Here is a 72,089-nt window from a genome sequence, read left to right as displayed (position 1 = left end):
GCTCCCACTGATTGAGGTGGACCGTCCTCAGGTGCCTTGTGATATGATGCTTGACGTTCATCCTCTTGAAGCAGAGAGGACACTGGAAGGGCCTCTCACCCGTGTGAATGATACGGTGCCTCTCAACGAGCTGCCTCCGGTTGCGGCCATAAAAGAGCTTTCCGCAGTCGGGGCACTGTAGAGTGGGCACTGAATCCACAGAGCCCGGTCCTTGGAATGAATCTATTGGAGCAGTCGAAGCGTCTCCCGGAATCAACCCTGCCCCCATGACACTGTCCGGCACCCCTACTGCCTCAAGCGAGGAGGGATTCAGGGGCCCGTCCTCGATCACCTCCTCCTCCTCTGCGATCCCAACACTATAACCCACCACCTGCGGAAGACAGAAGGTGGTTTTCAGATGGAATTGTTCCTTGCAAAGTTGGATTATGTGTGTAGGGGGAGGGTGAGAGAGAAGGGACACTGACACAAATATGAACACACAAACACACGAATGTGTTCCCACAAAATAACCAGACCCTCATATTTTATAAAACTGCACACAACAAAGGTGTGAACACGAATAGGCTTTCCCTAAAAAAAAAAAACACGATTAGCAATCTAATCTTAACTAAATTTGATACAGGAGAGTACAAGCAACAGTTATGCAGTTCAAGTTGAATAAATGCCTGTACTACTAACATATTTATCTGAGAACCTAATACCCAGTCAAGAAATAAAGCAAGCAAAGAAAATTCACAGTAGGAATGTTTGGCCTTCATCCCACGTGTCTGCAGAAACAGAATTCAGACAACAAACCAGTCAGCAATAAACGGGTGAGTACGTACGACCAACACATCAAACTAACCCTTTGAGGACCAACACAACACCAAATTATTTGGCCCTCAAGCCCCATGTCCTATTTAGGAAATTTTACTCTGCGCATCTAAGATATAAGATATATATAAGATATGAATTTACAATAATTATTATCTTATAGCTGACTAAATGTCCTTTGCCTTGATATATGCTAAATATGTTGAAAAATTTTCATATACTTAAATAATAAAAAAGATAAAAAACTGGTAATTACTGGATGTAAATTGTCATACAGCTCTAAAGGTAGGAGATATTGTTGACGTAAATTACGTCTAATGGAGCTCAAAGGATTAAGTACAGCACAGTTCTAACATAAAGATACCAGATAGTTAAGGCTCTACAAAAGGAAGTTATTTCAGCAATGCTGCAACTCGTGCAACTGAGTGAAATCTAAGGCAAATAAGTGAAACATAAGATGATCGTTATATATTCCTTTATTCAAAAAAAAAAAAAAAAAAACTATTACTTCCTTTCCCTTGACAGTGATAATATCCTCAATATAATCATTATACTAGTGCTAGGTATGATTAATTACAAACTTACACAAATGTGAAACATAAATAATGGAATTTTCACAAATCCCAATAGAAAAAAATCATTGGTACCACTTTCTTTTTCATAAGCGTATAATACAAGGACTTTGGTGTGAATATTTTACGATGCTGAAAACAGATCAAAGCTTATTTCAATTTCGCTTTTTATTCTGTTCCATTACTCGATAAAATTCTTATATGCATAAGTTAAACCTCTAAACTAATTTCAATAAATTCTAAAGGCTTTTGTTATAGATAACTGAGAAGTGATGAACTGTTAGTTTAAAATGATAAATGCTACCTAATATACTTGTAAATAAGCTTGTAAACATTCTACAATTGTGCTGAATTAGTAAAAATAATCTGACAGATCCTACTCGCAACAAGCACAGCATATTATCTAACTAGTCACCTTTCCGCACATTATCACACTAGAAAAAAAAGAAAGGAAGTATATCAGGTGAAGAATTTAATTTGCAATCTTCAGAAGACTCTATAGCCCTTGTTTTCTGATATAATGATAATACTATTATCAATTTGCAATAAAGAACAGGATATTGTAGGGGGTTAAAATCCCAGTCAAAATTTTTGGTAAAGCTTCCTACCGTCACAATGCTCATACGAATATAAATGTTAAACCAACGGCCAATACTTTCACACATATTCCAATGCGTGAATTAAAGCATTATAATTTATAAAATTTTAATAAATTATAATTGATAACTATAAATGAATCAAATTATAATTGATAACTATAATGAATCAAATTATAATTGATAACTATAAATGAATCAAAGTATAATTGATAACGATAAATGAATCAAATTATAATTGATAACTATAAATGAATCAAAATATAATTGATAACTATAAATGAATCTAATTATAATTGATAACTATAAATTAATCAAAATATAATTGATAACTATAGATGAATCAAATTATAATTGATAAATATAAATCAATCAAAATATAATTGATAACTATAAATGAATCAGATTATAATTGATAACTATAAATAAATCAAATCATAATTGATAACTATAAATGAATCAAATTGTAATTGATAACTATAAATGAATCTAATTATAATTGATAACTATAAATTAATCAAAATATAATTGATAACTATAGATGAATCAAATTATAATTGATAACTATAAATGAATCAAAATATAATTGATAACTATAAATGAATCAGATTATAATTGATAACTATAAATAAATCAAATCATAATTGATAACTATAAATGAATCAAATTGTAATTGATAACTATAAATGAATCAAAATATAATTGATAACTATAAATGAATCAAATTATAATTGATAACTATAAATGAATCAAATTATAATTGATAACTATAAATGAATCATAAATTATAATAGATAATTATAAATGGATCAGAAATTATAAGTGATAACTATAAATGAATCATAAATTATAATAGACAACTATAAATGGATCAGAAATTATAAGTGATAACTATAAATGAATCATAAATTATAAGTGATAACAATAAATGAATCACAAAGACTTTTAAAAGGTTAAGTATGAAGTATCCAGGCTATTTTATATTATCACGGTGTTATCATCAACTGCTTTTTGTACAGTAAAGTGCTTGACACGGTGAGATCTTTCTTTCAATCTTTTATTCCAATTTGAATTTACAAGTTCTAATCAATTTGCAACTCTTCCATCAGACTTAATGCCACTGTAATACGTATGGATGGAAATTAGAATAAGTAATGTGCTTTCCCTTCAAAGATTACTTTCACTTCGTTACGACAACAAGAAAGGAATATTAGCAAATTTTCACTAAAAATCTGTTTTTCTCAATGGTTTTTAAATACCTGATCCCATCTTTTTTATTTGATTCAAATATCTTCATCAAAAATATGGAATGCATTGATCCTTACTCATTTTCTTAATAAAACAAGCGTAAGTAATATAACAACGTTCAATCAGAACTTACTCCAATATATACAAATATTACTTTACGAAATAAATATACAGTACAGTACCTTCAAATTGCACACTTCTCATTGTAAGCATCCATTTAATAGTCATACTTGGCCCAATTAAACATCTAATTATTGTAATTGAACTTGTTCTATCCATCCATTCAAACAAAACATTCTTTCCTAATTTGTTACAATAGATCACAAACAAACTTGAAATCCATTTTGATGTTAGCCTAAAAATTTGGACATAAACAATCACATCTCACTTCAAAGTAATATTTTCCTTTCAACAAAACGATGTAATGTATGCTTATATTTTTTTTTCCTGTAGCGTATATTTTATATAAAAAAAATCTGAATCAATAACTTCCTTTCCATTTGTATGATTTGTCAAAAAACACAAATTCGTCAATTCCCCTTGGTGCCATTCAAAGCACAAGCAAAAAACCCTCCCCTTAATTTCTACGGGAAGAGCCGATCTGAGTGCTTGAGATGCAAGTGGGATTTCAAGTTCCACTTGTAGGTGGCCCTGTAGGGGCAGTAGTCGCACTGGAATGGCCGTTCTCCAGTGTGGATACGCATGTGACGCTCCAACTTGGACTTCTTGGCCTGATCCTTGCCCTCGAACCTGCGTCCGCAAACTGGACACACCAGGACCCTCCTCCGCTGGTGGGGGCCCTGTGGACAACAAAAGACAAACGCACTTCACTGCCACACTCACACACACTTCATTGTGAAAAATATTTTTTTTCAAATAAAATCAATATCATTAAAAGATAATCCTTCTCCAATATTTTTCCAAAAAAAGAATATTCATTAATTTTTTAGTCGATTGATTGATTGATTTGAGGAAAAGTTAAATTTCAAAATACAGCAGACTCTTCCAGTTGGAGAAGCCTGGAAAGCCAGGAAAGGAGGCTTAAACACTAGTGCTTCAAATCTTAGGAACAAACATCTTAAAATTCTACGCAGTCTTACTCAATGAGAAAGAGCCTCTGTTATGGCATTCAATAACAGTGAAACTGTTATTGAAGTACTGTAATTGTGTCTGTTACCAAGGGAGAGGGAAGAGGAGTGATATCGTATCATGATTGAAGGGAAAGAAATGAAAAGCAGCAATTAAGTAGAGTTACTTCTTACTCTTTTCATGATCATTATGGGACCTTCTTCTGGTCTCAAAAACACAGTACCTATATAACTTAATAGTCTTCAGTTTTCCTTCAATGTGTAGTCGTAATGCAGGATACTGTCACAGGTGGGTGGGTACCCTTCTGTCCTATATCTGGTTGAAGGTGAATCTAAATTCCATAAATTTTCTCATATCTTTATTAGCTTTCCATTCATTCGCAGATTCTAACAAGGTGGTTCATTTGCCTTCTTTAATTCCTAAATTTTCATGGGCAAAAAAAAAACAAAAAAAACTGGTGCAGTTGTAATCACAATTGAGCAGTGTAAAACTGGTCCAAAGTTATTCTCAATTTCAAAAGCCTCTATTGTTTGCGTTATCAGATTAACCAGACTTCATACCAGCAAATACTTGTTAAAGTAATCATTCCATTAGTAACAGTTATTCAGTTTCACAGTTCATGGTGCAAACCCATCATCTTGTTATACCCAAATGTAACAACATAATTTCATAATAATTCAATACGCATCACTACAATTAGGACACTGATCCTGAAAGGTGGATTACTAAAGGTGTAAACAAAAAGGAAAATATGTATAAAAAACATGAAAGTAATTTACTTGGAACTCCTTGCATTATCAACCTCACTTTCACCTTCTCTATTTTATCTTTAACTGTGTTCTTGACATAGCCTTGACCAAAAGACTATAAACACAAGCAATTACAAATTTCAGGTTAAACAACAGCCTACATTAAACTGAATAAATCTGGCTAAACAGACCATTAACCATCAAGAAAAATAAGGTACATCTTCCATGGAAATGTTTATATAACCACAATTACAACATTTGCTTAGTACCAAGATAACACAATATTTCTTTTGCTTTTATCCACAAGAGGATGCTCAACACAAAACTTGGATTTCTTCTGGAGATTTAGGAGATATAATTCTAATGTTATTTATCTATGAGGACAAGAACTACCCAATTGAACACTTGAACTTTAGAAAAGACGACATGAAAACAGTAATATCTCTCATGAGAAATAGAGAAATTGTTCCCCTTTTCCTCTACACATCACTCAGACGGAGATACACATCCTTCCCGTGCCTTGACTCTATGTGCGTCTTGAGGTTGCCCTTGCGGTTTGCCCGATGCGGGCACAGGGGACACAGGAAGGGTTTTACCCCCGTGTGAATCTGCATGTGGCGCTCCATGTTCGACTTGCTGTTCCTCCCGTGGAATGTCTTGTTGCAAACTACGCAAGTCAACTCCTTCCAGGGCTGGCCACCTTCACCATCTCCACTGCAGCTGCTGCTGCCACCCCCTCCTCCTCGTCCTCTGGTTCCTTCTACCATAGCAGCAGTATCCTTGATGGATGGGTGCGGGGAAAGTGGCAAGAGATGTTGAGAAGGAGGAGGCTGCGCAGGAGCGCAAAGATGGCGATGCTGTTGTCGCGAAGGGGACAGTGGACAAGGGAGGATCTCTCTCTGAAACACAAGAGCAAAAGGTCGCCTTTTAAGCCCTCGTTTCCTTCTGTCGGTTTTGGTAGAGCCTCTTCCACTAATATTGTCTCTATACACATAAATATCACTCACTATCTTTCTCCCATTTGTCTCTCTCTTAACATGCTTTACATAATGAGTGGTTGATGTAATTATGTTATCAGTGACGCTAAATATCTTAAAATCCTATAACACCTAACAATCATAACAAGAATATCTTTCAATAAAAAGAATTTTCACATGCACATCAGATTAAACATCATTGATTTATGACCAAGTATGTTATTGTGAACAACAGTATAGTGAGAGAGATGCATAAACAATTTCACAAATTAAATATAACAATGTCGTAACATATCATTAGTGGATATACAGTATATGTGAAAGTAAATATATTTAACTAATGCTAAAGGAAAGCCATACAGAACTTTCCTGCGGTTTTAGATGTCCCGTAAGTGAGAGAGATGCATAAACAATTTCACAAATTAAATATAACAATGTCGTAACATATCATTAGTGGATATACAGTATATGTGAAAGTAAATATATTTAACTAATGCTAAAGGAAAGCCATACAGAACTTTCCTGCGGTTTTAGATGTCCGTGGGTGTGGACGTGTGTGTGTGTTAAAGCTCTCTATCAAAACTGGCTTAAAGCGGGAATCATTGTGCATCTCGCTGTTTATACCAAGAAAATAACTTTTGTGGGTGTTTACTAGTGTTGATATTAGTAAAATCGAGTGTTAAAAGTCAGTGGTTTCTTTTGTATGTGAGGTCTGTGGCGAAAGGCCTGACCCAGCATTTTTGTGTTGAGGTGGGGCTACTGAAAAGTCATTGAAAAATGACTCAAAATGCCCACCTTTAGAAAACAAAAAGAAGAATTTTGTCCCGTGAAAGATCTTTATCTATTTATGATCGAAATTGACACGGTACTCCAAGGAAGGAGAGAAAGAAAATAGCAGCAACTAACATACAAATGAACGTCGCTGATGAAGAATGTGATGACGGAGGCAATCAGGGCAGGTGTGGGTATTGTGAGGATTTTGTCGAATTTGGGACACAATGTGATGAATGCCGAAGATGGTACCACAATGAAGTAGCTTGCTCAAATTTAAGAAATGCCACAAATGAGATTTTTCAAAGCAGGAACATCATTTATAAATGTTCAAGATGTGTGAAGACTGCAAATCCCAATGGTTCATGGGTCAGGCAATCATGGGAAAACATGACGAAACTAAGCATCAACATGGAAGAGATGAAGGTAAATGTACAACAACAGATGTCAGATATTATGGATATGATAACTGCTCAATACACCAATATGTGACATGAAATATTTGAGCTGAAAGAGAAACTTACGGATACGAACAAGAGAATGTGACCGAAGACCACATATCCAAATAAGCTAAAGTAAAAAAAAAAATAATTTGGTCATAAAATCTACGGAGGAAAATATGAAGGCTTCAGAGATCAAGAAAACAATCATGAAGAAGATAACCACTGATGTTGAACAAGTCTAAACCTCTAAACAAGGCCACTTGGTAGTTAATTTTGCGAATAAAGTTGGGTTAGAAAAGGCTAAAAATGACTTAGAAGAGGTCAAGAATGACATTAAGGTAGAAGTGGATAAAAAGGATCTACTTAAACCAAAGATCAAGGTCTGCAATATTGATGAAAATGAAGATAATATAATTGCTAGTATAAAGGAGAAGAATGAATGGTTGAAAGATGTGTGAAAATGAAGAGGACTTTAAATTGATCAGGAAGTTTAAATCAAGACATAGCGGTAAATCACATGTCATTATTAAGTGTAGTCCAACCATCAGGAAAGTTTTCCGTAAAAAGGACGATAGAGTATACACCACGTATGGAGGATGCTGTAAATTTCATGATTCCTACAATGTATTTCAGTGTTATATATGCCAGGAATTTGGTCATACTACCGATAGTTGTACCAAGACTCAGGTATGTGACAAGTGTAGCCAGGAACACCGAACCACGGATTGTAGTGTTAATACGTTAAAGTGACATAACTGCACAATGAGGAATTACAATGATACGAATCATAAGACATATGATGAAAACTGTAAAGTATAAAAGGAGGAGCTTACCAGGATAAAAAAATACAACCGATCATGGAGTCTAGCCCATTGGTTAAGTGTGGTCTGATAAATATTCAATCGGTGGGGAATAAAACCATAAAGATTAGAAATCTTATTAATGAAATGGAATTAGATTTATGCTTATTAACTGAGGCTTGGTTGCAGGGAAATATTAGTGATAACTCAAAGATTCAGGAGATGACGCCGTGTACTCATGAGTTCTACCACGTACCAAGAAAGGATAAAACTGGAGTGGGTGTCCTCGTGTCGAAAACCTTCTCTAGGGTTTCTATCATAAATGAAATATTATTTGAAACGTTTAAATATAGCTATTTAAAACTGACAAGAAACAGTAAGGTATTGAATATAATACCATTGTATAGACCACCAGGGAGTAATATGAAGAAATTCATTGAATAATTTAGTGTTCTTGTGGGTGTGGTGGACGATATTAAAAATACATTAATTGGTGGAGACTTTAATTGTTGGGTAGATGATGAAAATGATAATAAGGCTAAAGAACTCAAGGAAGTATCTGAGATGTTTAATTTAATAAACAGTGTTTTGGTATCAACGTCAGTAGGCGGTCATACACTCGACTTGGTCATATGTGGGAAAGATTCTGACCTAATAAGAAACCTTGAAGTTGAACCAGACTTTGAGATCTCAAAAACACATAAACTCGTCACTTTTGATGTTAATATAAATTGCATCAGAGTATTGAAGAAATGGATCACATATAGGGAACAGGAAAATTTCGATGCTGAGAATTTTTATTGAAGTTAGTATAGCGCAAATGTCTTGTGAGAACATACAATGTGAACATATGGTAGATAGAGAATGTGTTGGGTGTTATACCAAAAAATATAATGACAATTTTAGAAAAATGTATGATAACAAGTGTCCCATAAAGAGCAAACAAATATTTGTACACGAAAATGTTAGATGGTATAATAGTGAGCTATTATAGGGAAAAAGACATAGACATAAGATGGAAGGTAGATGGAAAAGAGCCAAATCCTCACAAGCCAGAAATCTATATAAGGCCAGAAATGACTATAACACCCTGTTAGAAAAAACAAAAAGAAAATTCTACAACAGCGAAAGTAAAAAAACTAATAAAATGAGGGAGTTTCACAAAAACCTAGATGATTTGATGGGATTAAAGAAAAAATATGTCTTGCCTGATAATGTCTGTGCAGAGAGGTTTCTCCCAAAATCAGTTAGAAGGACAGTCAGTTGTGCCAGTGAAGGAGGGTAAGAAGTTAAAAAAAATTTAAGGAAATAAATATGTGCGACTTGTTAAAGGTTATGAGAGAGATGAAGAATACATATTGTGGAAACGACCCTTTCCCAAATAGTTCAATAAGTGATGCTCCAAACAAGCAAGTTGTATATAATATTTACCTAAATATAATTAACCTAAGTACAGTATATCACAATCCAGTTTTGCTAGCTGTGAAAAAAATGCGTTGATCAAACCAATATACAAAGGAAAAGGTGATGTAAACGAACTAAATTTATATAAGCCCATTTCAAATTCATCCTACAAGTCGAAGCTTATTGAAAAAATCATAAGTGAGAAATTAGGGCCGCATATTGATGAGTTAGAGGTATTCCAGGAAAATCAATCGGCCTACAGAGCTAATCACTCTACATAAACTACCTTATGCTCAATAATGAACGATATGCTCAATAATGAACGATATGATAGGTCTTCTTGATGAGGGAAAGTGTGGAATTTTGATTATGTTAGATCTTAGTGCTGCTTTCGATACTGTTGTGCACGAATACTTACTTGACGACTTAAAAGTCCATTGGAGTGACCGAGGAAGCACAGGAATTTTTGCAAAGCTACTTAATAAACATGAAGACTATTGTAGAAGTTTCTGGAAACCGATCTAGTGAGAGAATTCTTATGAAAGGTGTACCACAGGGTAGTGTTCTGAGCCATATCTTGTTCAACATATTATACTATCGAGCTATCACATATCTTGAAAAAACAAAATGTGGGCTTTAAACTATATGCAGATGATACTCTGTTCTACCTTTCAATTTCAACAACACAGGATACAAAAAAGAAAATTGATGAGATAATTGATGGATGCAGAGGAAAAAGCTTAAATTAAATGATGATAAAACAGAATGTATGTTTTTTGGCACAAAGGTAGCTTTGAAGAATTGCCAGTTATTTCAAAGTATAAAAATTGGTGACGCTGATGATAGGATTGTGCCTGTTGTGAAAAATTTGGGTGTACTGATAAATTGTAATTTGTCAATGAGGGTTCAAATAGTGAACATAGTGAAAGTGTGTAACTATCACCTGAGAAACATTGCATTTATTAGAAAATATTTAACAGAGGGCAGTACAAAAATTTTAGTGATGAGTCACATAATATCAAGGCTTGATTATTGCAATTCTCTGTATTATAAATTGCCCAATACACTACTAAGAAAGTTTCAAAATGTGCAAAACCGGGCGGCTAGACTGATAAAAGGCATTAAATTTCGGGAGAGAATAACTCCTGCACTGATCGATCTACATTGATTACCTATTAAGGCTAGAATTGAATTTAAGATTTGTTTGTTGACTCACAAAGGACTTACAAGTGATAAGCCTAAATATCTTCGTGATTGCTTGGTCCCCTACCCTCAAGCTACTAGCGCTGCTGTAAGAGTTAGACATGCTGATGACCCATATAGAATATTCAAAATTAGTGTGAATCATGCAATAGGGGGAAGAACGTTTTGTTATGCTGCACCGAGACTCTTCAACGATCTTCCACTTGATGTCAAGAATAGCAAAAATGTGGCAGCTTTCAAGAAAAACCTGAAGACTTATCTCTTTGGAAAGTGTTATAATTGTGATCTGAAAACTATTAAGCCTGAATACAAATGCTAGCGAATAACTGAAAAGATACAGAGCAAAATATAAACTGGAAAGAAATTATTTTCACACATCAAGGCCCGCCTGAACAGACTCTTAGTGTCTGATGGAGGGTGAGAAATAAACCCCAAACGTTTTTTTTTTTAGTGTACAAACTCTCAAAAGCAAAATACAGATAAGAATTTTTCCTAAGTACAGTACAACCAAATTGTATGTTTCTTACTCTTTTTTAAGTATTAAGTTTCTAGTCTCTAAATCAGAGCCTCTTCCAGTCAGGTCTTGGTATTACAAAGCGTACAAAGTTGTCCGGAGCCATCCAATCTGATCCAGAGTTTCCAGCTAACTTTTCTCAATTCAATTACTGTATCTGTTTAAGGGTTTTTATGTGAAATTTTCGAGATCCGCTCAGCTATTACTGTGTGCCTTGAAATGCAGAAAAGTGGGTACATTGGATGATTCCAAATAGCATACCATACTATTCAAAATGACTCTACAATTCAGGTTTGTAGAGAATACAAACATCCCTAGTTTCCAAGAGAGCAAATATTTCACTAAACCATCTAACAATCATTGTCACCACTTCTATAATTTCCTGTTTCTATAAAACATAAAACTTCATGGCAATTCAAATATTAAAAAAAAAGATTTGTGAAAATGTAAATAAAACCCAATGCATAACTATGATAGGTGTAAGAAAATGTAGAGGACTACCTAAAGCAGAATATAAAAATAAACAAACAGTACTTAATAGTTTAACAGTCATGTGTTGTATGAACCAGGCCATACAAAATTAACAATATACAGACCTCATGTACAAAGTTCTTTAGCAGAAGTAAAAAAGATCCATTACATCAACTTCACGTTTTCCCCGATTATTAACATCAGGAAAATGGATTAAATGAAGAATGCAATGGCTCTTGAAAGGATGCCTTGGCATAATCCTCTTTACCATGCCTGTAATAACTCGAGCCTTCTCCCTGTCTGGCTACAAAAAGACTTTCATTTGTCTCACTATGCTGCCCATCAGTAACTGAATTTTGTAACACATCAGTGGGATTGGAAAGGGACCGGTTTTCCATCATGGGTACCGAGTCCCCAGGAAGAACATCTGACATGATCCCATATGCTTCTTCCTGAATGCCAGAGGATCCCTCAGGGGAATGCAATTGATTGAAGTAGGTTGCTGCAGCCTGAGAGCAGTGTTGGGTCTGAATATGCACCTTCAAGTTGCTCTTACGGTTTGAACGGTAAGGACAGAGGGGGCACTGGTAGGGCTTCTCACCAGTGTGAATCACAAAGTGTCTGTTAAGGAGGTAGTTCCGCTTGGTGCCATGGAATTGCCGACCACATACAGAACACTGTGCGGTGGCCCTCCCAGCACTTCCACCATTGTCCAGGCCTTCGACGACTGATCCTCTCCTTGTGGTACTCCGTGTTGTTGATGCCTGCAGAGGAGAACATAAATCTTCAGCCTCTGGTCCTCGTCACTTTCATTTTGTTAAAGATGGGAAATTGACCTTAAAATATTTCTACGATTACTCATCAAATAAAACTTCTGCCTTTATCAATGGACACCATACACTAATACTGTATATGCAGCACACACATACACATCAGAATTACTATATTCACCAAAAATATTCAACTAAGTAGAACATTCGCTGCTATTTAGGTATCAAATATATCTTAACTTTTCTTTGCTTCAAGTACCACCTCTCATCCAATAAATTCTTTGGGAGGATACTAAAAGACACTAGTAATGTGAATTACATGGTTTCACAACAATAAAACGCTACTATACTATAACTTCCTGTTTTACACAAGAATCTTTGGAAATGCAATAAAATATATATATATATATATATATATATATATATATATATATATATATATATATATATATATATATATATATATGCGTAAAATTCACAGGAAAACGTGATGCTCATATGCAGAAGAACCACAGGGAAAATGAAAATACGAAATATACGCTTAAGTCCTGACTAGTTTCGTGATACTTCCTCAGAGGACTGATTTATTGAGAGAGGTTTCTTTACAATTTATAGGGAAAGCAAACGTACGAACATACATATAGAGATTTAGAGAACAATTACACTCCCTTACCAGCTACCTGGGCTTGATTCAGGTATTGAGTAGGAGGAGTCCCCAAGCTCATTATGTTTTGCTTATGTATTTATATAGATAAGGCTACCGTATTGTCATATAAATAAACTGTACTGAAAGTAAAAAAAAAAGAAAACAAGAATATACCCGCCACTAGAAATGACCCTTTTTAGCAGGTGTCTAATGAGCTTGGGGACTCCTCCTACTCAACACCTGAATCAAGCCCAGGTAGCTGGTAAGGGAGTGTCATTGTTCTCTAAATCTCTATATGTATGTTCGTATGTTTGCTTTCCCTATAAATTGTAAAGAAACCTCTCTCAATAAATCAGTCCTCTGAGGAAGTATCACGAAACTAGTCAGGGCTTAAGCGTATATTTCGTATTTTCATTTTCCCTGTGGTTCTTCTGCATATATATATATATATATATATATATATATATATATATATATATATATATATATATATATATATATATATATATATATATATATATATATATATGCATAAATGTAATAAGGAATCACCTTCTAACTCTTGCGTCACAAACGAAACTAAATCATAGAATTAAGTATGTGCAAAGATATCTAAAACCTTGCACCTTAGATCCTAATGAAACAGATAACTAGAAAAATATACAGAAATCAAGTAGAAAATAAAAAAATAAGGCAATGTTTTGTAGTACTTCTTGTGGAGAAGAAACCATCAGCTTAAATGTGGGAACAACGTAGAATAGGATAGCAGAAACAATAAGAAGCCTCTAAAGAACATAACTAATATTCTGCTTTACTAAAGACTACATATGATTCCTTAATTTGTTTCTTTTCAAGTACCTTCAACATTTCATTTCTCACTGCCTATTATAAAAACTGCTTGAATGACTGATTAAGACCATGATGCAGTCTTGCAATGAGTAAGATTTCCTTTTACTGGGGTAAGCACACTAAAGTCCTGAAAGTGGTATTTCACAACTTTCTAAGATCCAATCAAACCCTGTGGAAATGACACCAACTATGGCAATGACAAAATGGTATCATAAAACTCACTAACCCAATAGTTTTTGTGAGCATCTCCATCAAAGTAATCATAAGGTGCAACATTTAGTAGGAATTGACAGTGCTTGAAAAATATATGTTGGTGAATAGTCACCAAGACTCATTTTTTTTTAACATATTATGATGTGGGCACCAAAATAACTTCATGTTACGAGAGCGAGGGTAAAACCATGTCGCGAAATAATAAGTGTGTGCTGGCATTTGAGCAAAAAAAAAAGAAAAAGAAAAACAATTCCAAGAGATACCAAAAGATAATGAAAAACCAAGTGCACACAATTGTTTGTAGAAAAGCTAAATCAATATTTTTCATTTTAGCAATTCCTAAAGAACCTAAAACAAAAAGTAAGCCCATATTGGATTTATAAAATTTGGGCCTTAAAGGTCATACCAAACAGATCAACTCAAGATATTTACACACAAATACTACTCTCTAGCGTAAAGCAATGCCAGAAGCATCCTATTTATAAAATATCACTAAAATTAAAACACTCACCAGCTTTCATGACATCCTTGAAAATACAGTGGTTTCAAATAAAACATCTTTATCGGCAGCTGTTGATACGAATATCGAAAAATAAACTTTAAAACTTTCACATTAGCTTTCTTTAGAAAACTTTATTCTCAAATCAGATGAAAAGCTGTCAAAAAAGGTCTTATAATAGGAAAAAAAAACGTGAATGCTCAGCTTTGGCCCATCACAAATTCTATTTGCGGCACATGCATCTTCAAATTTAGCAATTGCTTATCGATAACTCAATTTGGCTGTCGACTGACCCATACATGCAGCATGTATCATATAGTGATGGCAAACTAACTACCTAGGGTGTGGCTTTTCAATTCTTTCACATTATTTGGATATCATGAATTTATATAGTCAGATTTTGAAAGGTTTTATAATATCAAATACAGTATAAAATAAAATAAAAAAAAAAAATACGCTAACCACAATCTTTATATCAGGTAAGCAAACGATACATATATTTTTTACAAATAACTTTATTTCTTACATACAATACCGTACATACATTTACCTATAAAGTAAACATTTTATATAATACATATGGTCCATCAGTTACAATGGTTTAATTAGTAATTTTAGTAAAGAGGGGACATTGCAAGGTCTTCCAAAACCTTTGCAGTAATTGAATTTGCATCAAAATATCTGTGACATTCCATCAAAAATACAATATACTAAAGGATTTTCCTCCTTCCTTCCTTCCCAACGTAACACAGAAATTTTATAGCAAAATTAAAGCAAATTACCATACAATAATAACAACACAACAAAAAAATTGCATTCATACAGGATATGTACAGAAAGGATTTGTCATCAGGGTTCAGAAGCAATAAATTCTTGAACAGTTTGACTATACCACTTAGTTATGATCATAATCTTCTCAGGACTGAACCAAAGCCATTTTCCTCTTTGATGTAACTGAAAAGTACAACTTTGTGACTTTCCCAATTTGATAAACTAAACATACTAAATATTAAGTTTATTTCCAAGATTTATCAAGTCTTGAATGAAATTAAGAATCAGTCACATACATTGCATCTAACCATTAGGATTGGATGAGATTATTTGTATTTAGGATCTATGTTGCAAGCAGAGGTCTTCCAATCAAACTCAAGATTACTATTATACTTTGATAGAACACTATATTTGAAATGAAGACCTCTTTAGTCTAAAAAAGATATACAATTGGTAAATTTTTTTTAACTGTCACCCTAAGACCCCATGAAGCATACTATTAACTTTAGACGATAGATTTCGGTGATACTTCATGATAATCTGTATGTGTTGTTACATTTAATCTTGCCCTTATTGACATAACTTTTGCTTATACAGCATGTCATAATAATCACAGCAGACATATATTTCAAGCATTGAACACCCAGTATGTTCTTCTATAGACGTTTTATGAGCGTTGTTCTAGAGCTTCTTTACACAATACTTTTTATAAAAGGATTTTATATATATATATATATATATATATATATATATATATATATATATATATATATATATATATATATATATCTATATATATATTGTATCCAAATAGCAGCATTATCTTTCATTACGTAAATTTAATACCTAAATGACAGAATTACTAAGATACAGTTTCTACAAAAGGCAAAATGTGTTCTTTCAGGAAAGTCAACTCCATCACTAGAGGAAGTTCAGTATCTGTCTAGGGTGGTCTTGATGTTATCTCGTTGAGTAAATACAAACAAACATGGCAAGGTGGACAGGGAGTACAACATTCCATGAATCCCTTTTGTACAGAACATGAAATATACTTAAGAGAACTTTTGTGTATCCATATAAGGCATAACTGTTATTCTGATCATACTGAGAAACTAATAAAATTGACATCAATGTTACTGGATATACAGTAGATATCCTTTTGTTTGCCTAGAGGTACATAGGACTGGTACTTCATGTACCAGTAACTTGATAAATCTTTGCTGCTTCCAAGAGTTCTCCAATTCTCGTAAGAAGTGTTCTGATTCTTTTTATCAGCAGCTCTTCTAAGAAAAGGACACTCCAAAATCAAGCAATTGTTCTCTAGTCTTTGGGTTAAATTTCTCTTGTTTGAAGGTACATACAGGCACTCAATTCTATGTTTCCTTATTGCCTTCCTCACTGAGTTATTTTCCCTGTTAGAGCCCTTAACCCTATAGCATCTTACTTTTCCAACTAGGGTTGGAGCTTAGCTGGTAATATTAAGTGTGAAATTCAAGGGAAAGGTACTTTCACACATCCTCTGTGGATTATGATGTTTGGCTATTAATAATTAGCATTTAAAAACAAACAAAAAAAAAAAAAACGGGTAGGGTCAGTAATGCTCAGTTGACAACACCGACCACCATCTTTATTAACCAAATTGCAGATAAATCTCTCAAAAATACCACAACAAGTGAGAATATAATGCTTAATTACTTTATCAGTAATGGATTGATTTTACAATTCAAGAGTATAGTACTGTATTTTACATCTTATGTTCACGAAAAAACAGTCATTTTACATACCCAAAATGTCTTCCAAATTGAGTCTCATTCAACATCTTCTGCATGTGGGATTATCTTAAACATTTCAGTTGCCCATAACTTAATGTTTAATACCTTCTAACTCTCAAAAAGTCTGATCACTGAGTATCTAAATTACCAGGAAAATTCCATAATAATTTTAATGATCACAATATATTTTATGTTTTCTGAAATCTATAATTACAATGTTTTATCTTCAACTTCCCAATATTTTTCAGTTCACTAAATTGTATATCTGTGATCTATCTCAAATGCCACCTACATTTATGTATAAAGTGACATACTGTGCAGTATTCATATCAATTTGTACTTCCATTACAATCTGCTAAACATGTTGATAAATCTTTCACTAAAATTTTTTACAATTCGACGCCAAGTCTATACAGGATTTTTTTTAATCCCATGCATATCATAATCTTTGGAGAATTCCTGTTTTCCATCTCATTCAATCCCTTTGGTTACTTATGTCCTTGTTTCAAACACACTTTGGGCCAGCCCTATCAAAGACTAAATGTTACTTATGGTATGATTAACAAACTCGAAAAGTATAGAAAATTGATAATACACCAAATGGCTCTAATTTGCAAAAACGCTGATTATGAATCATACAAATATCAATATTTATTCAACTGAAAAAAGGAAAAATTTCAAAAACAGTATAAATACTCCAAATACAGTATCAAAACAACTACAGTAGTGATACAGATCCTTTCAATTGACTTTCTGTATTTTGGGGTTGATAATCAAAACTAAACACATCATGCAACTAGAGTAATGTGTAGAAAAAAAATACTATACAGAAATAGAGAAAATATATTGTGTAAACATTGACAGCATTTCTTGCTATTTGCATAAATGAATTGTAATCAGAATACAATAACATAAGGTATTGCAAATGAATGTTTGAAAATACTACTACCATATATTTGTTACTTGAACTGCAAATTTATGAAGGAATCATAGACATACAGTATGATGTTGTATTCTACAGTAACTTCACAGAAGTTAATATTAACAAGATCCATAATTACAGTATCATTATTTTTGTGAGGATGGCAATTTGTGAAAAAAAAAAAAATTTCCTTTTCTACGTAATACGTATGACCACAATACTGTAATGCACAACATGGCTATAAATTATTTCTGCTAATCAATACATATATTACTGTAATTCTCACCACAATAAAGTCACTATTAATCCTACAAATACTGTCTCAACTTCCCTGCTTCAAAAGCCTTCAAGAAAAATATTAAAAAATTTTCATTCCTGGGTATGTGTTGTAGAATCAACAGAGTAAGGTAATCTTGGTGGGTTGGTAGTCTGAGTGATGGGCCGTTTTCTGCATACAAGCAGATGCTGTTGCATATTATACTTCTGATTGGTGCGATGTGAACAATAAATGCAAACAAAAGGCTTAGACCCAGCATGGATGGAGAGATGTCTCCTTAAGTTATACTTCTGGTAACGACCATGGAAGGCTTTGCCGCAAAGGTGACATGTAGATTCTCCTTGAAGATTCTGGCTTCCGGAACCCACCGCAAACTCCTCGGGTCGAACGGGCCAAGTCGGATGATAATCGGAACTTGCCCCACCCTGAAAAGGGTACAAAAATCTCAGTGGATCACTCACTCAAAGCCACTTCTAACTTTTAATTTTGTTATCTACACACCGTCCATTCAAATCTTTCTTTCATAGAGCAGATAATTTTGGTATCAAATAATTTTCAGCCTCACTTCACATGTAAACAAAAGGTGTGAACATTAATCTGGGCATATTATATATGCATCACTATCACATACTGTATATAAATTTTTAAATTTTTTCCCACCCATTTCATCAAATCACTGGAAAAAGTAGTCTTCTCATTTTCAATTTTGCCATCCCAAGATCAAAGTGATATTTTCTAAATTCTCATAAGTTTGGCGGCTGAGGATGGGAAGTATGCACACGCTCCATATGCCTGTCCAAATTGTGTCGCCTGTTGAACTGGTGACCACACTGTTCACAGCTGAATGGTCGTACACCTCGATGAATGTCCATATGACGTTTGAGGTTATATTTATGATACTTGCCACTGAAGTGGACTCCACATATAGGGCAGCAAACTCCCACACTACCCACTGAAGAAGGAAGAAGGGCAGATGCATGTGTCGGCCGTGGAAGAAGCGGAGGGTGACACAGGGTGCTCTGTAACACAAGGCTTCGTCTCAGACTCCATATTGCGAATTCAAGTTTAAACATGTTGTAAAACAAAAGATATATTGGTGATGGATATCGTTAAGCTTACGAATCCTGTCATGGCTGTTAACACTGACAATCCTAATCCTGTCACTACTTATGAAAAAATAATTAGAAGAAATAAACAAAAACACTATCTGGGTGAATTTACTATAAAGTTGTTCCATGACGGGACAAGAGATGCCCTTTTAAGTGACTTTTCCTGTTGAACGCTTGGCTACAAAGTGGGCACTGGAAAGGTCGTAAGCCGGCGTGGATACCCAGATGCTGCTTCAGGTTGAAAGTGCGTTGAGATTTCCTGCCTCGAAATTCATGACCGCAAATATTGCAGACAGAAGTGCCCTCAGCCCCATTACCTCCTGCTTCCTCCCACCATAAAGTAGATGTTGTTGCTACTCCTTCTTCTTCTATTACTATTCCTCCTCCTCCACCACCACCACCACCACTTCCTCCCTCCCAGGGATAGCCACCACTTCCCTGTCAACAGGAAACAAACCAATATCATCTGTCTTTTTCATCAAAAATAATTATCATAAATATCTTCCTCTCACATAATTTTAAATCAAACTCATCAATTCTTACTCTTATTCTAAGTTCCCCCCCACTTAATTCATTGCACATATTGACAATGCAAAGTTTTTAGATGTCGATTAAGATGACTTTTTCTAACGAATGATTGTGGGCAGAGATGACATCGAAAGGGCCTGACGCCAGAGTGGATGGCCAAATGCTGCTTGAGGTTGTTTTTGCGGTTGGTGCCATAAAAGTTCTGTCCACATAAATGGCACACAGCGTCGCTCAGGGTGCCCATGCGCTCGATGTCACCCTGTGGAAAATAATGACCAAGGCCTGAGCATTTCTGTTTTTCTCTAGTTTTTTTTTTTTTTTTTTTTTTTTTTTTAAATAAAATTATCAGGTAAACACATAAAATCACTGGATGTTCTGTCTGTGCCCTCACCAGTTTAAATTCTGTGTTGCAATGTCAAAAGAGTAAAGAAAAAAAATACTGCCCTTGCTTTCCAACAAACTTATTACGCATACATTCTGGGTCCAGAAGAATAAATCTAATTATTTTTACAGAACAGTACTTGGAAAGTTTTTGTGTAGAACAACACTAAGATATCACAAGATTACCAATTCACTTTCCGTTTAATAAAGACATTACTAAATTTCATAGCATATGTTAAAATCTACCTCCTTCCCAAGCTCAAAACTACACAAAATAAGAATCTAAAGAAAAAGCCGCTTACTACATAGGATTGAAGACATTAGAGGGAGGCAGGCTGCACAGCCTCCGAGTTCCTGTGAACAGAAGCAAAATGCCTCTTCATGGAAACCTTCTGGTTAAAGGCAAGATTGCAAACAGGGCAAGGGTATGGCCGTAATCCCGCATGGATGGTAAGGTGTTTCTTGAGATTGTACTTGTGGTAATCACCTCGGAATATCTTGCCGCACTCTGGGCAGGATGAATATTTGACACCAGCCAAGGCAGCTGCAGATGATGCCAGGGGAGAAATGCTCACGGAGGAGGAAGAGGAGGAGGAGGGGGAGGCAGAAGTGGCGACCTTGCGACATTTGACCACAGACGAAAAGGAAAGCGGTGTGAGAACTTTAGATGTGAATGGAGGCGACGTGTTATGTTGAGATCCTGATGCACCAGCGGTAGGTGAGAAATTAGATGACTGCTTGGGGATGCTGAGGAGAGCCCTAGCGATAGCGACCTCAGAGGTGGACAGGTGCAAGTGAGGCTGAGAGTCTCCTCTTGGCGACATCTGGAAAACAACACCCAAGTCAGGAGATAGCCACTGACATACACATCTCACCCAGATACAAGTGTGGTGTCTGAATACTACAGTGTTTAATATATTATCCTAACCATTTAACTTTATATTCCTTCCTATATGCCTGATTGGTGTTGGAAAGATCCTAGCTGAAATGATGTGGACCCTTGTTACCACAAACATAACCATACCTAACCGGGTCAGCCTACATGTTTAGCATGTTATATAATGTGATGATGTAAATATATACTTAATGTCATAGAAATCATACTGAAATTGACAGAAACACTGTTCAATGAAGGTAAAACCTGAATCTAAACACACCATATTAAACAACCCACATTCTTCATACAGTATTTTGCAGTATTCTTTGAGTGTCATCAAAGTGCAATAAGGTTAATCTGTATTGCAATAATCAAATTACATACAGTAATAACAAAGATAAATACCGTACTCCTTTTCTTAAAGACTTGTAAAATCCTAAATTCTTTATAAGTGTACTGTACTTTAGATATAAAAAAATCTTGTCTGTATTTATGAAAAACACAATATATACAGTACTAACAATTTTCAAACAGTATACTGTACTACAGTATATTTAGTGTGTTCCTGCAGTTATTATTAATGCATCCCACATTGGCTATTGAAATTTAAAAAAGAAATTGCTTTCTTTTCTCTCTCTCTATGGATATTTGATGGTCCAAATGAAACAATCCTCACACAAAAAGGAAAACATTGCTTTTACTGTATATGTAAAAAGGCAAATCTTGTATTTTCAAAATACATTTCATTCACTAAAAGTTCCTTTGGTATATATCCTTATACACCAATGTATTTTTTTTTTACAATTTCATTTGCAATAAGGTTACTGTATTAAACTGTACAAAAAAAAATGGTAAAATGCTTTTTTGTAGTTTGTGCTTTTATAGTACATTCACTTCAATATCAGAATGGTATTTTTAGGACAAAACCAAATTTAGTTATAATGTACAGTACTGTACAGTATTTTCTAAACACATTAGGACAATCTTACAACAGATGAGGAGAGTACAGTATACAAAATCAACATGTAGCACAGTAAAAAAAAATAAATAAATAAATAAAACAAAAGTAGGATAATCAAATTCCATAAAAAGAACAAGGTTAACTGGCAATTCACTTGAAAGACCTAGAAGAAAGAATATTTTGCAGAATTATGCAAAAAAAAGCTTAGTACAAAAGTACAATATGTCTGACAGGAGAACAATGGAAACCTAAGGCAAAGTTATATTTACAACATCAAACAAAACCATATCACAGAAACATTTAGCCATGTCCTTTTCCTAACAAGATATTAGACTGTTTTTTTAACATCTTGTTAACAACCAACAGGAAACAGTTGTTATCAATACTAGCCAAGATAAGAACAAAAGTTCCTGGTGCTAAAAAAGCAATCATCGTCATCTTTAATTTAGACATTAGTCTTGGGCTACAAAGTAAAACCATATGGTTTGTAGATGAAGCAACAGATAAAACTTTGATAATACAATATACACTTTTGACACCAAAACAGCAAAATGGGAGAATAATTTAGGGAAAATGGAACCTCAAGTGTAAAATCAGCTAACCTTGTTATGCATAACATGCCAAGTTCTTAACCATGATTATATTCCAAGACTATTTAACTCAAATTAATATAGAAATGTTTTGTTTATAGGGGAAGGACATATGAAAAATTAATAAAAGCTTGCCACCTGAAGTTCACACATCCATACAGAAATTGAGAAAAAAAACCAGGCTTAGAAAAGAAGCAAATGTCAGACCTAATTAGATTCTCTGGAGAAAAGAGAAGACGGGCAAAGACTGAGCATGAAGAAATTACTGGATTACAAAACCTCATGAAAATTTGTCATACAACTCTACGAAGGAGCACAATGGAAGTCTGTCAACAAAAAGTGTGGTTCATATAACAACAAATCAGTCTTGTAGAGGAGTGGATAGTGGGCATAACAGATCCCCCTACAGGTAAGTGATCTTACCCTTTTTCTAACAATATTTATTTTAATCCTAATTCAATTGAAGTAAAAAGTATATACCCTGCTCTCAGTGGTTATCTCCTGATTCCCACAAATTGCCGCTTTGACTAAATTCTAGAAATCAGCTATTCTGGAATTAATCAGATGGGAGGCTTCTTTCCCTCTTGCTGCAAACCATGGAACCCTCTCTTTTTCTGCTTTACTCATTCCTAATATTTTTTCTTTTGTGAGAAAGTTGCACCCCATCCTTTTCCTCTCCTACTTTACTTTTGACAACAAGATACTGTAAACAGTAAAGAAAAGACTTGGTAAAACAACAAATAGTGCCCATGCCTATGGTGTCACAATAGTGTCTGTGGGTTGTGGCAAAGTATTCTTCCTCAATGAACATAAATACCCAAAATGTTTCACACCTGACTAGTTTTAAGGGATTTTAAATCAAATTTCACTGGCCATGACACAATAAATACAACCAAGAAAACAAAGACGAGAGTTGATGAATAGGTTACAATTCTCAAGATTATCATCATTGCTATTTTATATACTGAATGTGTTCAATATTTTTAAGGGACTTTAATGTATAAAGGCTTAAGAGCCTCAAGTCTTTATTTACGAGGTTAAAGTGTTTTCTTTCTACAGTGGGCTACCAGTCAGTTACAAACTGTATAGAAAACTATAGCATCCAAATTTACAATGAAATTTCACAAAACAGTTGACAATTAAAATATTTTGAATTAAATCTGTAATGACATTCATTTTGTAACTACTAAATAGGGTTACATACACTACTGTGAATTCTCTTCTAATATATATTTTCTATATTTAGATAAATTTCTGTAACTTTAAATAATACTGACCTCCACATCAACGATTAAACAATGAAACTGTATCCTTATGCAGTAATAGGAAAAAGAATACATGAACAGCCAACTATTCATATAACTCAGAAGGTTTTCCCTTGTTATTATTATTATTGTTATTACTATTATTATTATTATTATTATTATCATTATTATTATTATTATTATTATTATTATTATTATCATTATTATTATTATCATTATCATTATTATTACTAGCTAAGCTACTACCCTAGTTGGAAAAGCAGGATGCTGTAAGACCAAGCCCAAAAACTGAATGGTAAATATATACCCCTTTAGTTAAAATCTTTGGAATAGTTTTTCAGTAATTAATTTAAAAATTGAAGATTCAAGAAACACCAAGGCTCTTCGAGCACACAGTGGTAAAAATATCAGTTTTCCCCCCTGACTGAAAAATAAAAAAATACATTATAACTGGTATTTTACTGTATTGTATACAGTACCTGTTTCACTTCAAATAAAATTCCCTTCCCCAGGCTCACAGAGTACACGGTATTGCCATTGAGAGAAAAAATCAGTATTTCTCGTCATGTTGCATAGAGATAAAAGTGGGGTGCTGCAGGGCTGTCATATCCCCATGAGCAGATGTGTGTTCAATTGCATTAGCCACTTTAGGAAACGTAGGCTGATTTGGATTGGACAAGGCTAGAGGATGGCCTCCAGTGTCATGAGGTCTCGATGCCTGTGGCAACATGGAAACAGCAGCTGCCTGTACAATTGCGGGCACTCCGTGCACCGTTTCCAGATGCCTTTTTCTGTTGCTCTTCTGATTGAATGTTGCCGAGCATTGCGGGCACGGGAAAGGCCTCTCCCCCGTGTGAATGCTCATGTGACGCTTCAGGTTGTACTTCTGATAAACGCCATGGAACCGCTGCCCACAGACACGACAGGAAGTGAAGGACGATTGCTCTGTGCCATACACCTGCACATTCCCCTGCAAACACAAGGTGTTTCTCAGACCTCAACTCTTGCTTCTTAGGGTTACAGATTTCAATCAACTCTTTGCTAAACAGCTCCAAAAACATCATACTGTACTGTACTATCAAAAGAAAACCTATTATATTCTACATCTACTGTACACAGTAGTGTAGAATAGTGTGTTCATCTAAAAAAATCCAAAGTTTTTTTCCTCACAGTTTATAATGAAAGCTATCACATTAAAATAAATGAATGAAAAAAAAAAACCTTCCCAGTCTTAAGTACTGTACAAGTAAAACAATACCCCTCTCCATTCCTAAGTGCTAAAACAGTATGAAATAACAAGTAAAAATATCTGAAACTAATAAAATGGGGAGCAGAGCAATATATCAAAGGAACATTTGGTTGATATAATGTAGAAATCATGCAGTTAAACAAAAGCTAATTAAGAATTTATCGTAGCATGTTGAACTTTCAAAAGAAAATAACAATCAAACCCAATATGGCAGTTCTATGAAGATTTCTACAAGCACTTCTACCATGTTAAAAGTTTCCCAGTGGATAAGTTCTGCAGTACAATATTGTACTTGCTTCCTAAGGCTACTTCCAAGTTATTGATACAACTACTTTCGAATCTAATCAATAACAACAACGAAAGATTTTATAGCATATAAAATACTAATGGTTAGAACACAGACGTTCTACTTTACAAACCAAAGGAGATACAACTTTCGAGTTACTAAGTATTTCCATTCATCATCTCCTACGCTAATTGATGCAAAGGGTCTCAAAAATTAAGCAACAAAAATTATGCGATACCTTAAGCTGGCTGCTTATGACATACAAAATGCCTACTGCCATGGAAGTAAAACATAGTCGTGACTGGAACATTTTATGACAGTTATTAAATACCGATGTCATTCCATTTATATTTCTTTTATGCTGAATACTGATCGAATTGGAAAACATATGGCTCTACATAAGAGGTCATATTAAAACAACACTGTAAACACTATTTTTATTTCAAATAAATATTCTGGCATGATCTCGATGATACAGTCAAGTAACAAAATATTTCGCAATGAAACAGATTTACTCCAACTTCACTTATGATTTGTATTTTCAGGCACAGCATCTTTACACTTATCAAATGTCTCAGTATCTAGAACATTGTTAAATAACTTATACTGTATATAAAATTTACAACCAACACCTAATTTGACATGGCCTACTCGAGCAAAAATGAATATCCCGGATGCATTACTCAACTTGAAGAAAAGCAGCAATTGGGTTGTTTAGGACTGATTGGCGCAAGGGGAATGATGCTTCAGATCCGCTTCACTTAACTGACTTACTCTTCACGCATTTGCATATTGGTCAACAAATCCAAAGATTCTCAGACATTTGGAACAAATGAGGCTTACCTTGTGCAATTTCTAATTTAATTTTTTTCCATTCATTTTATACTCAACTTTGCACTGATGAATACTGTTTATAATATAACTGTCAGTGACACCTCAGATAGGTTACAGGATCGGAATCCAATAAAACTTTCCTATAGATTTATCTTTGTTTCAAGCAACAATAATGCTCATGTCTGTTGCTCTATGATTCCTGCTTAAGCAAGTAGATGGGTCTTCTCTTAAAGAGACAATCCCACTTTATTCCTCTTCTTGAATACAGTGATGAACTTGGAACTTTCCTCATTTTGTCTTAAGTAGGTCATTGTTTCACAAAAGTTAACCATGGACTACACCTCAACCGTACCACTTCTTTCACTCTCCACTTCCTCCAATTTTCCATCATGGTTTCAATAAAAACATTGACCCATCGTGCCACTTGAAGCTTTGGGTTTCTTGCATGCATCCTTGCCTAGGAGCTCAATTGTCTCTTAGGGGCCTTTTCACCTTGTCTACCCCCAGCTTCTTCGTGCATCTTCATGCTATGTAAAAGTACTGAATTTGTGATTAAACTAATGCAGTACCATTTTTCGAAACAAAAATCTATATTTTTAATGTACTGACCTTCTTCCGTTCTCAAGGAATTATCAGCCAGATCAGACTAAACAACAATTCAAATAAAAAAAGTGGAAATAAAAGGAATGCTGCATATGTGATAGCCTACCTCAGCCACCTGATAACTTTTGTGAAAAGCTGTGCTATGTGTCTGGATTTAGTAAGCGACATATAGATGGGCTATGTTGAAGTAATTTGTTTTCACAGATTGAAAAACACAGAACTTGAGACATCCAAACAAAGACATTTATTACCATCATTTACTTTTAGTAGCTGAAAAAGTATCACAACAGACCATGATACTTTTTATTCGAAGTTGCAGCAATCAGCAAACTTCATATTAAATTCTAATCATCATACTTATGATATTTGAAGTGAAATTTCATTGTGTAATTATTGAATTATTTTTTTTAATTTTCATAAGGAATTCATTGTAATTTAACATGTATGATTAAAAGATTTCCACCACTCAGTAGACACCATTCTATCAATACTGTCAACGACTTCCTTTAAAAATTCTCACTTATCATATTGGAATTTTCCCTTAAACACTTTCACTTATCATATTGGAATTTTCCCTTAAACACTTTCACTTATCATATTGGAATTTTCGAGGCAAATTTCTAACCCACCCACTAATCCCAGTAAACATGGACCAAAATCATGAATTGATAGAGCATAATTTTACTTCATTCAGGCTTCATCATCACCAATTGCTGCTCGCACCCAACCTTAAAGTTTATTGCAAGTATCAGCTGTAGAGTATTTGACTCTTGGGGCTAGATGGGAGAAGAGTTCTTCTAACCCATGACTTCAATCTTGACCACTTTCTGTCTACATTCACTTAGGTCCTCCTTCATAATTTTCTGTTGATGCTTATCCAGCTACTCCTGAATTAACTAACCAAATCTTGACCGTTTCAATCACATTCCAAACCATCTCAAAGTCCCGCATTCAGGCTTCCTCATCTGCATGCTTATGACAGTACTGTATCTTGTTGGGACTGACAGAGTATATTAACTTGAGATGGATTCCCAGTTTATCAATTATGCTAAACTGAAATTATGGGTTTGCATAGGACAACTACATGCAAACACAACACGTCTGAGTCGCAAGAACAGGAGTTAATTGCTATTCCAAAGTTAAAGGAATTTTTCAACTGATGAAGTATTCAACAGATTTGGTAAAACAATTCCAATCAATTCATCTCATATTTTAATGAAAAAAACCCTGAAATTCATCATTTGGGTAATATTGCAAATTGTTCAATCTTCAAACTGGAGGGCTGAATCAACTTTATCACGGCATTTGCTTTTAGGTACAAATGATTATCATTCGAAAATAAATGAGTTTTTTCTTAATTTATACCACAACAAAATGAGAAAAATCTCATAAGAGAACCAATTTGTGTTTGGTTCCTTTCATAATGAAATGGCTCACTCAATTTCTCTCTCTTAGGCATTACAAACACAAGTGTTATAGAGGCAACTCCCCCTATACTTGTACCCTCATTCACAATATTAGACTATCTTAATTTTTCTTGAAAAAAAAAAAAAAACATTCATCAGCCAGCAAATCAACAAATGAAAGGAAATTGAAGCCTGCTAAAAATGTGAGATGGCTATAAGAGCCCCTTTTAAAATCAATTAGACAACTACCTTCTTGTACTTGGAACATGCATCTAACAATTCCCACGCAGTTTTATTTAGTGGTGTCTCCCATGCTTAATCTCCATGTGTCGCACCAGATTTCCATTCCTATTTGATTGGTAAGGACACAGAGGGCATCGATACGGCTTAAAGCCAGTATGGATCCGCATGTGCCGATGAAGGTTGTTACGTTCTGTGAATAATCGACCGCAAAGACCACACTGGTGCTTGCCACCAATAGTCATGCCTTCAGCAGAACCTAAGGGACCAGTTCCCCCGCCTCCTGCCACTGCCGCTGCTGCTGCAGACGCTGCTATGTCCTCCCTTGCCACTCCGTCAAGCCTCTGCAAACCAAAACCCAAATCTCAACTCGCTGTCTGTTACTCTTCTTTTCCCTTTTCATTCATAATCCAATGAATAATGAAAATGAAAAATCACATGGCAAATCTGCAAACTTGTTCTATATACATACAGTAGCTGGAATCATAGAAATACCATCGACCTTGCATCCAAGGGATGTAAGAATGAATGGTAATGAACCATCCACAGCAATGCTGACATCCCTTACATTTCATGTAATATACAAAAAGTTCATCATTGTCCATACATACAATGGTTCAATAAAATCAAAGACAAACACAGCTCTTACAGTGTTCGCCTGTTAGGTTTATCCCTTGAGGAAAATGAAAAACTGTCATAGGTGTATCTAATTCGTAATGGCTCTATTCAATCAAATCAGTAGAGTTACATTCAAGGAGTTCAAGACATAAGGATTTGATGATCAGTGGATTTCCTGAGGTAGATACACATAAGTTCAAACTTAAAGGAAAAAGAAAAAGTATTGACTGATAATATATAGAAAAAGGTAATTTTTAATGCTAATTCCCAATATTGATAATAATACATATTATAATATCAATAACAATAATTGTATTAATAAACATCTAATAAGTGAAATCTTTATCCTCACAAATACAAAAATTACACACTTTGTAAGCTTGAAGCACCAAATTATCTTCAAGGACAGGAGGCAGAGTACTACAGTACCAGGAATTGACTTCAACAGAGCCAGGCAATACAGTACCAAGATTTGGCTCTGATGGAGAGTCAGTATCATATCATATCATCACATGAATGATCCTGCTAGAGACAAGTCCCTTGCACTTACTCCAGTGCACTTTCCCATTACATATCTTGTCTAATTTTGTGAAAAATCTAAATGAGGAGCCAAATTATAAAAATACTGTACTGTATACTTTTCCTTTACAATAAAGGTTGAATTTGCATACAGGTACGGTACTGAACTAAAATTACACAAAACCAAAAGCATTAACTTTCTTCAGTCACATCAATAAAAAGCATTGACTGTGGTGCCTGTTGTCCTGGATGAACAGACAGAATGTGGTACTTCAGATTGCCTTTCTGATTAGCTCGATGTGGGCAGTAAGGGCACTGAAAAGGCTTTTCACCTCGATGAATCATCACATGTCGTTTAAGATTGTATTTGCCATAGCGCCCTTGGAAACTCTTCCCACAAAACCGACAACTGACGTTGCTATTCTCCTCCTGAAGACTGGCTGATAGTGCTACCGAAGGAGGAGGGGTAGTGTTCAGGTCCTGGTGGTACAGAGGCCGATTCATCGGTGGCTGTGATTGATGCTGAGCCTGCTCCGTTGGCTGGCGGTATGCCAGATGAGTCTGGAAAAGCAGAGCAACGCCCCTATTTAGTCTTGACTTCCTAAATACTTTAACCAGAAGTAATCTAACATATAAACTGCTACTGCTCACAAAATGTCAAACTTTACTAGAACAAAAACCAATTTAAAATAAGGTAAACAAAAACTCAAGTTTTTTGCATCCCCCATATTAAAATGATTTCCCACTTCTGCTAACATATATCTCAGAAGGCTTAATGATTCTGAAGAGTCACCTGATAACATCTAACAATATATTAGATTTTCTTTACTTTACCCACACCGCTTGCTGCCTATAATCAACATTGAAATAAAAATGAATAGGGATGGCTTATGGGCTGCACTTATTAGTATCTTGCCATTCGAAAGTTTCAACAATCCCTCAAGATGGCTAAATCCTTTTTGGCTATTCAATGTTCAAATATGACCATGAATAAAAACAGGTGATTTAATTATCACAAAAAATATTACCACCCTAGATTCTCTTATTCAAAATGATGATAAAACTTATCAAATAATGAGTCCAGAATAAAAGGTCTCATTACTAAATTCCACACTTTAACACAATGTACAAAAGAATAAACTAAATCAAAGCAAAATAAATGCCCATTACTCCATTCTTAATACTGAAATTCAAGAAAAATAATCACCAACCTTTCTTAGCTGAATTAGTCTATGATACGATTCTAATGCAAATTTTAGTCGCAAGAAGTGTGCGAAGAATTCAATCTTATGGGATTTAATATAGAATACTGTAATGGATTTACCTTGGGGAAGTGGTTCACAAAATAAATGTGGCCAATTACTAGCCAAAATGTGAACATGTGCATGACCATATATTACAGTACTGTGAATCAATTGAATAAGCCTTCATGTCAAATTACTACACTTTTAAACAAACCTAGAGTAAATTAAATACTATCTACTGTATACTACACCATCACTATGTAAAAGAACCACCTATGGAAACATGACCTTACATTTTCAGCTCTTAAACCAAGTATTGTTCCTCTGAAGGAAGCAACATTGAACAAAGCATATAACTAGACTCAAAGAAACAAAAAGCCCACCAAATTAAATCTATGAAAAAGAATCCTAGAACCTCTGACTTTTTTCATCCCCTGATATAGAGTACCTTAACTTTGGTTTCAATGCTCACATGAGGCAGCATAATAATTCCCTCGTTGGTGTTGCTGAAGTTCCAGCCATGCCGATGGTGAGGATGCATCACCAAACATTGACTGCAGGTAGGAGGGGCGCAAACGACTCAATTCAACTTCGTGGCCTTTGAGAATATGAACCTTCAGGTTACTTTTCTGATTAGCTCTGTGCGAGCAAAATGGACACTTAAATGGTTTTTCCCCATAATGGATCATCATGTGACGCTGTAAGTTGCGTTTGCGCCTGACTCCGTGAAACTTTCGGTTACACACGGGACACTGGTATTCCGTTTCTGCCTCTCTCTGTTGTTCTTGGGGGTGATAGTCAGGCAGCTGCTGTGCACCTTTCATCTCAATCTGCAACACACAAGGCCACACTGGTATCAGTTTCCAGTCTCTCTTTAAGCATCATCCGCCAGATGGCATTCCCACTTTCACCCAATAATTACAGTATACAGTAGTACTCTGTACCTGTTTATAAAATGCCAAGGTTTTACTTTAAATTGCTGGTAGATTATTTCAACTAACTCATTTAGCACCATTCTTTTCTGTTTTGTTATGGCTTTTATTTAAACACCTACAGTACTTTATCAGCAAAAATACCATCATCTTTTTATATTTAGGAATAAAGGTATTGTAACTAAAACGATAAAATCTTTTAAATTTTATTCATATTTTTAAAACAACTTTACAAGGAATAAAGCATTCCTTCAAATATAAATGTTTATAATAAATGAACAATAACTGAATTCTACATACAACTTCTATAATGAGATTGTGATAACAAAATACCCAAACTCTCACAAAACATATCGGTTTTACACGTAACCTTGAGGTAAGTTTATTTTTAAAACATGAAGGGAGGCAAAGGCTCTTCCTCAAAGGCAACGTCTTCCACCCTTGAATCAGACATCGTAAGATCAGGGGCGGATGACAAAAACTCAATCCCTTCCCCAGCCGGACCATGTTTTCGTTCCATGTGGCGCCTCAGAGTGACCTTCTGGGTAGCACGGTAGTTGCAGTGAGGGCATGAGAATGGCCTGGTACCAGTATGGGTGAGTAGATGATGTGACAGATTCTGGCGACGATTACGACCTTGGAAAGCTCTCCCACAAACTGGACACACAGCATCACCATTATTGCAACCGCTGGCCACTGCCTGCAACAACAAACACAAAACCCTCACTGCCAAACTGTACATCCTAAACAGAAACCATCATCCCAACCTCTTTCATATACTCAACATAAGAATGTCATTAGGAATAAGATAATCCAAGAAAAGCACAACCTATGGCTACCCCTACCTCCCAATCACCACAAGAGCAAGAAAACAAAATACTTTTAGTAAGATCAGTAAGACATTACAGCTAATAATTCCCTTCGAAAAAAATTTTACGATTATATATAAAAAGAGAAGTCCTCTACAAAAGAAAACCAATACAACATGAGTAATTTTCAGATGAAACCTCAATTTCTCCAAAAAAAACATTTAGGAAAGTAAGTTGTCCAGAAAAAATTAAAAGGTGAAAATGAAACAGAATCACTTCAGGAAAATAGTTTTCCCTGAAAAAAATAAAAATGTGAAAATAAACAATATCACTTCTAATTGATATCATATAAAGTTTTCTTTTATATCTAAGCCTTTGAAAAAGCATTGTCTTAGCCAAAGTAATAAAGGATTACTTAAAGAAAGTGGACTGATCACAACCTTCAGGAAAATGTGTTGCTTCAGAAACCCTCAGATTTCCTGGATTGCCGACCATGAGGTCTGCCGATGAAGACAGATTCCCAAGAGGAACAGCATCCTGGATGGGATGGCCGTGCCTACGCTCCAGGTGACGCTTGAGGTGGGCTTTCTGTGTTGCGCGGTAGGGGCACTCAGTGCAATGGAAAGGTCTTGTTCCTGTGTGAGTGAGTAGATGGTGGGAAAGATTCTGGCGGCGATTGCGACCTTGGAAGACTTTCCCACATACAGGACACACTGCTACTTCTACTCCATCCCCTCCTCTGCCTACCATCATCGCTGCCTGCAACAATGACATATCATGCCTCTACTCCCCAGACTGTGTAAGAACGACTAATCATAATTCTGCAACTGGCAATTTCACCTGGTCATTCGACTTAAAATTATCTACAATTAATCAAGAGTGCAATGCTGTACCATATAAAATCATTAAAATTACTGACAAGTCAGACTGGTAAGAAAATAAAAACTAGCGTAAACACAGACTTGTGTACTGAATTTTTCCATAATCAAAGTACAGTACAGTGTAACAAAATACATAATTACAATACTGTGCACAGAAACTGCACGCACACATGCGAAAGCTATTTGTGTAATATGCCATGGTCAAGATGGCACTTCATTTTCTTCAAAAAGATAAGACTTGGGAAATTATAAATACAGTATCACTAAAGGAATGCAGTCGGAATTCAACACTGTTTAAACATAATGTCACTACAATAAGATTATGTGTAATAGAGACTCAGTAATATATAAGTACCAGTACTGTATGCATAACAATATTTTCTCTATGGCTTATTTTCTGCTGCTAACGGCTCTGGCAATGCTGTAGCACGAGGAGGGGAGGATTGTGCACTAGGATCACGAGTGACACGATGAGGCTGAGACAAATGCAGGCGACCTGTAGAAGAGGTATCCTGCCAAACACTGGGCACATCAGTCGCAGAAGAAGCAGTCCTAGCCAAATGAATGCGTTCCAGGTGCATCTGAAGGTGGGCCTTGCGCTTGGCACGGTACGGGCAGTGAGGACAAGGAAAGGGTGTCTCGCCAGTGTGGATACGCATGTGGGTGCTCAAATTCTGGTGGCGATTTCGGCCACGGAAACCTCTCCCACAAACGTAGCACATCACCATCATCACAGCTGCTGCCGATGCCAACCCATCACCACCAACATTGCCCTGTAACACGAACATTACCTAAGCACCTCCCACTTTAGGATAATTTGTCACAGCAACACCAGTACCAATTAAACTAACACAATACAGAATATGAAAAAGTAATTCTATACAAACATGGGGAAAAAAAAAACATGCCACACTACTGTACCAACATGCTCATTAAATCAAAAGTTGTTTGACAATACTGTATAATGAAAATAGAAAATACAAATGAAACTTCTTCCCACTAAACCACTACATTTCTGGGTCTAAATCAATCAGAAACTGAGACCAGTCTTGAGAGGATCTTCCACTGGATTTTTGTTAAGTGGCACTGGGTGGATGACCCCTTGACTTGGGTGCCACTGCTGGAGAAGCAGGTGGAGGAATCAGAGAAAGTGCTTCTGGATGTAGCCTTAATATATGTCCCTTCATGTGGGGCTTTTGCCTGGCTGTGTAATCACAGTGAGGACAAGCAAACGGCCTTTCCCCCGTGTGAGTCAACACGTGTTGTTGCAGATTCTGTTGACGATTGCGACCCCGAAATGCCTTGCCACATGTGGCACATGTGGCAATCCGCTCCAACCCCCACATCTGCAACAACACAATGCTGCATGAGTCAGGTGGAACTTCTCCAGGACTCACTTTAGTATAAAAAAGATAAATTTATTGACAACTACTGTATTATGGAGGTACAGTGCCTTTCTAAGTTTATATATAGAATCATAACCAATTTCCTTTTCTTAAACGAAAGGTAGCAAATAAAAAATTTCTTAAAACTAAATGCATACTAATGTGGAAATAAAGTTAAAGATTACTTGGGAAAATATTTATTCATTAGCTAGTACATCACTGATAATTTCCACTGAAAATGTTTTTGGAGCTGACAGTACAGTATATTACTTTCATTACTGATTTTACTACAAGATTTATCAACAGACTTTTTCAAGTACTGTATTAAACAGGATAAAGATCATACAACCTGAAAAATACCATACTACATCATCTGATAACTTAAGAATGAATAACCTCCTCCAAATATTACCTAATACCAATTCCTTCCACAGCCTCAAACCATGAGTGAATTGAATTTGAAAGCTAAATCAAATGTAGCAACTGAGGTTTATTCAAAAATTTTTGAGAAAAAAATAATTCCCTACCAACAGACATATGCAATATAGCGTATACTGTACTGAAATAAATTTAAATATTCACTACAAATGGTATACATCTGATTAAATTACCAACTTCAAAAATGTTTTGTTGTTACAAACTGTTAAAATACAATCAACAGTTCCAATTTGTTAAAGATATCTTTTCTCTTAGAAACCGTGTTTTGTTCTGATGTGCACTTTCAAATTACTGAGACGATTTGCTCGGTGGGAGCAGTGGGGACAATGAAAGGGCTTCTCTCCAGTATGTGTCATCATGTGATAGTACAGATGCTGTTTCTTGTTTCGGCCACTAAAAACCTTCTGACACAGAGAACACACAGCTCCCATGGTAGGCAGGAGACCCCCTGAGGTGAAGGTGCTTGGACAGGAGAGGGAAGGGGATGGAAAGTCCTGCCCACCCTGCAAAAGACAAGACACCTCTCAGTTGGAATCGTTAGCCTCAGCCCTGTCAAACTATTCTCCCCTAACTTCCCTTTCATTTCCAAAACAGTGGAACCTTAAACAATAAGAATTTTTCAACAAAACCACAATGAATCTCAATTGCCCCAAACATGTTTACTATCCATCATCACTTTGAGAGCCTTTAATCAACAAGCAGAGGTTCACTCCATGAAATCTCCGAACGTGCTCCCGTAAATGGTCCCTACGGCTGGTTCTGTGATCACAGAAGGGACACCAATATGGTTTTTCTCCTGTGTGTGTCATGAGGTGTTGATTGAGATGCTGTTTGCGGTTTCTGCCATGGAAGTCCTTACGGCATACAGGACACATCACGGAAGGTGACCTCACTGTCTGGAAAATAAAACAGCCACTCCTCAGGATAACATATACTTGGTGAGCCAGCAAAGGTCTAAACACAGCAAATATGAAGGTGCAAGATACACTGATTGAGGTATGCTTTGTCTATCTTTTAATTTTTATACTTCCGGGAAAAGTCTATTTCTACTCCTTTGAACCTCATGATACAGTATACTTTACTTTTAACATTTTTCCACTTTCATTTCTTTTGTATCCTTACGATAAGTTTAGTGAAGGCAAAAGTGGCTGGCTGAGAAAGGTCCTGCTCGAGCAGTGTACACCAAGAAAATTTGAGGATCTAAGAAAGTTTGAGGGCTTCCCTATAACCTAACAATGTTTTAAACAACAGTGTACCTACAGCACTACAGTATACAGTACTGTAATACCTCTCCAACCTAACACAGCAACTCTAAAACTTCAAAAGGCATTTTACTCGTTTAATATGACATAAATTACACTGCACAGTGCCCCGAATTCATGTCATAATATGCTACAAGAACTTGCATGAAGCCGCATGCAAAAAGACACAACTTTAGGCAAAGAACAGACAAGCCATATTAGTCAATGATTTTTGACAAAAAGAAATCCTTTGTCAGTAATAGAGAGATGGAAAAGGAACTGTTAATCTTTGTCCTATCTCATAAAAATGAAAAACAAACTAATTCCCTCCCCCCTTGGACTTAGCACTACAAAAAGGTTAGGATACAATTGTGACCTTTACCACATAAGAATTACAAACCATACAATGGAGAAAAAAAAATACTATTTGTAAAAGCCTAACAAATTCTAATATATTGTACTATATTATGTATTACTGAACCATACTTGGTAGAAATATTTCAACCATTCGTGTGGGGGGGGTCATTATCATTATTAAAAAGGATATTATCTATCCTAAGAGACAAACAACTCTTATGGGGCTGGTCCAAATAAACTTGCGTGAGTAATATATAAAATATCAAATTTTAGTAATAAAAAAAAAACATTAGTGATAAAAATCTATTTCTGGGCTCGAACCTGTGCCGCCCAGTGAATAAGCTCCATTTAGCACTTATTCTTAGGTAATTTACTGCTAAATATACCAGAGAAAAAATGTAAAGGAGTGCTAGGTTAACTAGCTCGCTCACCTATTGGTGTCGGTATAAAATTGGGCGTATAGTCCAGAGGTCCCGCACTATTTAGATTTATCCACGACAGAAACCCCAATAGAGGAGAGCCGTTCAACCTCACTCGGTACTACTAACAATGCATCCGCTCAGAACCCAACTCCTTTTAGCACGACGAGTATAGTAACCCGCATTTTTGTTGTGCTCTCGATTTTGGTTTATTTTCCATTGAATTATGGCTTCTTCGTCGGTTTCCCAGGAGACACCGTCTAAGTTAAGTACCAAGCAGGGTTTTACTGTGTTTTGAGCAACCTAGATCGTTTAATATTTATATTATAGGAGTTTATTCTCTTCGTTCATTTCGATCTTGCTTGATTTCACTACAGTTGGTACTCCTGTTTTTGAGAGCTTTTAAGTTTCACTTGCGGTGTTACTATGTGTATTATTTTTATTATCAAATATTATTTGTTATTGTGAATATTAATTATTTAGCGTTTAGAATCCTCGTGGTTCAATTTTAGGGCCGATATCATTTACGTATCGTTATGGCTGCCGACCTTCGTGCTAGGCGGCAATGTTATTTTTAGCCATCAGGTGTGTCTTTTGTGATTTAATTATTATGTTGCATACCTTGCCCCAAAATTTTCTATGTGTTTATTCATATAATTTTAACGCTATTATTATTATAATGAATATTTGTGCCATTACTCCGTTTGATCTGTCTGGTTGGGGATCGTCAGTTGGTAGCCCTGCTGCCTCATTTCACGTGATCCTCCCCCACGCTCCCCCTCTAGCTAGGTGGGCGACTAGGCTTCTCCCCCCTCCACTAAGGGACCGTTGCCTTCCCTCCTTTTAGAGGGGGTAGTTCAGTGTTTATGGACTTTGTCCTCCGGGTGGCCCGGCGGGTTCGTCTCTGTCTAGTCTGGTTGGCCACCGGTCAACAGAGTTGGATCCCGGTGCACCCTATTTTATATTCACTTATCACACTGGTTATGTTATATGAAACCCTCTGGGTTCCGTTGGCGGTTCTTATCTACAGTTCCGCCCCCCTATTTAATTTATAACAGTTCCTATGATGATTATATGACAGATCACTACCCCGGAGTTCCTATACGAATTGGTTTTGGATACTTTATTTCCCGGCCCGGGTCTTAGCCTCGCCCCGGGAAATCAGACACCCTGTGTCTTAAATTTTTGTTGTTGCATCCTTTTTATACTCCCGGCTCGACCGGAATGGATGGCTATACTGTAGTCTAAGCTAGACTTTTGTTTAGGCCGGGTCCTCCGGACCCGCCCCTACTTAAGAATAGTACAGTTAAGCCCTAATCTTGTGTTAGGCTTATGTTAGGCCCGGGTCCTCCGGACCCGCCCCTACTTAAGAGAATTACAGTTTCTCATATACTATTTACTTTAGTCTTAAGCTAGACTTATGTTTAGGCCGGGTCCTCCGGACCCGCCCCTACTTAAGAGAATTACAGTTTCTCATATACTATTTACTTTAGTCTTAAGCTAGACTTATGTTTAGGCCGGGTCCTCCGGACCCGCCCCTACTTAAGAATAGTACAGTTAAGCCCTAATCTTGTGTTAGGCTTATGTTAGGCCCGGGTCCTCCGGACCCGCCCCTACTTAAGAGAATTACAGTTTCTCATATACTATTTACTTTAGTCTTAAGCTAGACTTATGTTTAGGCCGGGTCCTCCGGACCCGCCCCTACTTAAGAGAATTACAGTTTCTCATATACTATTTACTTTAGTCTTAAGCTAGACTTATGTTTAGGCCGGGTCCTCCGGACCCGCCCCTACTTAAGAATAGTACAGTTAAGCCCTAATCTTGTGTTAGGCTTATGTTAGGCCCGGGTCCTCCGGACCCGCCCCTACTTAAGAGAATTAGTTTCTCATATACTATTTACTTTAGTCCTAAGCTAGACTTAGGTTTAGGCCGGGTCCTCCGGACCCGCCCCTACTTAAGAGAATTACAGTTTCTCTTATACTATTTACTTTAGTCTTAAGCTAGACTTATGTTTAGGCCGGGTCCTCCGGACCCGCCCCTACTTAAGAGAATTACAGTTTCTCATATACTATTCTTTTTATAGATGGTGCATTGTCAGACGACAGCCTGTGCAGCTGTTCTACATCAGCCCTGCGGCCATACTATCTGTCGGTCTCACGCCCTCTGCGGTGTGCAGCTGGAGGACGTCGTGGTATGGCACCCGGATAACTGTGTGGTCTGTTTTGACCTCGTTACCACCCTTGGATCTGACTCGGTGAGTCCCGTTGGCTATGTTGCCTTCTTATTTATCTTACCTTTTTTGGCATACATACACTATTTAGTAAGATATCTATGGTCTTGAAGGACCACTGGGAGTCTGCCCTTTTATAATTCCCACTATTATTTCAGGCATCCCCGGAGCAAAAGTCTGCGGCTCGGGCCACACTGAAAGTGTGGGTTGGTGGTTTTGCCCGGAACGTGAAGTCCAAGCGGCCCTACGTCCTCTCCGAGGACTACTGTTCCCTGATTTACCCCAACGCCAAGTCTTCAGCCGCTGTGGCTAGGCATGTTGCAGCTCCCATCATTGCCCACATTGATGCCACCATAGCGGGGTTTATTGATCCAGAGCAGGATCCGTCGGACGCCCCCGGAGATCTAGAAGACAATGTTGCCTCCATGAACCTGGACGTGGAACCCATGTTATTGGATGATCCAGATACAGGTAGGGTGGTAAGTGAGGCAGGTGTTTCTGGCACTGAGATTCCTATCCTCAGCCCCTCTCTTTCTTCTTCTTCTGATCGCTCTTCCTTCCATGGTTTTTCTGGGGACCGTGATTCGTCCCAACGATTACACCCGGTTCCCCCCAAGAATAAGTCTAGAACCTTACCTAAAGTTCATAAGCCTCATAAGGCTTCTCATGGTTCTAAACAGAATACAAACCTGTCATCTAAGGCTTCTGGCTCCTCCTCTAAGTCTCGCGACCCGGGAGTTCATTCCGCCGCACCTGCTGCTAGCCCGGGCCTTTCCGAATCAGCCATGCTTCGCATCGTGTCGGAGATGCAGGCTAAGTTTGTTTCAGAGATACAGTCTAAGATGGACACGATGTTCTCTAACATCGGTCAGAGACTTGGGGCATTAGAGCAAGGTGCTCCGGAGCGGGTCCAAAGCTCTCTCATCCCGGATGCCTCTAAGCTCCCGCAGTTTGCCAAAAACAACCCTTGGCGTATGGCTCTTCATTCCCCGTTCTCAGACGGAATGTTAACTTTGGAGGGTCTTGGCACTCGTCCCCTAGAGGACTTTGAATTCTTTCCTCCTGGTCTGGCATTTCCATTTCATGGTTATGCCAGGCTTACCGAGGAAGCTTTGGTTCGGTTAGACAAGGTTCCCAAGGAAACAGTCATCTTCCCAAAAGAGCAGGCCCAATCTGTGTGGGCCAGATTCCTGAATGACATCAGCTGCACCAACACTATGTTGACGCCTTATAAGAGCTCTTTTACAATGTTCCTAATGGACAAAAACTCCGTGACTCCATGTGTCAATAAGGTAGCAGAGCTTGCCTTCCAATATGCTCTGGAGGAGAAGCCCTTGCCTCCTATCCGAGAGGTGGATCCAATCTCCCTCCTTCTTCCTTCAGGCATTGAGTGTTGGGACAACGTCCATACCACATTTACCTCTGGAAAGCTAGCAGCAGACTGTGCTTCGGTAATGTTTAATGAGCGGCTTCCCCGTCTCCCGGAATCCCTCATTAAACAGGAGTATGATTCTCGCCTACGCGTTGGCCGTACTCTGAACCTGGCCACTTCCACGGAGTCGATAGCCTTGACTTACGATACTGAGAGTATTTTTAAATCTCTCAACAAGGCTACGTTGCAGTCATTATACTACGACCTGTATGACTTCGCTACTGCTAAACGCAAGTGTCGCAAACATGTCCTGGCAGAGGCGACTATTAGGCATGAACCTAATAAGCTGATCCGGTCCTCCTGTTGGGGTTCAAACCTCTTCCCTGAGGACCTTGTAGAGGAAGTCTTGGCGGAGGCCACTAGAGTCAACCAGAGCCTTAAAGCCCGTTGGGGTTTGACTCCTAAACGTATATCTGACCCTGCAATTTACCAAGCCCGGGGTAGGAAGAAGCTCCGTCCATATACTTCCATTCAGTATCATCTCCAAGGGACTGGGGTGGAGTTGGATTCAAGGACCTCCTCCTCCGAACAAATTTCGTCAACATTCCACTCCGGATCTGGTCGAATTTGTCCAGGATCTTTTACAAAAGAACGCCGTACTAGAAACGAAACACCTGAAGTTTCAAGGTCGGCTGTTCAGTGTCCCGAAGAAGGATTCAGACAAGAGAAGAGTGATTCTAGACCTATCCCTTCTCAACTTGTCCATTCAATGCGACAAGTTTCGAATGCTTACCGTCTCGCAGGTGCGGACCTTACTTCCCCGTGGGGCCGTCACCACCTCTATCGATCTTACAGACGCCTATTATCACGTCCCGATAGCGAGACACTTCCGTCCGTACCTAGGCTTTCGCTTAGGGGACAAAAGTTACTCCTTCAAGGTGATGCATTTCGGGCTCAACATCGCCCCAAGGATCTTCACAAAGTTAGCAGAAGTCGCTGTTCAGGAACTCAGGAATCAAGGGATTCAAGTAGTAGCCTATCTGGACGACTGGCTCATTTGGTCAGACACCTCCCAAAATTGCCTAAAAGCCACTCACAAAGTCATCCATTATCTTCAATCTCTAGGCTTCCAGATCAACTTCAAGAAGTCCCGTCTTCTTCCAAAATCGAAGTTCCAATGGCTCGGCCTGCAATGGGATCTTATATCTCATACTCTGTGTCTTCCCAGACCCAAGAGGTTAGAGATTGCAAGGAACACCAAACGCTTTCTCAAAGACAAAGTAAGTTCCAGACGACTCCAAGAGAGGATTCTGGAGTCCCTTCAGTTTGCCTCAGTGACGGATCTTCTTCTGAAGGCAAAATTGAAAGATTTCAATCGTGTCTGGCGTTCGAGGGTGAACCGGAAGCTCCGGGACAGGAAAGTCCGCCTTCCTCCCATTCTACGGGAAAGACTTCTTCCTTGGACAAGAGCAAACAGTCTGTCAAAGTCAGTTCCCCTTCGATTTCCGCCTCCAAAATTAATCATTCACACGGACGCATCCTTGTCAGGATGGGGCGGTTATTCTCAGCTCAAGAAAGTTCAAGGTCTTTGGACTCCCTTGTTCCACCAATTTCACATCAATGTGCTAGAGGCCATGGCAGTTCTTCTATCCCTGAAACGGCTTGCTCTTCCCAAGAAACAACACCTTCGTCTGGTCCTCGACAGCGAAGTGGTGGTCCGCTGCCTCAACAGAGGCGGGTCAAAGTCAGGGCCTCTGAACCATGTTCTAGTAGCCATATTCTCCCTAGCAGCCTTGAACCATTGGCATCTTTTAGCTGTCCACCTGGCGGGAGTCCGGAATGTAGTGGCAGACGCCCTGTCCCGGACCTCCCCTCTAGAATCGGAATGGTCACTCGATCTAAAGTCATTTCGGTGGATTCTCTCTCAGGTTCCCGGTCTCCAAGTGGACCTCTTCGCCACGGAATCCAACCACAAATTGAGAGTATATGTGGCTCCCAATCTAGACCCTCAGGCTTACGCCACAGACGCCATGTCACAGAATTGGGACACCTGGGAAAAGATTTATCTCTTTCCCCCGGTGAATCTTTTGCTGAAAGTTCTAGACAAACTGAGATCCTTCAAGGGACAAGTAGCCTTGGTCGCACCCAACTGGCCCAAGAGCAACTGGTATCCTCTCCTGCGAGAGTTGAGACTATACCCTCACCCGATACCCAATCCGGTTCTGTCTCAGATAGTACAAACACGCGTTGTGTACACTTTCTCAAACATTCAGAGCGCCCTAACTTTATGGACTCTATGAAGTTTGCGGCTATGCATGGTGCCAATATTGATCCTCAAAACACCTTGTTCCTAGAATCGGATAAACGGGATTCCACCATCCGCCAGTATGACTCTGCAGTTAAAAAGTTGGCAAAATTTTTAATAGACTCAGACGTGAACTGTATGAACTTGAACCTTACAGTTACTTTCTTTAGATCTTTATTAGAATCAGGTCTGGCAGCCAATACTATCACCACTATTAAATCGGCTCTGAAAAAGATCTTCCTAGTGGGTTTTAACATAGACTTAACCGACTCTTTGTTAGCTTCAATTCCGAAAGCTTGTGCCAGACTGAAACCGGTTACTCGCCCTACTCCGGTGACCTGGTTCCTTAATGACGTACTCAGATTGGCTTCTGATACCATTAATAGTTCTTGTGATTACATTCCCCTTCTCAGGAAAACTTTTCCTGGTGAGCTTGGCTTCCGGGGCAAGAATTTCTGAATTGGCAGCCTTGTCGAGAGACCCGGGTCATATTGACTTCCTGCCTTCGGGAGAGGTCCTTCTTTCTCCTAACAAATTCTTTTTGGCTAAGAACGAAGACCCTCAAAACAGATGGTCTTCCTGGAAAATTATTCCCCTCACGCAAGATCCGTCTCTGTGCCCTGTTACTACTCTTAGGTCTTATTTATCCCGGACCTCCTCTAACTCCTCGGGGCCTCTATTCGTTAGAGAACAAGGCGGTACCATTACTATTAAAGGGATCAGGCAACAAATCTTGTATTTTATTAAACAAGCTAACCCTGACTCTTTTCCTCTTGCACATGATATCAGGGCGGTTGCTACCTCGGTGAACTTCTTTCACCACATGAATTTTACAGACCTTTCCAGGTATACAGGGTGGAAATCACCGTCAGTGTTCAAGAAACACTACCTTAAACATTTGGAAGCCCTAAAATTTTCTACAGTAACCGCAGGGAGCGTAGTTACTCCCAAGTAACTCACAGGTTAATGCCTTGACTCTTTATCTCTCCCTCTTACCTGCCTCATTTATACCCTATTGTATTCGTTGGTCTCGCACCTGAATATTATATTTGTAAATTTTATACTCCTGAGTATCTGTATATATTATCACTCACGGCATTTTTGGTACTCATCTCTGATTAAAAGCATCCTGTATTTCCCTTACGCTTATGTTTTTTCCTTTACTTTGCAAGTTTGGTGACATTTTCTCTTGTATAGATTCACTGGGCGGCACAGGTTCGAGCCCAGAAAAGGGATTTTGACGTAGGAAAAATCTATTTCTGGGCGAAGGACCTGTGCCGCCCAGTGAACCCTCCCAGCTCCTCTCCCTTGGAGTCCCCAAACTTTGGGTGCTAAGGAGTTGGGTTCTGAGCGGATGCATTGTTAGTAGTACCGAGTGAGGTTGAACGGCTCTCCTCTATTGGGGTTTCTGTCGTGGATAAATCTAAATAGTGCGGGACCTCTGGACTATACGCCCAATTTTATACCGACACCAATAGGTGAGCGAGCTAGTTAACCTAGCACTCCTTTACATTTTTTCTCTGGTATATTTAGCAGTAAATTACCTAAGAATAAGTGCTAAATGGAGCTTATTCACTGGGCGGCACACGTCCTTCGCCCAGAAATAGATTTTTCCTACGTCAAAATCCCTTTTTGAGTAAAAATCTAAATTTTATTTATTAAACTTGTACTTTCTAAAATCATTAATATCTTAAAAACAGACATTTAGAATCAGTTAAAATGTCACAATTTTCTGACTAAACTTTAAATTTCCTACTTTTAGTATAAAATAGGATTTATAGATATAACAATGTCACACCAAAGGCACTTGGGAACTTTCTCAAAAGGTGTAAATATAAAAAACCAATTGGCCAATGTCATATGACCAATTCAGTTCAGTCTTGCTGAAATATCATCAGTTCTTTTGTCTTTCAGGTCTGATGATTTCCATGGAAAAACTATTGGTTTGATTTATTCCAATTTACTATTTTCCAATTCAATGTTCCACGTTGTTTGCCATATTAGTAGGTAGAAGGTTGGCCATGGCACCAGCCGCCCGTTGAGATACTACTGCTAGAGAGTTATGGGATCCTTTGACTGGCCAGACAGTACTACATTGGATCCTTCTCTCTGGTTACGGTTCTTTCCCTTTGCCTACACAGACACCGAATAGTCTGGCCTATTCTCTACAGATTCTCCTCTGTCCTCATACACCTGACAACACTGAGATTGCCAAACAATTCTTCTTCACCCAAGGGGTTAACTACTGCACTATAATTGTTCAGTGGCTACTTTCCTCTTGGTAAGGGTAGAAGACTCTTTAGCTATGGTAAGCAGCTCTCCTAGGAGATGGACACTCCAAAATCAAATCCTTGTTCTCTAGTCTTAGGTAGTGCCATAGCCTCTGTACCATGGTCTTCCACTGTCTTGGGTTAGAGTTCTCTTGCTTGAGAGTACACTCGGGCATGCTATTCTATCTAATTTCTCTTCTTGTTTTATTAAAGTTTTTATAGTTTACATAGGAAATATTTATTTTAATGTTGTTACTATTCTTTAAAATATTTAAATTTTCCTTATTTCCTTTCCTCACTGGACTGTTTTCCCTTTTGGGGCCCCTGGATTAATAGCATTGTGCTTTTCCAACTAGGGTTGTAGCTTAGCATTTAATAATAATAATAATTTAGTTATTATGAAATGCTTTATTATGGTTACATAACTTATGCAAAGTTGTGGTAAATTTGGTGCTGATTTCGCAGCGGCATCTGCTTTACCATTACAAATAGCTCAAACATGGGCAAGAATACAGAATATTTCAATATTTATCCCTCGAGAATCAACCACTGGAGGGGGAAGGGGGAACCATTCATCCCAACTACTGTACTAATAACTAATAAAGTTTATGTTACATATATACAGATGTCTAAAAAAAAAAAGACATGTCAGTGCCTTGCTAACTTTACCTAATACATTCTAATTTCAAACCTCCATCATAACTCAACAATGGAATTAAAAAAAAAAAAAAAAAAGGCCATCAGTTAAGCTGGCAATATCCATACTGAACAAGAATATCACCTTCTTACTTTCAAAATAAAATTGAAAAAAATTGATAAATTACATACTGATTATTCTCTACAAGGTTAGTTAAATGCATGTTCCAAGTTTTAGTACATGTATTTATTATTTACTCTTTATAAACACTGATGTACAGTATTTAATCATTATATGCAGATTATCTAACTATAAAATATTACAGACTTCCTTTCCATTTGAACACTTGTAACTAAGAGATTGTGGATGCAACTTAGTAGAAACCATACATGTCTGTACAGTATTACATAAGTAGTACTGCACATTATCAACAACAAGTCTCATGACATTTTGGTTTAATTTGTGGTGTTATTGCTCATAAATTTAGCCTTTCTTTGTTTAAGCCAGACCATTTCTACTGAAAAACTCCATTACATTATTGTTTTGATTTCAAGAAGTTATCATAAAGTGTATTCTCATACAGTATTTAATTTTTTGTATGTGGTACAAATCACAGTGTCTTACAGGGCTAACTATAAACGGCACTAAAGGATTTATTCTAATGTGTCCCTGCGTATTCCGAGCCAGCATTGCTTTCTGTACTTTCCTTTTTATGCATTCTCTTTTGTTCATTTACTGACTAACTTGATTAACTCTAGATTTTCTGCACATTAGTCTCAATCCAATTACCCCTTTTTGGTTCAAACTAATCCTTCATTAAGTCTAAAAAAATAATTGTATCAGACCAATCTACAGAAATAATGATGCCAATAAACACATATTTTAACTTTTTGAGATTCCAATAATGTCAACGTGAAATTTCATTCCGGCATTCCAAAGAAGTAAAAAACTTCATTAATTGTGGAAAATATATTTGTGAAAATATTCGGAGGAAATATCCCTAAATCTCACTCTGTGGTTCGGGGGTTCCAGCTCCGTTCCTTACAGTGTGCACAACTGCACTGTCCTCATGAGCTAAAGATGGGGGAGGGGTTTCAGGGAGCCTGTAATTCTACTCTGAGTCATCAGCAACCATTGCCTAGCCCTCCTTAGTCATAGCTTGGGTGATGAGAAGGGATCACATGTACAGGTACCTCTGATTGAATCCAAGAATTAGGGCCTCTGGAGCCTAGGATGGTATTCAGTGCCCATGAGCAATGAGGGAAAACCCTCATTTGCACTATGAGAGGAAAGTTAAGGAATTGGACAGCGAGAAGGAATGAATAGCTTCAGCGAGAATTCTCACAGTCAGTTCGGAATACTGTGATCATAAAATATTTGCTTTTCCTTGACATTTTCTACATACATACACTATGCAGTATATTACCAGAAAAGAAATTAATTTTACTTCCTGGCAATAAAAAGAATGACAGTACATGCAGCATTCCCTTGGCTATTGCGTGCGTTCTGTCCCAGGCACCATCCAGGATAGCTGAAAAACTTTGAGGTAGATACAGAAACCTACGGTATGTTTTTACTATTAAATTTTTCATATTAACTTTTATTTTCTTCATAAATTTAAGCTTTTATAAATACTCCTAACATTCTTATAAACCTGTTATACACTCTTAAAATGTTATTTTCCTTAGTAAAATAAATTTTTTAATATACTTACCCGATGATCATATAGCTGCATCCCTGCTGCCCGACAGAAAAAATCTACGGGAGGAATACGCCAGTGATCGCTATACAGGTGGGGGTGTACATCAACAGCGCCATCTGTCAAGTAGGTGCTCAAGTACTCGATGTCAACAACGAACCAATTTTCTCCTCTGTCCCACTGGTTCTCTATTGGGGAGGAAGGGTGGGTCCTTTAATTTATGATCATCGGGTAAGTATATTCAAAAATTTATTTTACTAAGGAAAATAACATTTTTCAATATCAAACTTACCCGATGATCATATAGCTGATTCACACCCAGGGGGGTGGGTAGAGACCAGCATAACAAGTTGACATTATGAGCTAAGTATTCCGTATTTTATTTTAGCAGTTATTCAAAATAACAAGCATAAAATAAATAAGTACCTGGTAAGAAAGACGACTTGAACAATTACTCTGCCTTTTTAAGTACGTCTTCCTTACTGAGCCTCGCGATCCTCATAGGATGCTGAGCACTCATAGGAGCTGAAGTATGAAGGGTTGCAACCCATACTAAAGGTCCTCATCAAAACCTTTAATCTAGGCGCTTCTCAAGAAATGATTTTGACCACCCGCCAAATCAAGTAGGATGCGAAAGGCTTCTTAGCCTTCCGGACAACCCAAAAATATTTCAAGAGAAAGATTAAAAAGGTTCTGGAATTAGGGAATTGTAGTGGTGGAACCCCCACCACTACTGCACTCGTTGCTACGAATGGTCCCAGAGTGTAGCAGTTCTCGTAAAGAGACTGGACATTCTTAAGATAAAAGACGCGAACACTGATTTGCTTTTCCAATAGGTTGCGTCGAATATATTTTGCAGAGATCTATTTTGTTTAAAGGCCACGGAAGTTGTGACAGCTCTAACTTCGTGTGTCCTTACCTTCAGCCAAGCTTGGTCTTCCTCATTCAGAAGGGAATGAGCTTCTCGTATTAACAGTCTGATAAAAATAGGATAAAGAATTCTCTGACATAGGCAAAGATGAATTCTTAACTGAACACCATAAAGCTTCAGACGGGCCTCGTAAAGGTTTTAAAATAGAACTTAAGAGCTCTTACAGGACATAATACTCTTTTAGTTCATTTCCAACCATACGATAAGTTTGGAATATCGAACGATATTGGTCAAGGCCGAGAAGGCAGCTCGTGTTTGGCTAGAAAACCAAGATGTAGAACATGTAGCTGTTTCGGATGAGAATCCGATGTTCTTGCTGAAGGCATGAATCTCACTGACTCTTTTAGCTGTGGTTAAGCATATCAGGAAAAGAGTCTTAAAGGTGAGATCTTTCCGGGAGGCTGATTGAAGTGGTTCGAACCTGTCTAACATAAGGAATCTTAGAACCACGTCTAAATTCCAACCAGGTGTAACCAAACGACGCTCCTTCGTGGTCTCAAAAGACTTAAGGAGGTCCTGTAGATCTTTATTGTTGGAAAGATCTAAGCCTCTGTGACGGAAGACTGATGCCAACATGCTTCTGTAACCCTTGATAGTGGGAGCTGAAAGAGATCGCTCTTTCCTCAGATATAAGAGGAAGTCAGCTATTTGAGTTACAGAGGTACTGGTCGAGGATACGGATACTGACTTGCACCAGTTTCGAAAGATTTCCCACTTCGATTGGTAGACTCTAAGGGTGGATGTTCTCCTTGCTCTAGCAATCGCTCTGGTTGCCTCCTTCGAAAAACCTCTAGTTCTCGAGAGTCTTTCGATACTCTGAAGGCAGTGAGACGAAGAGCGTGGAGGCCTTGGAGTACCTTCTTTACGCGTGTCAGACGTAGCAGGTCCACCCTTAGGGGAAGAGTTCTGGGAACGTCTACTAGCCATCGAAGTACCTCGGTAAGTTATTCTCTCGCGGGCCAGAGGGAAGCAATTAGCGTCCACTTGTCCCTTCGAGAGAGGCGAATTTCTGCAGTACCTTGTTGACAATCTAGAACGGAGGGAATGCATATAGAACTAGATGAGACCAATCAAGTAGAAAGGCATCTAAAAGAACTACTGCTGGGTCCGGGATAGGTGAGCAAAGTATTGAGAGCCTCTTGGACATCGAGGTTGCGAAGAGATCTATGGTTGGCTGGCCCCAGGTGACCCAAAGTCTCTTGCATACACTCTAGTGGAGGGTCCAATATGTTGGAATTATTGTCCCTTCCTACTGAGACAATCTGCTAAGACATTCAAGTTGCCTTGGAAGAAACTTGTTACTATTGAAAAGTCTAGACCTGTTGAACAGGAGAGGAGGTCACTTGCGAACTCGTACCATGTCAGAGAGTAGGTCCCTCCTTGCTAGGAGATGTACATCAAAGCAGGGAGTTGACCGTGTTCACCTCCACTACTTTGCCTTGAAGGAGAGACCTGAAGCTTTTCCAGGTCAGACGTACTGCCAGAAGCTTCTTGCAGTTGAAATGCATTGTCCTTTGACTCGAGTTCCATAATCCCGAGCATTCCCTACCGCCTAAGGTCGCACCCCAGCCTACGTCCGATGCGTCTGAGAAGAGAACGTGGTTGGGAGTCTGAACAGTCAGGGGAAGACCCTATCAAAGGTAGATAAAGTCCTTTCATCCAGTCAGACCAGACTTATCTTCCGGAAACCGGGATCTAGACCGCTTCTAGCGTCTTGTCCTTTTCCAGTGAAGAGCTAGATGAAACCAAAGAGGACGGAGGTGTAGTCTTCCAAGTGACACCAATTGAACCACGGATGACAGTGTCTTAACCAGACTCATCCACAGCCTGACAGGGCCGCGTTCCTTCTTCAACATCTTCTGGATGGATAGCAGGGCTGGGGGTTGATCGTCTTGTTCAGCCATGTCCTCATCAGAGGGTTCCTCATCCGAAACTGATGAGGAAACGGCAACGGAGTGGGCAACGTCTGACTCGCTGAATCCGGTCGCACTGGTGGATGCGTGACGGAGCCGGACACAAGATCATGGTACTGCTGCACAGTCTGTGAACTGTCAACCATGGGGAAGCGAGGAAGTACAGCGACAACCCGAAACTGTCTAGACTGTCTGGGTTGTGCAGACAACCCCTTATCGGGTTGCTGAGGTTGCCGCACTGCGTCACAACAAGTCACCTCTGCTGGTTGTTGAACGTCTTTCTAGTGACACACTGAACGTCCACAACCACCTCCGAGAGTCGCTTAACGTCAACGTGCGACTGGCAACCCACACTGGGTCGCACCGGAGGAGGAACCATCTCAACTGGCGGACGTGAGTAGGAAATCTCAGCGTCAACAGGGCGTACAACCAACCGGTAGGAAGGTTGTTGGCAAGAAGGTTCTTCTCCGTAAAAAATCCTCTATCAAGGACTAAGCTTGGACTGCATGTCTTGCAACAAAGCCCAAGGTCTATGGGAGCAGGTGTGGCAACAGACGGGGTTAGTGACTGAAGCGGAACCATTTACCCTCCCTGGAAGCATGTTATGCTTTAATTAAAGTCCATAGGAGGCTAAGCAGCTTAAGGCTCCTCTCCAAATGACAGAGTCCTCAAGGGAATATCAGAAGGAGGGAGAACAGCACTTTCTCATCTACAGGAAACATGTCCGAGAAAAGCTAGGTTATCTCAGTGAGGGTTTCACTGGTGCATAAGCAGCAGACCAGAAGGCAACGTTATGAAACTGCTTGACAGTCTGTGAACTGTCAAAAACTGAACTGTCAACCACAACAGGAGCGTGAGGACATACAGCACTGGTGTATTAGTAGCAGACCAGAAGGCAACGTCATGTAACTGTTTGACAGTCTGTGAGTTGGCAACAACCAAAGTTGTGTGGGGAAGCCTCAACTCCTGACTGACTAGTTTGCTGCGGGCGAGTGGCGGTAACCACAGTGTGTTGCGGAGGCTGACACACCGTGTCAAAACACGGCAGCTTGTGGTAGCTCACGCACGGCAACGGAGTGCTCCGTGTGTCTGTGGGAGTCAGCATACGTCTGGCAGGGTTGACTGTGCATGGGTGGAGGAGCTCTCACAACAAGAGTGTGGGAGCAGGCAGCCATGCCGGGCGCACAACCGTGGTAGGCTGTAGGCCAACGGGTGCATCGTCAACCTTCTCCGCAGTCGGAGTGTGGGAGCTGGCAACAACAAAAGCAGAGTGCTGGTGCGTGGGAGGGACTGCCGTGGGTTGCGGAGCATGCCGCATGGGTTGCGGAGCATGCCGCATTGTGTCAAAACACGGCAGCTCGACAGCACCTTCCCACTGCTGATGCGGTAGCTCACGCATGTCAACGGAGGGTGCAGCATGAACATGCGTCTGGCAGGGTGGACTGCGCATCGGTGGTGGAGCTCTCACAGGTGGAGTGTGGGAGCAGGCAGCCGCAGTATCTGCTGAGCGCACAACCGTGGCAGGTTGTAGGTTAACAGGTGCATTGTCAACCTTCTCAGCATGATACTCCTGCATGAAGGAGCAAGCTGAGACTGCATAGTCTGCAGCATGGACCACTAGGGTCTATAAAAGACGGCAACAAACGGAGCTACTGTCCGTTGTGACTGAGGGTCTAAAACAGCTGGTGCGGCAACAGACGGAGTGACTGCCTGTTGCGGTACCACCTTGCCTCTCTTGGGAGGTGTGCAGTCGTCGGATGACTGCAGCGAGTCCGAACTGACCCAGTGGCTACACCTAGGCCGTTGGACTTGCGCGGAAGGGACCGACTTGCACTTAAAGCTGCAAGATTGGTCCATGGTTTCTCCGAGAAACCTCTTCCGCAGACGAGGAATAAATGGGCTCTCTCGTCTTTATGTGGGCGGGGTGATCACGTCGGCAACGTGTGTAGATACACCCGAAACCACCGAGGGAAACGTCTGTTCGTCGATCAAGGCCTGTGGAACCCATAAGTCCTTCGACATTACTTCTCCCCTGGGCTTGGGAGCTTGTAAGAGGTATCGGACTAGGTGAACAACTGGCACGAACAGACGAACCCTCGAACGCAACACTGTAACACTTTGCGCATATCACTTTATCACTTTAGATTTTCTGTTTGCACTTATTTCACTGAAATCGAAACTTTAACTGATTTCTACCTGAAACACGCAATCCTATCCTTCATTAAAAGGTAGTAATTGCGAAAACAGTTTTACAATGCAACAGAAAAACATAATGAAAGATAAAGAATTCAGTGGCTGGAAAAGAGACTAAACACTAGATCAAATAAACTACGTTTAAAATCTCTCACCGCATAAAGCCTGGGAAGAAGAATAAAACTCTAGAAACGTTTTACCTTCTTCCCCTACAGCGACTAGGGAGAAGAGTGAAAAACGAGAACAACGTTACCCGCTTGAACGAAACGTTTATTCTCCTCTCTCTCCCTCCGTCTCTATCTCTCTCTCTCTTCTCTCTTGACTTAGAACCTGAGAGAAGAGCCCAATTATATATCGTTAAAACATATTATTTGCTAAAGGAAAAAACTGAAAGGTTTCCCAGAAAGTTCCTTTATTAGAATTAAAACCATTTAAGCTAAGAAAGAATGAACGAAACGCTAGAATCGGTTTACTCTTACTGCAACGTGAAACCGTGAAATACTCTCTCTCTCTATCGTAACGATAGAGCGCATGTTGAACGTTCTGAACGTCAACAACTGCGGAGACTAAACTAAACGTTAGTTCATCTTTGAAAACAGTACGAGACTTATCAAAGAAATTCTTTCAAAAACATTAAAATTAAAAAAGTATAAATTCTTAAAAGGAAAATACGATATGACGGGCTCAATGTTAATTAACTTCGGTTCCAAGTAAGGACCGCCTACTATTAGGAAAGGTCGCATATAAACAAACATAAAAATTAATTTTTATAAGTTTATAATAAATGGAAAGTTAATCGAAGAGGCCTATAAAGGTGGAGAGATATAAAATAAATAGATCTATAACTCGTTAAATTACCAAAATCCTAAACACACTTCCGTCTAAGGGAAGGGTCGGCCATTTAAAAGTGAAAGAGAGTCCATACTCTCTTCGACACCAACACTTCCGTCTAAGGGAAGGGTCGGCCATAAATCTATCCAAAACGAGTTCAAGTTTTGAAATGAAGATAAAACCCCTGCATAGCGAAAGCTCAAAACTGGAATAGTGTACTTCACCAAATCGTTGTGAAAACAAATCCAGTTAGGGACGGCGTATTTAGTAGGTCTTGCCTGTGGCACGACAGAGGGAAAATTGGTTCGTTGTTGACATCGAGTACTTGAGTACCTACTTGACAGATGGCGCTGTTGATGTACACCCCCACCTGTATAGCGATCGCTGGCGTATTCCTCCCGTAGATTTTTTCTGTCGGGCAGCAGGGATGCAGCTATATGATCATCGGGTAAGTTTGATATTGAAAAACACTTTTTAAGCCAGAACTCTTTATTCATACATAATTGAAAACATTTAAATCAGGACACTCATTAATGTAATATATATACTGCTTGGTAAGGCTATGCCATTAACCAAATTATATGTTCATTTACTATAGCTAAAAAGGTACAATTGTATTTAAAACAAGTACTATTCTAATAATGTTGATGGTTCACTTAACTATATCCAATAATAATTATAAAATTCACATACAGTACTAATAATGTATTATGAAATAAAAACACCGCAAATATACAGTACTGTATGTCTATCTATTATTTACGATTGTAAGCTCTTTGAGACTACTGTACTGTCATATGCTTCCAAATCAGCTGATTAAGACAAAATACTGAATATGCAATTATCTTGCTAAAAGCCAATCATTACTGTACTTGGACCATCAATTTTATTTTACCATATAATAGTATGTTGTTTTTATTCAAAATACTTTTTCCATATCTTATTTTAAACACTCAATTTTAATGGCATATGAATTTTGGAGGTGTGTCCTCAGTGCTGTGATGCAGAATAATTTCATAATCTTCACCTATACATTGCACAATTACAAAGCTCAAGAAATTCTTGACTTTTCTTCAAATTCTTTATGTAATAATTAATAATATTTCAGTCATCTGCTCAACATCATTTGTAACAACTCCAGTAATTGTTTACTATCCTATGAAAGTTGAAATGCAAAATAAAAAAAAGAAAAGTGTGTTGTTATCTGAATCGTTTTTCATAAGAAAACATGACCTTCAATCAGTTACAATACTTTAGGTTTTTTAACTTGTTGAACTACAAGTTGGGATAAAGATGTGAAAAAAGAGAGGTTACTTTATTATAACTAGTCTCAAAAAGAGGAACTCGCATGATACATGAAATACATCATAAAATCAATTTATATGAATGAAAATCTGGTACTTGCACAATATGTGAGATTGCAGATTTTTCATCAGCATATGCAATATTACTGTAACTTAACATAAGTTTTATGTTAAAAAATTACTATAAAAAAATAATTAAAATATAAAACTTATTTACCCCAAAGAAACTCTCGATATAAAGAGGAGTCCTTGATGTACGGAAGGAGCAAGTGGTGAACGGCGATATTGCGAGGGATTACTGTATACAGTTCATAAAATTTCTTTTAAATTTATATATTTATGGTTGGCTTTAGTGCCCTGTTAATTCTAATCCTATCACCTAGGTAGTTCATCTTTAATTCACAATTATACATGTACTGTACAGTACTACAAAAAGTACAATACAATATTGTGCAGCAGAACACAAAATACACAAAATAAAATCATCACTGTGGTACACAAAAGTGATTAGCCAATTTTCAAAGGAATACCAGGGTTCTCAAATTTTCTCTAAAAGCAGCTACAGTATGTAAACCAGTGATTAAATCAAATACCGTATACCCCAAAAAAAGATTTTCCTTGGAGCAAACTGAACTACTAAAGAATGAGGGAAGAACAGAAAACAAATCTAAATAGCAGGCTGCATTTGTTTTCTTGGAGAGAGAGAGAGAGAGAGAGAGAGAGAGAGAGAGAGAGAGAGAGAGAGAGAGAGAGAGAGAGAGAGAGAGAGAGAGTTAGGTCATGTAATGTACAGTATTTGAAAATTTTTTCGTACTTCATAACACTTTTCTGGACTAATAAACACGGTAGAGTAATGCAATAATAATCAGAAATCTCAACAAATTAACGACAAATGATACTCTGTATAAATGAATTGGATGATTATGCGGATTAAAAACGTCACGTAAATCGGAATCAGATAACATCCAGCTTCAAGGTGCACTACAAACAAGTTTTGCTGTTATAGCCTATTCTTTACATATGTGTTTCTTTTCTAAACTGGGTTACTTTCCCTGTTGGGGCCCGTGGACTTGTAGTGCTGTATTCTGATTTTAAAACCAAGGCAGCAGTTTGATTTAGAAACTGATAATATATTACAAGGTAAGTTACAGGAAATTGATCAATGATGGCAGAACTAACTGATCTAAACAAAATACAACGCAATCTGTAGTCTAAGATAGCCCTGTTGTAAAACCAGCAAGCAGAAATTACATGGCAAAGCAGCCCCACAGCTCAGATATAACACCAGTGCTACTAATACTAGTAGCAATGATAAGCCAGAGCTATGTGCCCACAACCACAAACTATAAGGTATTTCTAGAATATTCCAACTTTATGATGTCTCGTTTTCATTTGTTACCTTGAGTTTCAAAAGCCTATTCTTTAAATGTTAATTAAATTTTCTACTGTACTGTAATTGTCATTTACATTATAAAATACAATAATAGATGCACAGACAGGAAAACATACATACTGTGGAAAGTATAAAATAGATATGTTTAAAATAAAACTACTGTGTTTCATCCTCAACAATGATTAACATATCAATAGAAATATTTTCAGATTGCACTTCCTTTGCATGTCGTGAGGCTATATGAATTTTCATGTTTCCTTTGCGATTAGCTCTGTGCGGACAATACGGGCAACGGAAAGGTTTATGAGAGCCGTGTGTAAGAATATGGCACTGAAGATTGTCCTTCCGATTTGTTCTATGAGGGCAATAAGGGCAGGAAAAGGGCTTATCTCCCATGTGTGTTTGGACGTGAGTGCAAAGATCTTCCCCTTTGTTGCTTCCGGCGAACACCTTGTTGCAAACATGACACATCAGGGGTGCATCGTTGTCTTCTACTGCCCCCTGCAACAAGAGAACGACCTTTTCTTAGCAATCGGCATCGTTCTTTTCTAACTTTAATATACTGTATTTTAAAGAGAAATAATTCCCGTCAAGTTATATTTCTGTGACTGATCAGCTCTCATGCAGAAAGGGCTCTCTGTTCAACAGTGCTTAGTTTTAATATTAACACCTGAGATTTGTTTCACAATGCTTCTCTTTAGGGTAGCCCATCCAAAGGGGTGAAAGTGTCATTCATTCTTTACACTACATGCTTAGGAAAGGTTTGAAAATCTCAGAGTCTTGTTCCTGGTTCTGGTCATTGGAAGGTTCAAAAGAATGCATTGTCGCCAAAGATTCAAAACTTTGCGCATCCGTGACTTCTGCTGATGTACCACTGCCACACAGGCTGTGATTAACTCCATGCCTTGTACGAATGTGTATTTTCATGTTATCGCTACGATTTGCACGATGGGGGCAATAGGGACACTGATAAGGTTTATGGGAGGTGTGGGTGATCATGTGATACTGGAGATTTTGCCGTTTATTCCTACCGGTGATTATCTTACCACAAACAAGGCACGAGATGGCTTCGCCACTGCCTCTCGCCACGCCTACGCCACTAGCCTGGAAAGACATGGCATTGCGTCAGGCCCTAACCATAAAACCTAGGATAATTAACATGTCAAGTATGGTATTGTACATGTAATTGAAAACACGTGATAACTAAATGTTAAAAATATATTCAATACAGAATAAGATCACTGTACTGTAGAGAAGTTAATAGAAAAATAAACTTTCATAACCAATCATATGAAAATACATAATATAAACATATCTTTTTTAATTACAAGATTACAAATAAACCCTTATAGCCATATGTTACCCCAGATAGTGATGAAATTTCATTTGCTTTCTCTGCAATAAACTGGCTCCCCCGAAAATAAACAATGCATATCCCAGTTTCATGCTTTATCTCAAATACATTCCCAGCACTTTTTTATTTAAGTATTTTATGAGTAAATACATGGAGCAATCCTCGTTTCCTAAGGAATCGTTAGCTAAAGAGTGTAACTGACGAGAAAAATGAGCTGAAAAAACTATCGGATGTACATCTGTTTTTTTTCTTCACACATCACAATAAGAAAACTTTCCACCTACTGTTCATACTAATTCAGTGTACAATACTTTACTTGACTTCAGTCACCACAGGCATTTAAAAGTGACTTGTACAATATGGGATAAGTGGAAGTAGAAAAATTCTTTGAGACTCCTTTGAGGCCTTTAATAAACTTGCAAGCTTCTTTTGGTCCATTCCCACTTAGTTAAACAATTTTCTTTTGTTTCCCTTGACTTCCTTCCTTCCTCTCAATTAAGAAGAAAATAACTAATGAGCAATCCTTATCTGTTGAAATGTGACAGCAGTTTTAATAAAATAGTTCAAAATACATAGTTTTATACTGATGGCTTGCTAAGCATTCTTTTTTAACTAATGTGATGGTATGTCTTCTTAATCTAATACTTTTACAAATTTACTAAATACGGTATAGGAAGTAATAAATAACGCAGTAAAATTTAAAAAATGGTATGCATAATAGCAAAATAAATCTATTGGAGATATGGACAGTTTGCATCTTGGTAAACTATATCAGAAAAAAATCATAAGTTTTATATTCATTAACAATTAGTTCCAAAAATGTTGGGCAATGAAAAATTAGCAGTCAAATTTACAGCAACAGGAAAACCACCCAACCTTTGAAATTAAAGATATGACCCTTAAAACAATATACTGTACCATTACTTCAGATACAAAAGCAACATAGATTTCAAATAAATCTTTAAAAGCCAAAGATAAGGGTGTATTACCCACCTAAAATATAACTGCACTCCTTTGGTTGATGAAGACCAAACTTCCTTATCTATCAATTAAATTGAAATAAAAGTGAAAACTTTGATTCCAAGTTACAAACACCTATCACCCTGAAAAGGTCTAAAGCTGAAGAATTCCTACATTAATTCAGACTAACAACCATATTTACTATCACAAAAATTTTCAAATGGTTCATTCTATCCCGTAAAATTCCTCCAAAATATCAACGATACAGGTAGAACCTCTTTTTAAAGGCTATAAGAAAGTTTCAGTAAGGCATCTTCCATCCCTATGGTCAGCGAGCTATAACTCAGCTTCTTGTTCTCCTGTCCACAGAAAAACAAAACAGATCTGATGGAGCTTTTCCTTTCTGAAGATTCCAATTCCCAAAAGCTTACATTCCTGGTTCAGAAAGCAGCATTCATTCTCCTGACATAGTCCAAAGGCAAAATTCAAAATATTTAGTGTAGCAAGACTAAAAAATACACATATTTCTTGATCTTTCATCATAACAGTTTTCATCTTTGATGAAAAGTGGGAATTGGAACTAAAAAGAGGAAAAACCCGGAAGGCTGCAAGGGCTGATTCCAAAAGGAATAGGTTGGTAATCATGACAGCAATAACAATGACCCGCAGCAAACAATGAGTACAGTACTGTAATTTATGCAAACCTACAGGTCATTAGGCAAAGCTTACTTTGTTGAGTACTTGAATTCTCTGTTTCACTGCAAACCTTTATAATATCTACAATCAATATCATTAGCAAGGTAAAAAAAAAAAAATCCTTTGAAATTTTACCAAGCCTTTATTTCAGTTGAAACCACAACACTGTACAAGAAAATACTACCTACAAGTTTTTCGTAATGATATTGTCAGTATTCAGCTATCATTTATGTAAAGACTCGTGCTTGGAAGCTGTTGGGACAAATGAGCATGAACTGTGAGGATGTGCCTTCTGACAGTGGGCCGGTGATTACTACGGTACGGGCAGTACGGGCACAGATGTGGTCGTTCTCCTGTATGCGTCAAGATGTGTTGCTTCAAGTTGTGCTTCCTTGACCGACCACTAAACTCCTTTCCACAAAAGCCACACTGCGCAACTTTGTCATCGGAGGAGCCACTCTGCAAAGCAAGCACACACAGCCCTCAGCTCCTGTCCTATTCATAAGCACAGATCTCAAAACGATAAAAAAAAAACACCTCTGTTCTTGGTTGCTTCATCATTCATGTAAAAAAGGCAACAGACGTAAACTTTTCATCAATCAAGTAAAATAAGCAAGACGTAAACTTTGCAATACAAAAATTATTTTTCTCCTGTGAGCAGCTCAAGACCAAAAGCACATATTCCATATTATCATATACTGTATCTCTATTCTATATTTAAGTCTCTCCTCCACTATAAAACCATGAAGCATAGTTTGAATACAGAGATGTACAGTCAAACTGTCTGAATAAATATACAGTAATAACAAAAAAAATCAATTTGTGGTTGCTTTCTGAAACTATTCGATATATGAAAGGTAACAAAAAGTTTTGTATACACAAGCTATAAATCCTTAACATTTTTACACAACATAATACAATGCTGTAATCTAATAATAAAAATATCTCGTCTCATGGACACAATGAGGAACACTATAAAAAACTATTGATTTAGTAACTCTCTTTCCTGTCACCCCAATTTAAAACTTTAACTCAAGATAGTGTAAAAACTAGCTCTTCTTTCCCACCATTATCTCTTTATTAAGGGGTCAGTTTCCCGATGCTAACTCTACAATGCCCTCTATCAAAGGCATCCTCTTCCACCAAACCTCTTCTCTCCATATAATCTTTCACCTAATCTCACCATGTAATTCTATCTCCCTCTCGATGACTGATGTGGTAGTATGACTTGAGTCCTCTATTTGTGAAACCTTTGCTTCTAAACAGCACTCAGTAACAATGTTTTCTTTTTAATCTTGAAAAAGCAAATAATACTGCAGGGGGACATGGTATATCTTAAATTGTTCATAATTTGGGATCAAGAGGAAAGTTACCATTGTTCATTCAAGTATTTGTTTCACATAGATTTTTTCAAGTTAGAGTAGGTGAAACACTGTTAAAGAGGATATGTCAGGAAGAAGGATTTTGGGATCGAGAGGAAAGCTACCATTGTTCATTCAAGGATTTGTTTCATATAAATATGTTCAAGTTAGAGTAGGTGAAACACTGTTAAAGAGGAAATGTCAGGAAGAAGGATTTTGGGATCGAGAGGAAAGCTACCATTGTTCATTCGAGGATTTGTTTCATATAAATATTTTCAAGTTAGAGTAGGTGAAACACTGTCAAGAGAGGAAATGTCAAGAAGAAGTTCCCCCGGGTTGTGTGTTGAGTTTTACCCTATTTGCATTAATGATAAAAGGGATATCCTCTGCCATTTCCAAGATATTCACTCAACAGTTTAAAGATGATCTCTCCATATCTTTTGCTGGAGCTAGAATGGCAATGGTTGAGAGAAAACTACAAATCTCAATTGACAAAACTGTTCATTGGGCTGATATGAATGGAGAAAAGCAAAACTGTTGTTGTCCATTTCTGTCATACATCCAGACACGTATAAGTACATCAAAGGACAATGAATCCAATGTGTAAGTGAAACTGAATTTTTAAGGCTAATATTTGACTGCAGGCTGTCATGGGTTCCTTACTTGAAAGCCTTAAAAGTAAAGTGTCTTGAGGCTCTTAATCTTCAGAGTTTTGTCCCACACGTCATCAGACCACAACTATTTTAAAGCGGTAAAGGCCTTAATTTAAATAAAAAAAAATGAGTTAAAGGAGAGAAATATACTCCTCAGCCATTTCAAGCCGATTAAGAATTTAAGATTCTATACACCATACTGGTATCAGATTGGCCACAGGAGCTTTTAGAACTTCACTTATCCCAAAGCTCCTTGTCAACAATGGAGAATTACATTCAGACCTTTACCGAATTGACACTTCCTGATTCTTTAGTCTTTCAGACTGTGAACAAGTAAGGTTCCGGCCACACGACCGAACATTATTTCTTATCAAATGAAAATCAGTAAAGGTCTTTCAGCTTGCGTTCAAACGATGACAGTTGACCAGTAAGAGCTTGGTGACGGCAAGAGTAATTTTGTACGGGTAATAAGAAAATGAATATTCGTACGTGAAAAAAGAAAATTGCTGTGTGTGTCCTAGAGAAAAGGAAGAAGAAATTCTGGTACCTAGAGTTTTTGCAAAGGAGATGAAATTTGGGAAGTTGTGTATATTAAAAACATACACAAATTGATTCAGAACTAGTTTTCATAAATTACTTGAGAATGGATCCAAATACTTTTTACAATACTATCTTGAAACTTGAACCTACAATCACCAAACAGGATGCAATTATATAGAACTTCAAAACACATTACAACAGGGACTTTCAAGCAGAGTTTTTGTAAAATTATACTTGAAACTTGCAGAGATCTATGAAGGCTTAAAAAAAGATATTTCTTCGACTTGCTAATTTGCCGCATTTATCGCCTGTCACGTCTGTGTTATCTGGGGGAAAGAGCTATTTTTTGCTTAACCTCATCTTCAATAACATTATTAATATTAGTGCCCAGATTTATTTTAGAAATTGCTGCAGCTCATCCTTCATTATAGATTGCGCCAACATAAAGTTGGAACACAGGCTCTTGCATTGGCAGCCCGTATACAAATTTCATCAAGATCTTGATAAGCATTAGCCTTCGCATTCCATGGCTGAAAGGGTGTTGTTTATACGACTATCAAGTTTAAAGTTGCCTCATGGAACCAATATAACTTTGACATGTTTCAACTTGAAAGCAGAGGATAAAAATAGAAACGTAACTTCGTACATCCGGTTATGACCTCTCTCACCTGTCTTTAACCAACAACGAGCACAGCTCTCGCTACTTCGGTAATCATACGAAAAAGCCTATACTGAACTTTACTTGCTACTTTTACGCTTCTGACGTCACCTGAAACAAAGTTTGTCGAGCAAAGCTTGTCCGTGTGGACGGAGCCTAAGGCATTAGAGATATTTTGAGTTGCACCCAGAATCTCCTAACACTTACGGGTTTTGGGTAAAAGTATTTACAATATAAAACATCTTGTTATAGCTAGAAATAAAGTGCTTTCATTTGCGATATTGCCAACTCCTCCTTGGAAATTACCAGATATATTTCTGTAAATATTTTACTGGTATAAAATAGAACATGACTGACTTAGAAGACTGGTCTCTTTTCATGGAACATGTTAAAGAACATAGGGAATCACTGTTATTGGTGTTGGATTTGGAGTAATGTATATATCAGTGCTTTTAATTGTAGAGGTGCACTTCCTCTAGTATTGTCTCTATACCTACTGCCAAACTATATGGCATACTGGCTGCTATTGAAAAAATTGTGTTAGAGGAGGAGGGAAATTTTACCATTTTTGCAAGAAGTGTCCTACAACCTTTAGTTTTTTAAGATTTTAGAATGGCTCTTTATTATTAAACTGAGAGGCAGATAGGGTGGCAAAGGAAGCTGCAGCTGAATTACTTCCATGAAGTTATGCCCTCCTCTGTTATAACTTTTTACCATGTTGTTTTAAAATAGTTGGAAGCAACATTGGCATACCCTACACAGAAATAAGATGAGCGTTACTTCTTGAAGATATAACATGATGCAGTGAAAGTGGGAGACTACAGCACTCTTTTGTCTGCTGCAGATTGATCACACTTGTTTGACTCAAGTTTTTCATGACTGGCCGACATCAAACATATTACTATGACTGGTACCCCTTACAATGAGGCATTTGTTGACCGAATGCCCTACTCTTGGATACCTAAGAAATAGACATCTGTTAGAGGCTCAAGGTAGGGGATGGCAGGTTCATTCTTGCCAAGATTATTGGGCAGTGTGTGTCCAACAATACTGGCAGCATTTTCAATTTATTTTAGAAGCAGGTCTTCGGAAAGTTGTTTAACTTTTATACCAACTTGTTTGATTTTATAGCTTTAAATTCAATTTCATTTTACAATTTATAAATGATATGACATCAATAAGCTCTGATGTCAGAAAACCAAAAATAAATCAATCAATCTCTCCTAACAGGTTCCTCCTAAGCTCTCTTTACTCCCTCCCCATCATCCATCCTCAACATGTGCCCACACCATACTAGTCATGACATTCTTATCACTTCTGTAGTATTTACTACGCTTGCATTCTTCTTATTTCATAATTTTCCAATTTTTCCAGCAGTAATATTCCCATAATCCACCTCAGAATTTTTATTTAGGTTCTCTCAGCTTTGCTTCCTCTTTTTGTCTTACAAGAACACATTTTCAATGCATAAACTAACATTGGTCTTATTACTTTGCTATAGATTTTGACTTTTAGCTTTATTGGCACTTCTCATCATATACCACTCCTGCTAAATCCCTCCACTTCACTCTCCTAGCTCATGTTTCTGCAAATCCTACAAATTTTCCTTTTCCTTAGACATTCAGATCACATTCTCCCCAGCTAAGCTTAGTACTTATAAATTCCCATAGGGTAATTTTCTTTCAATTTTGTTTCAGTTTACAGCAAAGCATCCTACAGCTTTAAGATGCAGTAAGGACACACAGGGATCAAATACCTGTAAGCAGCATCCATAATAACATGACGTGAAGGTTAGTAGCTTTTTATAAATTCATTGCTGGCAAAACAATTCATAATAAGAAATTTGTTAGAAATTAATTCCATGAAGTACAGTTTAGATTGGGAAGTGGATATCCCATATTAGTGCAATGTTCACACTAAAACTAGATTTACTGTATTTCTATTTCAAGTCAGCAGTGTATATCCTATGGGATTTTGCTTTCATGTAAATCCCAATTACATAATGTTGAGGCAAATGCAACTCGACATAAAAGCATTACACTTTGAAATATCCAACAAACAAGGAGAACCAAACTTCCATAACTTTTATAAATAGAATTTTTTTTATCAAGGATTCACAACATCTTGGGAATACATCCCAAAAAGACTCTCCGACTAACATACCATACTGTAAATTTCTTTTTAGAGAAATAATTCAATAATGCTCTTCAAAGAAATCAAAGTACTGTCCTACACTTACAACAGCCCTGTATTTATCTTATATGTATCATGGCAACGTAATGGCATTCTTACATAGTACATCTTCATGGTTTATTTTAGTGGAAGTAGAAAACAAGGGTAACCATAATACCCTTCAGTAATAATTCTATGAGTAAACTTTATTCTTCAGTAACGATGAGAGCCAACACATATCATCTGAATGTGGACTACACCTTTCAGAACTCGGAAATGTTGTTACACTATCGTCTTGACCTACAGTTATTTACAGTGCTTGATAGCAAAGAGAATGACAAAGGTTATTGATGCTTCACCATTCATTTTTTCTAATGCACACATTAAAGCAGCAATATTAGATAAAGCTATCATCTCTATCAATTACTTTCATTTCCCTGGTGAGATAGGAGAGCAGATGGCCGATGAAGAGCAGCAGAGATAACAGCAACCATAGCTGGCCCATTTGCCTCTGAAGACACGGCTGATGGAGGAGGAACTTCTACTGTGCCATGGACAGTACGAATATGTTTGTGGAGGTTAGGCTTGTAGTTAGTCCGGTGAGGGCAATGAGGACATTCGTAGGGTTTTTCACCCGTGTGAATGAGGAGGTGATGTCTCAGGTTCTGCCGACAATTTTTGCCGGTGATGCAACGGCCACAAACCGGGCAAGTGAGATACTCTCGGATATCCTCTTCGACAAATGCGCCACTGCCACTGGTGCTCCCAACCATCATCCTCTGCAATGAAACCACGCACTCACTGCTTGATCCCTCAAGTTCTCATTCGGTTTTGGAAGTATACAGTATACCATATTCATACTGAATTTAACAACTATCAAAATACACGCATTCATTACTATGCAGAAATAGAATTAAACAACACTTCTAAATAACAAGAAAAAAAAATCTCATTTGTCAAATCAAAAATGAACAACACAATCTTATCTGTACCAAAAAAATTATCTAAATACTAACTAAACTTGATTTATATACCAACTGATATATATAAAAAATATCAAGGAAAGGAGAGCAGCAGTTTTACCAGCCATTAAAACTTGCTTCAACATATCCCGGCCACTGCTGCACAACCCTTACAGCAGTTTGATAGGACGATACAAAATAAAAATAAAAAAACATGATCAAGGAAAGAACCAAGCCATACCATGGAAAATTTGTGGTGCCTTCAGTACTTTCATAAGGAAGGACAATCATGGGCAAACACTATGACACAATCAAACTATGACCCTAAAAATTATGTACATTATACTGTATATGCAGATTATGCAAGGTTCAATGCTTTGAGAGCAACTGACTCGGTTGTATCGGTTTATGAGGGAAAATTTCTAAGCGGCGAGAAAAATAAACGTTCACTGTATAAGAATGTAATAAATATAGGGACATAACATTACATTAATCACTATACCAGGGGAGTTTTATTATAGGACTTTCAGGGGAATCAGTATTAGTAGAAAAAATTTGGAAATTTGTGTGGACTAGTTATCATGAAACAATTGCAGATGTCTGAAGAGAAAAAATGCTGTAGGAGACTGAATTTAAATACATGGTGGGGTAGGTATTGTTATGTATGAATTCAAATTACTGAAACTGATTGAATGTTTTAATAATAAAATTAAGAGGGCATTATGGAAAAGCAACTAGTTTGTTGTTAAAACCATCAAAAATTGAGGGCAATTGCAAACAACTCCTAATGGCTCGAGCAACAAGATGGTTATGAAGAGTAAATCGGTGATACTATTTAGTGATGTTGAAGACCTAAGGGGCTATCAAGACACAAACGGTAAATGATTGTATTTAAAATTCAATGTTAAGGCTTACTTAAACAATTTTGCTTTTATATAAATCCCATCACATTTTCACTCTGCTGAAAGCTGAAAACGAGATGAGTCTTATTCTAAAAGGAAAAAAAAAAGTCTTTGGTAAGAGAGTAGTTTGTATTCTAAAGAGTTCTTTGAGTGCAGCCACTACGTTTTGAACCATTTCTTTACTAGAGGGCTACTGTATTAACTATACTATTAAAGTATTCTTATTGTAATACTAATTTCCAATTATCCCTTTTCACATATTTTACATGATATCCTCTATAACCTTTTACTAATAATAATCCTTCACTTCCAGGATTTTGTGGGTTTCACAGGTTACATGTCAATTGCTGCTTTCTAACAAGATTTGGAAATATGAATTAGGGCCATATGGGCAAGCACTGGAGCCTAGGAGTGTACTTAGCCACACTGTTAGACTAAGAAGTCAAAATAAAATTAGCTGGTCAGCAAGATGGAAGAAAGGAGTTGGGAACTAAGACATAATAGAAGCCTAATATGTATATTAGGACAGAGTACCCAGCTTCTCATAAGTCCTGCTATCAATGTGGATGTCATGAGATTCAGGTAATAAAAGTTTGTGGAAGGCATAACAACTTTTATTTGTGTTCGATCTACCGGAATCCAGACATGGATGATTCTATCTTCGATTGTCTTCTTACCATTATGGCTAAGATACAAGATGATAATAGAAAGGCTTCTTCTGTCTTTGTTGGCGATTTTAATGCTCACCATAGGGAACGGTTAAGTTTTATCTCTCCTACCGATCACCATGGCTTAAGTGCTTTAGACTTTGCCACTAAATCAGGCTGTGAGCAAATCATAAATGAAGATACTCACAGGTCTGGTAATTGCTTGGACCTCGTATACACTGACTCCCCTGGCGTTATAACAAGTAAGGTTGGTTCTCCAGTCGGGACATCTGATCATGCCTTGATTCCAATAGTAGTGAAGACTGAGCAGCTTATCCCTGATAAATCATACTCTTGTAAAATCTGTATGAAATCCCAAGCACTCTGGAATGGGATTTTGCATGATCTTTTGTGCTTGAATTGGTCACAATTATATAGTAGTGCAGATCCTGTTGTCCCTTTGAATGAGAATCTAGTCAACATGATTGATAGGCGTATCCCTTCTCGTGTGCTAAGGTACCGAGTGAAGGACAAACCATGGTTCAATGAAGATTGTAGACGTGCTTATTTGGAGAAGCAGGAGGCCTATCATCTTTGGAAGGGTAACAGATCAGATTCGACCTGGAACAACTATACTCAGCTTCGGGCTTTTGTCTCAAGAGAGTTTATGCCTCAACTGAAAAGGAGTACAATTTAACCATAAAAGAAACCCTTTCTGGTACAACTCAGGAACATAAATGGTGGTCTACCCTTAAATATGCACTCTTTGGTGTAGATGCAACAGTTCCTCCTCCTTTACTTAAACCAGATGGCTCAGTCACTCACTGTCCAAAGGAAAAGGCATCCCTTTTGGCTGATGTTTTTGACAGTAAACAGAGTAATGAAAAACTTGAACTTCCTCATTCCTGTTTTTGTTTTCCTGAGGCTAAACTAACTAGTTTAGCTTTTCAATCTCGTGAGATTAAAGCTCTGTTGATGGACCTTGAAGCTTATGAAGGTGTAGACCCAAACGGTATTTTTCCTTTGTTTTTTATATAGACAGCAGATTTCTTGGCTCCAAAGTTATCTCTTATTTTGCGCAAATTAGCAAGAAGAGGAGCTTTTAGCACTTGTTGGAGAATTGTTAATGTTACTCTTCTATGTAAATGTGTTTGTGGTAGCTCATGTCCCACTGATTACCACCCAATTTCCATAACTCCCGTATTATCTAAAATTTTTGAACGTCTTCTGGCAAAACGTCTTAATAGGTTTGCTGAAGGTAATCATCTATTCCCTAGTTTGCAATTTGGTTTTCGTAAAGGCCTTGGAGCATGTGTTGCCCTTCTTACAATCTCCAATGCAGTACAGAAATCCCTTGATTGTGGTCGGGAAATTCGTGTGATTGGCCTTGATTTTAGTGCTGCCTTTGACCGTGTTAATCGTGAGGCCCTTGTTTTCAAACTCAAAACAGTTGGGAGTGGGTGGGTCGTTTCTTAGCATTATTATTGATTTTTTAAGTAATATATCTCAAAGAGTTGTTGTTGATGGGCACCATAGTGATTATAGGAATGTGATATCCGGTGTTCCACAGGGTAGTGTTCTTGGCCCATTACTTTTCATACTATATACACATGACATGTGATTTGGCCTAGAAAACAAACTTGTTGCATATGCAGATGATACTACTCTCTTTGCATCAATTCCACACCCCTGAAAGTAGATCTCTTAATAGAGATTTAGCTAAAATTTGTGAATGGTGCAAATTATGGGGTATGAAGTTGAATCCTAACAAAACTCAAAGTATGATTGTAAGTAGGTCAAGGACGGTGGTTCCTTAACATCCGGATCTCAGTATTGATAATGTTTCTTTAAATTTGTACGACTTTTAAAATTTTAGTGTAATTCTCGACAGCAAATCTACTTTTGAGAAACACATTAGGTCTGCATCTTCTTCAATTGCACAAAAAATTGGCTTATTGAGAAAGTCTTACAAGATTTTCGGTGATCAATCTATTCAGAAGAAGTGTTTTAATTCTTTCTCTCTACCTTGTTTTGACTATTGTTCTCCTGTCTGGTGTTCAGCTGCTGATTCTCATCTTAATTTGTTGGACAGAAACTTACGGTCTATTAAATTTCTTATTCCTGATCTAGATATTAATCTCTGGCACCGTCGTTCAATTAGTTCATTATGTATGTTGCATAAGATTTTTCACAACTCTGACCATCCTTTACATTCAGATCTCCCTGGACAATTCTATCCTGTTCGTAATACTAGGCAGGCAGTTAATTCTAATAACCAGGCCTTCTCCATCATGAGGCTCAATACTACACAGTACTCTAGAAGTTTTATTCCAGCTGTTACAAAGTTGTGGAAAGATCTTCTTAATTGGGTAGTTGAATCAATAGAACTTCAAAAGTTCAAAGTTGGAGAAAACGTTTTCATGTTGACCAGGCTGACATGAGTCTTTTTATAGTTTATATATGACATCATATCTGTTTTTGACGTTAATAGTTTATATAGGACATATCTGTTTTGACATTACTTTTTTAGAATGATTTACTAATAATTTATTCTCATCATTTATTTATTTCCTTATTTCCTTTCCTCACTGAGCTATTTTTCCCTTTTGGAGCCCTTGGGCTTATAGCATCTTGCTTTTCCAACTAGGGTTGTAGCTTGACTAGTAATAATAATAATAATAATAATACGAACATGAATACAACTAGAGGTCAAAGGGCCACAGTAGTGTCTCAAGTAATGCATTTACAGATATGAAAGCCTTACACCCACAGAGGTGTGGTTAATGTGCGTTGCTTCGTTACCACCATTCGATTACAAACAAACAAAACTCCAGTTATGGTCAGCCACCTTGTGGAGATCCCACAAGCAGCCAATTAATTGGATGTTTGGGGGCTCCGTCTTTACAGTAAGTACAGTCATACTTTTCTTTTTAATTTCACTTCAGACTTCAAAGGTGGTTTCATTTAGAAATATGAATATATATGAATTCTTTTCTTTTCATGTACATTATCAATAATTAAAATGTGTTGCATACATCTTTTAGAAAGACTGCAAAAACAAAAAGGGGAAACTATCAAAAGACAACGTACAGTATTTTGAAAGGTGCATTAGGGGTTTCCCAAAGGGTAAATTCACGTCGAGCCTAAGAGTCTTGGAACAAATTAAAGACTCGCGTGTACAATAAAGCCTAGGCTTGAATACCAAAGATATACCAAAACTATTAATTTCTTATATACTTTATAGTCTATCCTAACCTTATCTTTATATTCATCATTATTTATTTAGTTATAGAAGTCTGGTCTGATGAATAGGCACTAGAATCACTTGGTTACTATGTACCTTATCAATATTTTGAAGAGAGGAATTCAAGAGTGGTTGGACACCAACACGAGAGAAAAATTAAAAAGCACACTGCAAAGGTGGGGAAATTGCTTGCAAATTGTATCATATCTAAATGAGTATATTTGCCAAGTGCTGCAAAGACCCTTCTAGTCAGGCCTGAAAAATGAATCATATCGACAAAAGGTAGACTTACAAAGTCCATCATATCTATAAAGACCACAATGAACTATCAAGCAGTAATCATGCAAAACTCCCAAGGCATTCAATCCTCAACTCAAAATGGTTGAAATGATATGGTAAAAGCATTGACTTGGCTCACTGAGCGAGAGATGATAGTTAAACATTTAGTGGTGCACAAGTGGCAAAAAAATTTCAAACAAACATGTTTAGCACTCAATCTGACAATACATTAATGTACTTACCACAAAAGAGGAAACCCCCTTTTTTTAATCATTTATCTACGTACAGTATATTCAAAATGAATACTGTATTCAACTTTTCCGGTTAGAAGCAGCTCATTGAGTTTCAGACATTACAAGATGCTTAAAAAAATCTTTAGCATTCAGCATGGAAACTACAGTACATAGAAATCAGTTTCTTCACATCAACTTATTACAATAGAGTATGTATAAACTGGTGAGAAAAGAATGGTTTGGAAGATCAATACAGCAAAAAAAATATTCAATCACTTTAAGAGTCTGGTGCTAAATTACCATGGCTAACACAACAGTAATCAAAGATCTACAGTTGGAAAATTTATACTAGTGTAATTAAACTGAACAAAAATACTAATATTGTACTATATTCTATTTATGCAGGGGAATTTTCTCTGCTTTGTAGATGCTTCTCACAATAAACATAACATTTTGGTACGTTTATTTCATTTGTAACAATACTTTTCTTCCATTTTACATTTATATCATAGGGTAATGATTGAATATACTTTTTAATGGTTCAATATCTATTCAAGAAGTAAATTATAATAGTAGAGAGGCCAGATACTGTACATTTTATAGTTCATGTTTGAAAACATAAACTTAGCAGAAAACTGTATGAATATAGAGAACAAGGAATAAACACTGTACAAATAAATGTACTCAATAGTAAAAGTTTCTGTTCCGGTGCAATTGCACCAAGCATATAGTATTAAATTAAATAGTAATAATCATTTAATGAACACATTCAACAAGTGTTCCCATATTAAGATTTAAAGCATGACTAC

The 72,089-nt window shown here is 37.4% G+C and overlaps 1 protein-coding gene and 2 long non-coding RNA genes across 8 annotated transcripts; 1 reads left to right on the top strand and 2 right to left on the bottom strand.

The window, feature by feature from the left end:
* Nucleotides 1-16,208: 16,208 nt before the first annotated feature.
* LOC137648643 (uncharacterized) lies at nucleotides 16,209-25,294 on the bottom strand. 3 transcript variants are annotated; one of them, XR_011045674.1, is made up of 4 exons: nucleotides 24,560-25,291; nucleotides 20,690-21,211; nucleotides 19,030-20,265; nucleotides 16,209-18,794 (listed from the first exon to the last, which is right to left on the bottom strand). It is a non-coding gene; the product is annotated as an uncharacterized lncRNA (long non-coding RNA). The 3 variants fall into 3 exon arrangements; XR_011045673.1 differs by lacking the exon at nucleotides 16,209-18,794 and having other exon boundaries at nucleotides 19,028-19,388; nucleotides 19,591-20,265; nucleotides 24,560-25,292; XR_011045672.1 differs by lacking the exon at nucleotides 16,209-18,794 and having other exon boundaries at nucleotides 19,028-20,265; nucleotides 24,560-25,294.
* A 103-nt stretch (nucleotides 25,295-25,397) lies between these two features.
* Nucleotides 25,398-36,666, bottom strand: LOC137648642 (uncharacterized). Of its 4 annotated transcripts, none has more exons than XR_011045669.1 (4): nucleotides 33,261-36,640; nucleotides 32,382-32,711; nucleotides 31,552-31,909; nucleotides 25,400-30,396 (listed from the first exon to the last, which is right to left on the bottom strand). It is a non-coding gene; the product is annotated as an uncharacterized lncRNA (long non-coding RNA). The 4 variants fall into 4 exon arrangements; XR_011045670.1 differs by having other exon boundaries at nucleotides 25,401-30,396; nucleotides 32,382-34,474; nucleotides 34,713-36,666; XR_011045671.1 differs by having other exon boundaries at nucleotides 25,401-30,396; nucleotides 32,382-33,579; nucleotides 34,057-36,663.
* A 2,858-nt stretch (nucleotides 36,667-39,524) lies between these two features.
* LOC137648640 (uncharacterized) lies at nucleotides 39,525-44,837 on the top strand. Its single transcript, XM_068381630.1, has 2 exons — nucleotides 39,525-39,795; nucleotides 39,930-44,837. Exons 1-2 carry the CDS (start codon nucleotides 39,625-39,627, stop codon nucleotides 43,905-43,907), a joined length of 4,149 nt encoding a protein of 1,382 aa, XP_068237731.1. The 5' UTR covers nucleotides 39,525-39,624; the 3' UTR covers nucleotides 43,908-44,837.
* Nucleotides 44,838-72,089: the final 27,252 nt, after the last annotated feature.

The sequence above is a fragment of the Palaemon carinicauda genome, chromosome 10 (genome assembly GCF_036898095.1).
Source record: "Palaemon carinicauda isolate YSFRI2023 chromosome 10, ASM3689809v2, whole genome shotgun sequence".
Classification (NCBI taxonomy): domain Eukaryota; kingdom Metazoa; phylum Arthropoda; class Malacostraca; order Decapoda; family Palaemonidae; genus Palaemon; species Palaemon carinicauda.
This window is presented reverse-complemented; position numbering and strand designations above follow the sequence as displayed.

Coding starts and splice junctions, on each gene's coding strand:
- LOC137648640 (XM_068381630.1), top strand. CDS start 39,625: ATGGTGCATTGTCAGACGACAGCCTGTGCAGCTGTTCTACATCAGCCC. Junction 39,796..39,929: donor CCACCCTTGGATCTGACTCG/GTGAGTCCCGTT, acceptor CTATTATTTCAG/GCATCCCCGGAGCAAAAGTC.